General features: G+C 53.7%; 1 protein-coding gene and 1 pseudogene across 1 annotated transcript; both read left to right on the top strand.

Annotated features, from left to right (window-relative positions):
* Positions 1–19,813: 19,813 nt before the first annotated feature.
* CLCF1 (cardiotrophin like cytokine factor 1) lies at positions 19,814–29,186 on the top strand. Its single transcript, XM_065403377.1, has 3 exons — positions 19,814–19,891; positions 22,189–22,386; positions 28,683–29,186. Exons 1-3 carry the CDS (start codon positions 19,814–19,816, stop codon positions 29,184–29,186), a joined length of 780 nt encoding a protein of 259 aa, XP_065259449.1.
* Positions 29,187–29,208: 22 nt separating this feature from the next.
* LOC135877836 (glycine N-acyltransferase-like protein 3) lies at positions 29,209–39,139 on the top strand (annotated as a pseudogene).
* The last annotated feature ends 18,039 nt before the right edge of the window (positions 39,140–57,178 follow it).

Genomic DNA, 57,178 nt, shown 5'->3' on the forward strand with positions numbered 1-57,178 from the left:
ACTGGCCACTGTTGGAAGACAGGATACTGGGCTAGATGGACCTTTGGCCTGACTCAGTAGGGCCGTTCAGATGTTCTTACATGGCCATCTCTTTATTATTTGTGTTGCAGTACCACCAATCAGGACTCCAGTCAGCTTTCAGGGCCCCATTGTGCTAGGTGCTGTACAGAGAAGTAACACAAAGGGTATGTCCACATAGCTGCCCAAGTACAGCCCTATCCCAGGTCCTAGGTATTGTGACAGACCCAGACCAGTGGGGTACAGGAGTCTGGTAGAGGGCAAATACACTGGTCACTGGATGAGTAGTTTTCTGTTCCCTGAGTGACCAGAGAAGGGGCTGCACTAGAGTAATCAGGAACCTGCTAGAACCAGTTAAGGCAGGCAGGCTAATTAGGACACCTGGAGCCAATTAAGAAGAAGCTGCTAGAATCAATTAAGGCAGGCTAATCAGGGCACCTGGGTTTTAAAAGGAACTCACTTCAGTTTGTGGTGCGAGTGTGAGGAGCTGGGAGCAAGAGGTGTAAGGAGCTGAGAGTGAGAGGGTGTGCTGCTGGAAGACTGAGGTGCACAAGCGTTATCAGACACCAGGAGGAAGGTCCTGTGGTGAGAATAAGGAAGGTGTTTGGAGGAGGCCATGGGGAAGTAGCCCAGGGAGTTGTAGCTGTCATGCAGCTGTTACAGGAGGCACTATAGACAGCTGCAGTCCACAGGGCCCTGGGCTGGAACCCGGAGTAGAGGGCAGGCCCGGGTTCCCCCCAAACCTCCCAATTGACCTGGACTGTGGGTTCTTCCAGAGGGGAAGGTCTCTGGGCTGTTCCCCAACCCACATGGTGAATCTCTGAGGCAAGAAAATCCGCCAATAAGCGCAGGACTCACCAAGATAGAGGAGGAACTTTGTCACAGTATGTACTCGAGTTGGATGGATTTTCAGACCATCAAGACTGGTATCATTGGCAGAGCAAAGGCAGGAATAAGCCTTGTGATAAGAAATTCAATAGGAGAGGTGGAGTGAGGCTGAGTGATGGACAACAGTAAGGACAAGAACCTAGTGTTTGCAGAAAGGGGAGCCAGTGATGGACACAGAAGTGGGCAGGAAGGTCAGAACGACTGGCCAGGAAGATGAGCCTACTGGCAACATTCTGGATTAATGTGATGGTGAGCAAGGCAGGAGGCATTGAGTCCAAGAGGATATTACAGTAATCAAGGTATAGGAGGACAAAAGTCTGAACAAGAACTTTGGCAGCCTGTACAGAGAGAAAAGGCTGGACCTTTGAAATGTTGTAGGGGAAGAAGTGGCAAGATTAAGACATGGCCTGGACAAGTGGGTCTACGGTGAAACCTGAGTCCTGGAAGAATCTGGAGTTATGAATATGAATGACAGAGAGGATGGCTGTGTTGTTCACCATAATAGAAAAAGGAGGGGTGAGGAAAGGAGATCAGGAGCCCTGATTAGACCATGTTAAGTTTGAGTTGCTGGCTGGTCATCCACAAGGAGATGTCAGAAAGATAGGATGGATGGAGACAGGTCGGGGTTAGAGAGAGAGGTTGTGAGTCGTCATCATCATCAAGATGGTTGTAAAGCCTTGTTTGTAGCTAAGATCATCCAGAGATAGGGGGTAAGGGAGAAGAGGAGGGAATCAAGGACAAAACCAGGAGCCACTGCAAGAGGGAGAGAGGAGGGGGAGAAGCCACTGAATGAGACACTGACAGGGTGATCTGAATATTGGAGGAGAACCAGGAGAGGACCGAGTCAGAAAAGCCCAGGGATGCTAAGATAAGAAGACGAGAATAGCTGACAATATCAAAGGCAGCTGATAGATCTAGAAAGAGGAAGCTGGAGTGGAGGTCCTGAAATTTGGTGATAAAGAGGTTGTTAGAGATCTTGATGAGAGCTATTTCAGTAGGAGGGGGGTCTAAAATGGAGAAGGAGAGAGCTTAAAACTGTGGGTGTAATCTGCATGCCCAATGTATTTGGATATAAGGAGAGAAGGGAGAGGTGGGGTCAAGGCTGGGGCTTTTATAGTAGGGGAGACCAATGCAGTTTGTATTGTGAGGAGAAGGAGCTGGGGAGAGTGAGAGATTGAGGGCAGGCATGAGAGTAGTTTCGAGGGGGGTCAGGAGACTGGATGGAATGAGGTCTCTGGGGCTGAGAGTGGGAAAGAGGAAGGAGAATGTGATAGAGGAGGGATGGTTGGGAATTAGTTTTTCCTTTGATTTTTTTGTGTGTTCTTCTCAGAACGGCTTGTTCTATGGTGGCCTGTTTAGCCAGCCCTCTGGAGATCTGCCCCGGAAAGCTGTGTTTGCTACTCCTGGTGTTTTTCATTGTCAGTGACTGAGTGGGCATGCATTACTTCTGTCAGCCCTCAAGAGCTGACAGCATTCTGGATGTGTTAAAGGGAGGACATCAACAGCGAGCCAGTGTCTCCTTGGTTTTGTTTAAATGCCTCCTGTCAGATTGGCCCTTAGGGTGGTTATGACGTTGGTGTGGATGGTGCAACTGTTGCTTTGGTACGTTACTGGCTGCTTTCTGTTTGGAGTCTAATGTTCACTCCCACTTGCAATAGGGGTCACTGTTGGGAAGCCTGTCATAGTATTTTCTGTCTTTGGCTCACAAAGCTCCTTAGGTGCTGCCACTGAAGCATCCGTCCTTCTGCCTGTGAGTCTCTGACCTAGTTATTCTAATGAAACTTTGAGAGGTGTATTGGGGTATCCTAACAGTGCTAAGTACAGATCCCTTAGATCTGTCAGGAGATTTCTGAAATCACATCCTTTGCTATTGTATTGACTTTTCAGCTAACCCCTTTGACTAAGGTAAGGGCTTGAACTGAGAATCCAAGACAATTGCTGAAAGAAGTCACTCTTGAATTGTGGACCATCCTCTGTTGTTAACTCATCTAGAAACCTATGGTGTGCAGTTTACAATGATTGATGTGTTGTGCAACAGTTCAATTTAAAAAATAATTAAGTAGGAGTCAATTAATAAGAGGTAATCTTTCCCTGTTAAGTTCAACTAGAACTGCACCAACTTTAGACAAGGGAGTTCAGGAATCTCATATGGTTTCAGTTCTTTTGCATTCTGTTTCCTGTATTGATTACCGCCTTCAAGCTCAGATATGTTCTCTTTAATGGCAGCATTCATGCCTGGCTACAATAGGGCATCTTGGTCTCTATTCTTACATGGTTCGATAGCCAAATAAGTACTGTGGAAGATGCTCTGCATTTGTGATTTCATGCTTATGATATGATGTCATTTGGACAGAATGCCATCTGATGCAACAATTCCATCTCTGGCTGCAATAAGTTTTTATACTTGGAGGTGGTTGGGCTTTTTCCATTGACTATCCGTCTACAATTTTTCTCTTCTGTTCTCATGAGGTTGGGTCATTTGGTGTTTCTCATTGGAACTTGTCAACTTTTGTTTTGGAAATGAATGGGTCATATTACTTCAAACTTCTTTTCCTGTAGTTCCTTGTTTTCACTGTTGATAGGAGTTTAAAAGTGTGCCTAATATAAAAAGCTCCTTGCTGGGTCTATATTTCACCCTCAATGAATTCTTTTGCAATTTCACAATCACTGTCTGAAGCCTGGACATTGCTTTGCACAATGGTTTTGGTAAAGTCGCTTTTAATGGCTTATGGTCTTTCTCAACCTCAATAGGTTTCTGTCCATAAACATACTCATGAAACAGCTCACAATCATGCACAATTGCAGCATTTCCACTTCAATTGAGCATAATTTTGTTGGGTTTTAGCCCATGCTTTGGCTGCATCTGCTACTGGGTGATCATCTGGCAGAAGGGCAGCTCCTGTCCCAGGAGAGTTGGTGACAGCTGAGATCTTAGGCTCTTTATTAATTTCAAAATATTTCAGTACCGGTGCTTCTGTGACAACATTTTTTAATTCCCCAAAGGTTTTTCTCTTGCCAGTTACATCCCAGTGCCACTCTGAACTGCCCTCCACAAGCATTCTGAGTAGAGCCCCTAACTGCGACAAATGAAGGATCAATTTGCTTAGCTATGCTAATCCAACAATCAATCTATATAAGACCTCCTTGTCTCTTTCTATTTGTCCAGTCACTTCCATCTTTCCTGGGTCCAGTTGAATTCCTTTGTCACTGAGTATGTGTCCTAAATAACACAACTCATTCAGCCCAATCTGGCATTTCTCCTCTCCAATACTGTGGCCCACTGCAGAATGTGTCCCATCCTGACATTTTGTTGATCATTTTCAACCCAACTTAGCAGATCATTGATTAATACTTCCACTCTATCCAGTTCCCCCAAGATCCAGGACACAAGGCAAGGCTGAAAGGACATTGTTTGAACATATGTCTACCAAAATGGAAGTCGGACGTTCAGAGTTTTGCAGTTTCACTGCCGAGTTGGACCTGCCAAAATGCTTGGCTTGCTTCCAAAAGTGAATTATTATTACATTTTGAAGTCTAGACATGAGCTCCTCAACTGCCCTCCCGGGGAAGCATTCATGTTTGGTGGCCTTATCCAAAACTTTTGGATCTGTAGAAATCCTGAATGTGTTTAAATGTAGAATGTAACATGGCGACCACACTGTTAGCCCAATAGTGACTAACTTAACCATCTGGCCAAGTTCAGTTTTTATGTTATCTCTCAGTGCTAATGGGACTTGACTTGGTGCACGTATTTTTGGTGGTAGACTGGGATCTATATCAGCATGACGTATGATATCCTTAAACGCATCCCAGTCCATTAAACAGCTCATGAAACTCTTTAATATCTTTTGCATCCTGTTCTGTAGACAAGTTATACACCTGTTTGATCATCTGTATTTGCAGCCGTCTCCTTAACCTAAGCGCACACGAGGCTTCCTGTCCCATTATTTCTGAGTGGTATCTGTTCTTAACAATGCCAGTGGGCTTTGCCACATGGCTTCATTTTGCTCCTGCTTTATTAAGTTGTATTTTCTATATTAACATTGGGCAGTCACTAATCATTTTTCATATGTGATCTGTGATTATCTTGGCTCTGCTCCAGGGTCAATTTTGAAATTCACTTGTTCCTGTATTTCTAATGTTGCAGGGCAGTCTGCCGTAGAACCTTGCTTTGTAAATATATTAAGAGACTCAACAAAAACTCTTGCTACTATATCATCAAATAGTCAAACTGATAAATTAAACAGTAATAAGTCACCAGGACCAGATGGTATTCACCCAAGAGTTCTGAAGGAACTCAAATATGAAATTGCACAAGGACTAACTGTGGTATGTAAGCTATCACTTAGCTAATATAATGGCAATTTTAAAAAAGGGCTTCAGAGGCAATCCTGGCAATTACAGGCTGGTAAGCCTAACTTCTCTACCAGGCAAATTGGTTGAAACTATAGTAAAGAACAGAATTATCAGACACATAGATGAACACTATATGTTGGGGAGAGTCAATATGGGTTTTTGTAGAGGGAAATCATGCCTCACCAATCTATTAGAATGCTTTCAGGGTGTAAACAAACATGTGGACAAGGGTGATCCACTGGATATAGTGTACTTGAACTTTTGGAAAGCCTTTGACAAGGTCCCTCACCAAAGGCTCTTAAGCAAAGTAAGCAGTCATGCAATAAGTGGAAAGGTCCTCTCATAGTTCAGTAACTGGTTAAAAGATAAGAACCAAAGGGTAGGAATAAATTGTCAGTTTTCACAGTGGAGAGAGGTAAATAGCTGGGACTCCCATGGATCTACTGGGACCAGTGCTGTTCAACATATTCACAAATGATCTGGGGAAAAGGGTAAACAGTGAGGAGACAAAGTGTGCAGACAATACAACATTACTCAAGATAGTTAAGTCCAAAGCAGACTGTGAAGAGTTACAAAGGGATCTCACAAAACTGGCTGACTGGGCAACAAAATGGCTGAAGAAATTAAATGTTAATAAATGCAAAGTAACGCACATTGGAAAACATAATCCCAACTATATACATACAAAATGATGGGGTCTAAGTTAGCTGTTACCACTCAAGAAAGGTATCTTGAAGTCATCGTGGATAGTTCTGTGAAAACATCTGCTCAATGTACAGCAGCAGTCAAAAAAACCAATATAATAGTAGGAACCAGTAGGAAAGGGATAGATAATAAGGCAGAAAATATCATAATGCCACGATATAAATCCATGGTACCCCCAACCTTGAATACAGTGTGTAGGTCTAGTTGTCCCACCTAAAAAAAGATATGTTAGAAATGGAAAAGGTACAGACAAGGGCAAAAAAAATTATTAGGGGGCTGGAACAGCTTCCATACAAAGAGAGATTAAAAAGATTGGGATTGTTCAGTTTAGAAAAGAGATTACTAAGGAGGGATATGATAGAGATCTATAAAATCATGAATGGTGTGGAGAAAGTGAATAAGGAAGTGTTACCAACCTCTTCACATAAAACACAAGAAACAAGTGACCCAATGAAATTAATTGGCAGCAGGTTTAAAACAAACATAAGGAAACGTTTGTTCACACAACTCACAGTCAATGTGTGGAACTTGTTGCCATGGGATGTTGTGAAGGCCAAAAGTATAACAGGATTCAAAAAAGAATTAGATCAGCTAATCAGTAGCGTAGCTGGGGGGGAGTGAGGCAGCGGCTGCTCTCCCGCTGAGCACAAGCGGCGCCTTTTCAATTTCTTGGTGCCTTTTTAATTTTTACTCACCCGGCGGCGCTTTTACTGAAAGGGTGGCGCTCCGGGTCTTCGGCGGCAGTTCGGCGGCGGGTTCTTCACTCGCTCCAGGTGTGTTCGGCGGCACCAAAGGACCCGCCGCCGAAATGCCGCCGAAGACCCGCAGAGCGAGTGAAGGACCCGCCACCGAACTGCCGCCAAAGAGCTGGAGCGCCGCCCCGTCAGTAAAAGCGCCACAGCGGGTGGCGCCTTTTTTGTGATCGCTCCCCCGCTTCGTTACACCTGGCTACGCCACTGAAGCTAATGGAAGATCGGTATATCAATGACTATTAGCCAAGATGGTCAGGGATGCAGCCCCATGCTCTGGGTGTCCCCAAACCTCTGACTGCCTGAAGCTGGCACTGGACAACAGGGGATTGCTCACTTGATAATTGCCCTGCTTTGTTCTTTCCCTCTGAAGCACCTGGCACTGGCCATTGTCTGCAGACATTATACTGGGCTAGATGGGCCAATGGCCAGTATGGCCATTCTTATGTTCTTGTGATCATGGTTTTGTCCTCCAGCTGTATGTTGAGTCTCACTCTCCCTGATCTATGGAAAGTTACTCTGGTGTGACTTTCCTGTTTAGACAAGGCCTAGCTCTCATTCTTTCTCCCCTCTGTATGTCCATTCCTCTCTCTGTTCCCCATCCCTCTATGTCTGACCCTACATCTCTCTCCCATCTCTCTTTCTCTCGCCTTCCGCGACACAGCTTACCTCAGAACTGAAAAATCCCTGGAAAGCACAGCCATTGTCTGGTTAATTTCACAAGCCGTTTTCTGCACAGCCGGGAAGCCTTTATTATTTATACAAATGAGCCTCCCATTTCTAAGAGCAAGAGACTCCAGGGGCCCCCACACACACATGGTCACTTCCAGCCTTTCCTGCTCTCTCAGCCTGAAACATGCTCAGGGGTAACAAGCAGATGCAGAGACAACCATGATGTGTAAACCTAACCCAGGTAACCCCCTAACTCCAACCCCACCTGATCACGGACCTTCATCCTAAACCCAACTGACAGTCCAGCCCCTGCCTACAACCTAACTTAACTCCCCCCATCCTAACCCCAGCCACTGCCCTAATGTCCCTTGATGCTTATCAATACCTAAATCCGTAACACCCCAGCTCACACTTAACTCTCAGCCAACCCCAACCAACAGCCTAATGCTAACCTACTCCTGAGCCAAGCTCATGCCTTGATGTCGTTCAAACCCTCGCCTGAAGCCTAACCCTAAGCCTCACCCTGATTCAGTCCAGCCCACATCCTAACTGCAACCAGTGTCCTAACCCTCACCCCAAATGCGAACACAACCCTAATCTCACCCTAACTCCAACCTCAATCCCACGCCAACCAATACCCTAACCTGCAGCCAATCCCACACATCATCTAACCCTCACATTCCCTTAAGCCCACCTCCAACTCCCTCCCACCACCAACATATTAACTCTTGCCCCAGCCGACATCCTATCCCTTAACTAGACAAGAAATCCAACCAGCACTTTCACTGAAACCCAACCCTAATCACCCTGACCCTTCCCCAATGCTTCCCTATGCCCTAAACCCAAGCAACAGCTTCATCTGCACCCTAACACTCACCTATAATCCAACCCTAAGCACAATGTCACCTCCACCCTATTCCCAATGATTGTCCCATCCTATTGTTTTCCTCCTTGCTCTCACCTCAACCCTCCTCTGACCCCATCCCTAACCACATTCCCCCTCAATTCCATTTCTAACCCCAAACCTATTAATGCCAGCACCAGGCCCAGCCCCAAGCATAATGCCATCCTTCCCACTAGCCCTAGGCCTACCCCTTTCCCCTTCGGCTTAGACCTGCAGTGTGGCCCCGGGAGGTCTGGAGGGGTACATCTACATGGCAATTAAAACCTGTGCTTGTCCCGTGCCAGCTGACTCGGGCTTGCGGGGCTTAGGCTAAGGGGCTGTTTAAGGCTTGGGTTGGAGTCTGGCATCTAGAACCCTGCAAGATGGGAGGGTCCCAGAGCTCGTGCTGCAGCCTGAACCAGAACATCTACACTGCAATTAAACAGCCCCTTAGCACAATCCGAAGTCAGCACGGGCCAGCTGCAGGGGTTTAATTGCACTGTAGACGTACCCTAGAAGTGCTTTGGGTGAGAGCTGTGGCCCCCAGTGCAGGAGCTTCTCCCCAGCCCCTCTTTCTCACTCTTCTGTTTTACTGCGTTGGCTCTTTCTCTCCCGTTCCCACTCTCTCCATCCTCCTCACCAGCTCTGTCTCCTTCCATCTCACTGTGTTTGTATTTGGGTTGGAAGGCAGCAGGCGTAAATGTAGCTCTCACCGTGCAAGGCAAACTCTAGAAACCTGACCCTGCAGTGGGCACAGGGTCTTGTCCCAGCCCTGTCTGCGCAGCCCTCCCTCATGCAGCGAGCAGGAAAACGTCAAAATGGGCCATAAAGTTCTGTGCTAGGGCTCACGCCACCATGGACTGGGCCAAAGCAAACACAGGAGGCAGGGGGGAGTTATACATTAGCACTCCCCTCCCTGCAACCCCCACCCCACACCAGTGAACAGCTCCCCCGCACACACTTGCACAGGTAGGGGTACACACATACACAACCCACCTGTGCGCTCCCAGGCCCACACATACCCAGAGGAGCTCTTCCACTCACCTCGGGGAGCAGTCCTTGCATAAAGCACCTTAACCTGTCAGCACTAGAGAAGCCAACCCCAGCCAACCAATGTGGCTACATGGAAGTGCTCACTCCTGGCCCAATGTGCTTAGTGTAGAGGGAGCTTTACTTTCCTTGCAGCTTCCAGTTCAGGATCCTGCCTCCCACATTTGGGGGCAAAGTCCAATGGGGGGAGCAATGTGAGGGGCAGAGTGAGGGGTCTCTTTGGGGCGGGGTCCCACGGGGGGAGCAGTGTGAAGGGGTCCCATTACAGAGCAGGCACAGCCAGATGGACTGGTGCCAGCAGGGAGAGTTCCTTCCCAGATGCTCACGTCATTGGAGCTTGACTAGTAGTTTGTTTCTTAATCTCTTTGCATCTTTGACTGTGAAATCTGACGTGAAAGGGCATCACGTAGCTTCCATCTGTAATAACCATCCCGGTACTTCCGCCAGCAGGGCAGCCAAATACTCCCAGCTGCTGGGATACAGAAGAATCGCAGTAGCAGGGGGGCTGTGAGTCAGGATTATGGGGCATCTATTGAGCTATGTGGGGGGAGCCTAGAGCTGTTATGGCTGTGGGCCTGTGGGTCAGGATTATGGGGCATTGGCAGAGCTGTTGGGGGGTGGTAGTCTAGGTCTGGGATAGCTGACGGGCTGTGAAGCAGGATTTAGAGGTATTAGTGGAGCAGAGGGCGGGGGGGAGTCCGGGCCTGGAATAGTTGGGTGGCTGTGAGTCATAATTAAGGGGCATCAGCAGAGCTGTGGGGGAGGGGAGCAAAGGCAGGCTGTGAGTCAGGGTTGAGGGGCATCAGCATTGTCACCCCCACCACGGGAGATATGACGGGGAGATTCCTGGAGCTGTGATGGGAAGTGGAGTCTGGGGAAGGCAGCTCCCTCGGCTGCTGAGCGAGGTGCCAGTTGGACGGGAAAAGTCTTGGAAACGAGACGTGACCTTTATAAAATAACAGGCTAATTGGTTTGTCTTTCATAACCTGCCCCTGACGTCAGGGAAGATGACGGGATCCCAGGCTGTGGTTTCCTGCAGGCCTCTGCAAAGGTCATTGCGGACTACTCCCGGGCCCTCCCTATATTAGGGTCTCCCCCCTCGCCCAGAACAGCTCCCAGCTCCTTCCCAAGTTGGGGTCTTCCCCCATAACTCCTGGGGACAGCTCCCAACTCCTTTTCAAGTAGGGGTCCCCCTCACTTCTGGAGTGGCTCCCAGCCTCTTCCTGAGTCTGGGTGCCCCCCTTGACTTCAGGACATCTCCTAGTCCCTCCCCAAGTCGGGGTCCCCCCTCATCCCTGGGATAGCTCTCAGCCCATCCCTGAGTTGGGGTCTCCCCCCTGACACCCTGGTAAGCCTCCCAAGCCCTCCCCAAGTCAGGATTCCCCTTCATTCCCTGGCAGGGCTCTCTGGCCATCCCCTAATAAGGGATCCCCCCTAGCAGTCTGGTATAGCTCCCAGACCTGCCTCAAGTTGGAATCTCCCCCCTTACTTCTCACTATTCCTCCTGGGTTCTCTCCATGTTGGGGTTCCCTCTTACCTCCCACTACAACTCACAGCTCTTCCCCCAAGTCAGGGTCTCTCCTTGTGCCTCAGCATGACTCCTCCCTCCCAAGTTGGGCTCCCCCATCATTCCCAATATGGCTCAGACCCCTCTCTGAGCTGGGGCTCCCCATTTCACACCCCAGTATGACTTCTGGCTCCTCTCCAAGTCAGGCCCGGCCCCTGGCTATCCAGTACCACTTCTTACCCCTGCTAGCATTGATATCCTAGCTGACAGGTCCTCACATGGTGTCCACATTGCTTACCAGGGGACCTTTCCCTGCCTCCTACCCGTCTCAGACTCCTGTGAGCATTCCATGTGTCACCCCAGCCCATCATGCTTCACTGGGGCTCATTTCAGCCTGGCCTGGATGCCTCTCCTTGAAGGGAGTAGCAGGGGGCTGAGGCCAGGGCTGGGATGCATAGAATTCACCTGACCCTACTGACACCTGTCTGCCCTGCCAAGGCCCTCCACCATCCCCACAACCTGCCTCAGAGAGACCCCACCTCCTCACACACTGCTCCCCTCATGGGAACCCCCACCCTGCCCTAGAGCCCCCCATCTCCGCACACATTATTCCCCCTGTTGGACCCTGACCCAGAGAGATCCCCTTCCCCCACACTGTTCCCTCCCCCATGAAACCCCCCACTGTGCCCAGAGAGACCCCTCCCTGCACACTATAGGATCAGGTTCAAGGGCATTGCAGGAAATTCCCCCCCCGCGGTCCGTCACATTAGTGAGGTCTGTTTAGTCTGTGGCTCCCTAATCACCTCGAGCTGGGCTGCTCTTTCTGTGCCTCTGTAAACATCTGTCAGGATCAATCCATCCATGGGCCCAGCCAGGCCCTGGCCTCCCCCATCCATCACCCCCTCTACCATCCACATCCCGCACACCCAGCCCTACCCTGGGCTGACATGCAGAGGGCAGGCGCCAAAGGGGGCTCTGCCTCTGAACCTCCAGCCAGTATTCCCCAGAGCCTCTCCTTTCTGGAGCTGACCAGTGTCACCCTCATAGAATATCAGGGTTGGAAGGGACCTCAGGAGGTCATCTAGTCAAACCCCCTGCTCAAAGCAGGACCAATCCCCAGACAGATTTTAGCCCCAGATCCCTAAATGGCCCCCTCAAGGATTGAGCTCACAACCCTGGGTTTAGCAGGCCAATGCTCAAACCACTAGAGCTATCCCTCCTCCCCCTCCAGTGAAACCCTGTAGTGGGGGAATCCCCCAGCCCCAGTGTGCATCCCCCAGAGATTCCCCACTGTACAGCTCTCAAACACCCCCCCCCCCCCCCACACACACACACACACTTTAGAACAGGACTTCAGGCCACTACCTACACTGGCTGGTCACAGGGACGGGGCGTTGGTGCCTCCCTCTGCTCAGATCTTGTTTCCTTTGTCTGACTGTGGCCTAAGATGGCAGCTCCATAACCAAGGCTGTTTTCCCCCACCTTGCCCCCAAGAACATCCTGCAGAGGGGCCTTTGCCTTTTAATGAAAGTTAACATTGTTTATAGGAAAAGAGAGGGCTGCATCAGAGTTGAGGGGAGCCCAGGACTAGGACAGCAGGAGGCTGCATGTCAGGGTTGAGGGGCACTGGCAAAGCTGTGGGGAGGGGCGGAGCCCAGCGCTGGGGTAGCCGGGGGTGGTGTGCTGAGACTGACACATCTGCAGAGCCTTGGGTGCTAATGAAAGAACCTGGAGCCTTCCTCACCACAGATGAAGAATGCAGGGATGTTGAGATTAGGAAGGCAACAAAGTCTGCCGCAGCGTTAATAGTAGGTGACTCGGAGTACCCAAATATAACCCGCCCAGGCGTCCCGTCGGGAATGGCCTTGGAGAAATGCTTTCTCAAGACCATATAAAGGATTGTTTCTGTGTCTCTCGTTGTGGAGCAGCTGGGAGGAGAGGGTGCTCTGGACTGAGTTCTGAGTAACCCAGCTGGGTCAGGTCAGGGAGTCGCTGGTTCACAGTGACTGCGCTGCTGTGTAATTGAGTCTGATGTGCTGGCAGGAGTAGTGTTGCCCTTGGTGGCCTGGTAAAAGCATGTGGCCAGGAGGGGAGCAGAACAAACTGCCAATGTTTGCAAGAAGCAGCCCAAAGGGGAGCAGGAGGGAACGAATCCTTGGAAGCAGCGCGGAGGCTGCTGAGGGCTCCACTGCTAGAGTTGCTGCCCCGAAGGAGAAGCAGGAGCAACCACAGCAGCAGCCAGTGGGCAGGCACGAGAACACAGCAAGGCCCAACCCACGTCCTTAGGGATCAGGAGATCAAGGGGAGGGCAGCGGGGCCTGAGGAGTCGTTTCCAGAGGCCATTTCCTACCCTTGCATCTCTACAGAGTGATGACTCTATTAAACAATGCAGTTAGCCTATGGAACTGGATGGCAGCGAGGCCGAGAGCTCAGACCAAAGGATCAGATATCTCTGGGGTCGTAAGAGCTTCTGCTGCTGCCTTAGGCTGGCTGAATGTGTTTAAGGGGCCTAAGCCCACCCGCAAACCACTAAGGATTTGTCTCGATCAGGGGGAAAGGGTCATGGTTAGGTCAGGACTAGTGAGCTACTTCCAGCTAACCCTGCCCCACTTCCTTTATAAATCCAGACATAACCAAACCTAAACTTCTCCTTGGGCAGGTTCTTTGAGGGCCTCTGTGTTTCCCATTTGTGGGGCCTAGTGCCCTTGGTGTCCAGCTGTGCAACTGCCCAGAAAAGCCGTGCCTACAGGAGGGTGCATGCGATATCTCATGTGATGTCATTTACTCTGTGTAAAGGCATATACCCTTTTCTGTGGTGGCGGCGAAGGACTGAGGCAAATAGCTAAAGGAACTCAGGCTAGAGGCTCTCTAACCCTAGCTTGATCTTTCCTCCTAAACAGCTAGCTTTTAGGGTAGTATAGGTGATTCCATTGGTGATAGCCCTTCCCTTGTCCCTCACTGGGGCTACGTTGGGCCCCACAACAACTTCAAGAGACGTGCCTCTTGTCCAGCAATTATACCGGAGACAAACACCCACATCTGGTACCTCCTATGCCATGGTGAAACCCATTGGGTAACTTCATGTACAGTCTGTCATGTCTTCACACCCCATGACAGACAGCAGAGATACTGGAGGCTCCTCTGGCTTTTCAGTGCCTGCAGCCTGATACCCTTGATGGACCCCTTGGAGTATCGAGACCAGCCTCTGTGCTGCACTCTTCTGACATGGGAACCCAATACACACACTACCACTTCAGCTTCAGCACTGCCTTGAATCACAGGCTGAAGATGGGAATCTCCTCAGCCCGCTGCGTGGTGTGGATCCCTCACTCAGTGTCACTGGGGGCAGTTCACTCTAAAGTGACAAACTTGGCACTGCCTACTAAGGCCTCCGTAGCCTTGGCACTAATGTGGAAGGCTCCAGCCTCAACACCTACTCCACACCGGGCACCATTACTCTCGTTGCCGACCCCAGATATAGCATCTGACACAACAAACTAACAGCAAACTCACCCCAAGAGTCACATAGTTGCTCCTTTTTCACTTGGAGAGGACATGATATCTCAGACACCAAAGCAAGAACAATGGCCACAGGAATGGTTCTCAGGAGGTACTCCTTGTTGAAGTACAATGGCCTAACACCTGCATCCCCAGGGAAAATCAAAGACCTGCCTTTAAAGGCATGGACCTCTTGAGTGACAGAACTGACAAGACCCTGGCCTCTTCCAAAGACAGGCTCCCTCACAACACCACGGGACATGGTCCCACAGGTGATATCACCTGCCTCCAAAACCTGCTCTGGCCAACAACCTCAGCAGCACTGGAGCAGAATTTGTCACCACACATCCTCAGCCCCCAGCATCAGCCTCTAAACAGCAGCTCTGATGGTGCAGTCAAGAGCTGCATACATCACATCACCAGTCCTTAGTCCCTCATTCCCTCTCTTCTGATCTTGTCTCTCCTCCTTCCACAGTGCCTGGTGCATGATTACTTCCACTCTCTGGGTACTAGACATCATCTACAACAGATATTCCACCCAGTTCTGCACCAGGCCACCTCCCCCTCTTCCCTACCTCTTCAGGCACTCGTCTCACCAGAGAGTCCCGTTGGAAGAGCTGGATTCCCTTCTCAGGAAGGGAGGCATAGAGGTCCCGCAGATCACCAAGGGACATTCTGATCTCCAAGAAGAGCAACGATCTGAGACCCATCATAGGATATCAGGGTTGGAAGGGACCCCAGGAGACCATTACTCCTTGTTCTATCGTCTGGTACCACTGAGAACAGTCTAGATCCATCCTCTTTGGAACCCCCTTTCAGGTAGTTGAAAGCAGCTATCAAATCCCCCTTCTCTTCTGCAGACTAAATAATCCCAGTTCCCTATCCCTATCTGCAGACTAAATAATCCCAGGTCCCATCCTAGACCTCCGAAACCTCAAGAGGTACATAAGGACATTCAAGTTCAGGATTTTCACAGCAGGGGACATCATCCCACCCTTACCCCTCAGGGATTGGTATGCAGCTCTTCTTTCTGGCAAGGGGAACATGGAGGAGGACCTGCTCAGCAGGAGCTCTCAGGATCAACACAAGCAGTCCTTGAAACCAGCAATGGCCAGAGCATTATTTCACAGATGGGACCACCTGGTAATAGACCTCTTCACATCCCAGCAATACATCAAATGCCAAGCATACTGCTCAAGAGCACACAGGAACAACATCTCTCTCTCACATGGTGTTTCTGCTGGACTGGAGCCTCCGTCTTCTCCACATCTTGGCTCCTCCTCCTCTGATCCCCAGAGTCGTAAGGAAGAGCAGACTGGAAAGAGCCAATGTTATACTAAGAGCCTTTTTGTGGCCTCATCAACACTGTTGTCCAGATCTCATTGCAGCTGACAAAGGAGTAACCTTATCTACTTGCCTCTGTTCTCAGGCCTCCTGAGTCAACTGCAAGGGAGGAGTCTGCATCCCAACCCACAGACACTCCCCTAGCAGTGTGAAGGGTAGATGACCTGCTGACCAATGTGGACTGTTTCGACTCTTGGAGGGCCCAAGCCGTTCTCTTACAATCCGGGAAGGGCTCCATCCTCAGATGAAAACTATTGCCATCTGGCTGCAGGTAAAGGGCTCACTCCATCACGAGCCGGGGTCCTTGCAGTCCTAGAGCATCTTCTACCCCCTAATTCCCAGGACTTCACCTCCCTATGGCACAGTATCTACTCATCACTATTCTGTTAAAGACAAACCCATCTTCTCTCCCTGAACAGTCTCCATGTTTCCTTAAGGGCATGGTAAATGCATTTCCCCCCATGAGGAGCCCCCACCTTTATGGGAGCTCAGTCTTGTCCTAACAAAGCTGAGAGGCCGTCCTTACAGAGCTCAGGTTCTGAGGCCCACCCCTCTCCCTGTGCTTCAGAGCCCGAGCCACAGTGTCTACACTGCACTTTTTAGCACTGTAGTGCAAGCCCAAGTCTATAGACCTGGGCTCTGAGACTTGCTGCCCCGTGTTTTTAAATGCAGTGTAGATGGACCCTCTATGTTCAATGTGGGTCCCCAGTCTTCTAAAACAGGAAGGTAAAGAGACATAAAGGCAGAGTCAAGACCATGAGATCCCACTCGGGATAGAGGACAGTTGAAGGCAATCTACCTACCGTAGGATGTTACTACGTAGGCAGAAGGAGAGAAAGGGTAGGGCACCAAACTAGGCAGCAGGACTCCTGGATTCTCTCCAAGTTCTGCCACTGTGTGACCTAGGGCAAGTCCCTTCCCCTCTGTGTGCCTCAGTTTCCCTGTTTGTAAGGGGGGGCATAAATGATCCTGACTGGCTGACTCATGGGATTTGTGAAGCTACATTCCATTCTAAAGAGGCCTCTCTCAGCCTCCATCCCTGCCCATGGGGCTCTTGCAGTCTGGATGGTGCTGTTGAAAGGCAAAGTGTTGTTAAATGTGGAGTCCGGGGAGCAAGGGAGGGGCCCTGCTCCGGAGACAGCAGGCAGTAGAACAGCTGGAGTTGTTGAGGGCAATAAATCCCTGGGAGCTGATGACCTCACCAAGACTGACAAGGCTGAACCACTCACAAAACAGTGTCAGTGTGGGGGGTCTGCATCACCCCAGACTCCGGGATTGACAGAGCAGGGACCCTCTTAGTACTACCATGGGAAAGAGAAGAGACCCCTGCTTGGGAGTAGGAGAGGGACACAGCAGCCTGGCTCTTGCGGGTGGGCAGGATAATGGGGCCCTCTCTAGCCTCACTGAGTCCTTGGAAAGGCTTAACAATAAAGCTCCCTCTCTGTGTCTTGTGTGGAATCCTGGGGTGCCTCCGAGATGGGTAAAGACAGAGCAGTTATCAGAGCAGGGGCACATATAGCTTGGTATCCCATTTTTGACAGTGCCCCATACCACCTGCTTCTAAGGGAGCTGCAGGAAACCCTGGGGTGGAGAGTTACAGGATAACATGCCACCGGTGTAGTCTCTAGCTCCCATCAGCTGGGGGTTGGCTTCGCCCTCGGAAGGAGGGGTTTGGTCCCTCCCAAAGCTCTTGGCTATTTTGAATCATTGCTGTTCTAATTGGATGTTCTCATTCTCCCTAGAAATGCACGACCTTTTTATGAATCCTGCTGAGCTCTTAGTTCCGGTAACACCTCGCGGCAGTGAGTTCCACAGGCTAAGTGTGCGTGGTGTGAAAAGCTGTTCCCTCTGTTGCCCAGCACAATGGGGGCCTGATCTTGGTGCCTCTAGATGCTGCTATCATCATAGTATTACAGATAGAAGCAACATAGAAAGGAGGAGGAAGGTGCAGTAAATGCTGAGGTTTGGCCAGATCTTAACACAGTGTTTCCCAATGTATTGAGTGGGGGGGGGCTGAAAAACTAGTTTGGAATCAAGGGGCATCAGCTGAGCTGTGGAGAGGGGAGCCTAGGACTGGGATAACAGAGGGGCTGTGGGTCTGGATTGATGGGCACTGGCACAACTGGAGGGAGCCCAGGACTGCGATAACAGGGGGCCGCTGGTCCGGATTGAGGGGCATCAGCAGATTTGGGGAGGGGAGAAAGCCAAGGACTGGGATAATGGGGCTATGGGCAGATAGGCAGGCCTCCCAATTGTTCCCAATGGTGCCAGCTTTCATTTAAAAAGAGTAAGACTCCAGCTGTTCTGGCTGGGAAGAAAACCTTGTAAATATGAACCAAGTGTAACTGATGCAGCCTGAGTTTGCAGAGAGCCTGAGAGAAAGGTTCTGAGGTGTGAACTGCCCTGCTGGTTTCACTGGGCACTCACTCACATGCCCAAGATGCCATTTTAAGTGTCAACATTGTTAACTCTTTCACTGCTGGTCAGAGCATGTCAGAAAGAGTTGGGGGGGAGCATATTTTTCAGGCGTAAGATTATACGGGCAGGCCTTTAACCACAAGGCGGATGCTATTAGTTGTATTTGCCTGAAGGGGGCACCTGGTCTTCCGAGGTTTGGGGAACGTGTTAACACCAGCCAGTGATGTCAGTTTAATTAGGACATGGGGACAATCTGAGGCATATTCCCTCCAGCCCTTCCCTCGAATTCAGCTGCTGCAGGGCAGGCGCAGGGGAGATGCTCTGGCAGCCAGAACTCCATGCTGCAAAGAAGTTACCTGTAGGCACTGACAGGCCCTGAGTCAGCTTGGAAAAGAGCCAGGCATCATGGTCCCCCATCAGCAATGGGGTCTGTGGGGAGGCCCAAAAGTGTTTAGCTGCAATTGGGAGGGAGAGACAGACAGGGCCTGCTCCCCAGCATGGGGATGTGCCAGGAGAGAAGAGAGACTCAGGCTGGTGTGAGCGAGGGGCTGGGATGGAGCTCTCACCCATGATCAAGGAGCACTCAGTCAAGTGTTCCTAATTGAGCCTCCACCTGCAGGACTCACTGCTGCAGGTTGGTCCTGAGGCAGAGAGCTCACTGCACTCCTAGAAGAGAGGGTATAGGCTCATGGGAATAGGGAGAGATTGCAGGGAGGGGAGCTAGGTGGGCTCTGCACTCTCAGGCTTCTGGGCCTGAGCTGATCCCCAGCTGGGGAACAGGAAAGAATTAGGCACCATGGCACAGGACACTGCAATGAGGTGCATTGGGCGGTTTGCACCATCTGTAAGAAACAGATGGAGGCAGAATATCAGTCTAGGGCCCATTGGTCTGATCCAGCACAGCAGGATGGGAAATGGTACTGGGCTAGAGGGGCCCATTGGTCTGATCCAACTTGGTGGCTGTGGGGAGAGATACCAGCTTAGATGGGCCCTTTGGTCTGACAGGTAGTAGCTGGGCTGGAGGGAGAGAGGGAATATCATGCTGGGTGGGCTGGTTGGTCTGATCTGGGCTTGGTAGGAAAGGGGATACTGAGCTACAAGCCCGTTGTCTGATTTAGCGTAACAGGGAATGGGCATGGGGTACTGGGCTAGGGGGCTTATTGCTCTGATCCAGCATGGCAGGGAGAGGGATGGGGGCCAGATCAGCCCTGGTGTGATTAGGTGCAGCAGGGGGTTGAGGGACAGCAGAGTAGATGGGCACATTGGTCTCTCACAGTGTATCGGGGTGGGGCAACGTCAGGCTAGATGGGCCCTTTGATCTGGGGCAACGTAAGGCTAGCTGGGCCCTTTGGTCGGCTCTCCTGGCGGTTCCCTAGCTGGTCAGCACCAGGGTAGGAGCGCATATCCCCCAACCCCCAATACACACATGCACAACACTGGGGAAGCTGCTGGCTGCAGCCTTTGGGTCTGTGCCTCCCAGGCAGCTAAGCAGACTGGGCTCTTAAAGGGAAAGCGCAGCGACTGCACAGGCCAAGTGACCCAGGTGAAGGAACATGTGACACCTCGCTTTAATGGGCTGCCTGTTTCCTCCCCTGAACTGGGGCCAGCTCCACTCTGGGCCCATGTTCCAGCGCTCGCTCTGCCCTGCCAAACAGGCAGGGAGGGGCTGCCAGAAGGTTCACTGCAGGGGGTCGGGGGGGAGGGAAGGATGGGGGGAGGAGGGTGATGGGGGACAAGGGAGGGGGCAAGCGGGAGAGGAAACCAGGGAAGGAGGCAGGAGAGGAATGGTGCAGGGAGCAGAGGGTGAGGGGAGAGGTGGGCCAGAGAAGAAGGGGGGCTGTGGAAACAGAACCCCCTGGCAGGTGACTCCTTGACCTGGCTCTTGGCCTGGCCCTGCTGTCTAGCCCTTCCGCACACTGGGTTAGAAATCTGTGGGCTCTGCCAACCCCAGCTCTGGAAAATAGCTCTGCGAGTGTGACACACTTTTTCGATTAAGAGTTGGCAGGAGTGCATTCCGGCCCTCAAACTGCTGGCAGGGTGCAGAGGGGATGAAAGGGAGGTGAGGCAGCGGGGCAGGAGGGAAGGGGCCTGCTTGCTGCCTGCCACCCCCAGCCCTCCCTGCCCTCACCCTTCACTCCCTCCGATTAGTTAAATTCCATTCGCTGTTTTACAACATGTCCGGGATGTTTCTGTTGTTAACGTGTGGGGAGGCTGTGACATCAGAGAGGCCTCAGCCAGTCATCATGGAGCTTACCATAACGCATTAGCAAGCTGCCAGCCTATTGATTGCTTTGCAGGGGCACTGGGGCAAGGAGAGATCTCATGCTATGAAGTCAAAGCCTGATGTCATCTCCGATTCATTTGACTCTATTCCCGTCTCTCCCTGTTTAAAAGTACAGGGGCAAATTGCATGTCAGTGCTGTCATGAGCCGGGGGTGTATGAGAGAGACAGTTGCCATCTGCTGAGCTGAATTGGAACTGTTCAGCTGTGTGTTCTGTACTTCTGATAGCAAATGGGGATTCTCCATTAGCTCAGTGGCCCACACTTGGGCTTCATCAGTAGGAGGATCCAAGTGCTATACCCAGTGATGCTGTGATGTTGAGAGTAGCCATATTGTCCATGGAGTGCTGGCTAGTCCTGGCTTAGTTAAAATAGCTGAGATGCAGCTGCCTCTGGGGGCATGCAGTAGCTGTTTATATAAGGATCCCTTGTCTGGTGCCAAGATGTAGCCACCTCTGGGTTGGGGCCCAGCAGCTGTATAAACAGGGATTACTCATGCAGTGCTGAGATGCAACCTCCTCTAGAGTGGGGCATGGAGCTGTTTATCAACTGTGATGCTGTCTAGGAGAGGCCATCTCCAGAAGAAGTGCAAGAGGTGTAGGGAGGCAGAATGGAATTGCCCAGGTTGGGATTGGTCCAGGAGACGGCGGGAACACCTGACTGAGGCAAAGTGCTGCAGGATGCTCTTTAATGAAGCGTGCAAGTGGCCAGGGCCTGGGCTTTGTGTCTCATGGGTGATTCATCGCAGGTGAGAATCACCTTCCTGAGCAGGATTCACGCACCAGCACGAGTAATGGGCACGTCCCCTCCATGGCCAAGAGCCAGCAGCCTACGCAGGCGTGTCTCCCTTTACAGTTCCTTCCTGCCAAGCCCAGCGGAGCTGCAGTGAGACACTGGAACGCTGCATGGTTCTGGAGCCTGAAACCACCATGCTCTTCTAAGCCTACAAACCTTGACAGCTCCCTACACCCTAAAGCCCCAAGAGCTCCAACCACCCTGAATCCCTGACAGCTGCTGAGCTCCCGATGGGCCCTGCAGCACCCACCACTCCACGCCTCCAATGGGCCCTGACCCCACCTTTAGCTGAGCATCAAACCAAATCACGCATTCTGAAGTAGTAAGAGAGGCCTTTACCTCCAGCTCTGAACCCTCTGACCCCCCTTTCCCTTGGGGCTTGGGACCCAGAAGAGATACTTAGCCCTGGACTGGGCAGGTGGGGAGGAGTGGAGATGGCCAAGCACACCTTAAAAAGCCTTTTAGACCAGTTGGGCCTTGACTCCCCGACATCCACAGCATCTGCCTCTTGCTCCCAGCTTTTCCCTGAGTGCTTTACAGGCTTTATCGCTCATTCGAAACAGTTGTTTGAGACGCCCATAAAAATACCTGGCTGAGCAGCTGGGGCTGGAGGCCATTCAGGGCGGTGTGGAGGAGAATGTGAGACAAGGTGTGCGAGAGGTACATCCTGCCTCCCTGGGGCGCTGGGCTGAGGAACTGGCCTGGATGGCCCCGGAGAGTGCACCCCATCTGCCTCTCCTCAACCGCCAGCCAGAGCATTCAGACCCAGCCTGAACACAGCTCTGGGGCAGAACAATGGGGTGACAACTCCAGAGACAAATTCATGTCACAGCACCCCCTGCTGGGGAGGATGGAGCTGGGCAGAGGAAGTGCCACCCTCTCTCTGGTGTCACAGTGCCCCTGCTGGGGAGGGCAGGTCTGGGCAGTCACAGGCTCCTCCTCCTACCCAATGTCCCAGCACCCCTTGCTAGGGTGGGCAGGGAGGTAGGCTCTGCCCTCGCCTGTGTCAGAGTGCCCCCTGCAGCCCCCTGAGCTGGTCATTGTGTTCCCTGCAGGAGATTCTTGGGGGATCTTTGCCTTCCTGTGTGCCGCACTCTGGAACCTGCCCACGATCCCTGCCCTGAACAGCACAGACGAGGTGGGCGCCGTCCAGTCCATCCAGAAGACCTACGACCTCACCAGGTATCTGGAACACCAGCTGCGCACGCTCGCCGGCACCTATGTGAGTACAGGGAGGGCTCCCCTTTCCTCCCCCATCCCTGCCTGTCCTCAGCTCTCCCCCTCATCTCTCCTGCCCCTTTCTCTCTCCTCCCCTCCCCCAACTTAGATGTCTCCCCAGAGGGGTGGGGGGGTTGATTCCTTTCTGTCCTCCTTGGGGGGGGGGCGGTCTTGGTAAATGACAGGCTCCCAAAAGTGATTCTCCCACCCAGGAGACCGGGGTGTGTGTGTTGTAACTCAATCCCCCCCCCCCCCAGCACACGAGGCAGCAGGGATGACAAATGGCTGAGGCATGTTCTGTTATAAGATCTGGCTCTGCATCATGCTGATGTGGTCTGGGGGCTGAGTCGGGAGGCAGCTCTTGGAGTGGAGGGAGGAGCTGCAAATCCTCTGCCTCTCCCTGATTGGGGGTCTCTGTCTCTCATCCCCAGCCCCCTCTCTATTCTGGGCCCAGTTCTCCGCCCCCACCCCACCAACATCCCCTTCTGGGGAGCTGGAGCTCCCACTCTCCCTGTCTGCACCCACCTGCCCCTGCTCTGTCATGCATATCTCCCAGCTCACACCCTTCCCTCTGCATGGCTCTAGCCCTGGCAGGATGCCCTGCATCATGCCCCCTCCCTGTCCTCGGGCACCGGGGGAGTCTCCCACTGTTTACACTCTGTTGTGCTGTCTCTCCATGGGGTGAGGTGAGGCTCGTGTGTCAGAACTCGCCTGGGAGACGCCCCGGCTGGGCCATGCTCCACCACGCACAGAACAGGCACCCAACCATGGCAACGGGGGACACTGCCCGCATCAGACCCACGGGCCTATCCAGCCTGGTATCCCTCTCCCCCCCACTCTGCCAGACCAGACCCACAAGCCCATCCAATCTGTATCCCCCTCCTCCATGCTGGGCCAGATCACACCCTTGGGCCCATCTAGCCTCGTATCCCCACCACACTGGATCAAACTAATGGGTCCTTCTAGCCTCATCTGCCTGACAATGCCCAATGCCCAAACTTCCCATGGATATTGTCCAGCCTGGCCTGTAGATTCCACTTTCCTCTAGAGTTTTGTGCCAATGGGTTATAAGGAGCCCTGGGTAACTATAGGCCAGTTACCCTGACACCTATCCCGGGCAAAATCATGGAAAGGCTTAAATGGGATACAACAAAGAATTAAAGGATGGTACCATGACGAATGCCAGGGAGCTGTGTTTTGGAAAATAGGGCTTGTCAGACAAACCTGATATCCTGTTTTTTGGTGCAATCACAAATTTGATAGTAAAGATAACTGTGCTGATGTAACATACATTGATATCTGTGAGGCATTTGGCTTAGTCCCGCAGGATAATCTGATTAAACAGTACGGTGCAAAATCAGCCTAGCCCATATTAAATGGATTAGAAACTGGCTAACTGATAGAGCTGAAAAATTAATTATAATTGGGGAATTCTCATCCAATAGGGGTGTTTCTGTTGGGGCCCTGCAGGGATCCCCTCTTGGCCCAAAGCCGTTCGATATTTTTATCATTGATCTGGAAGAATATACAAAATGACTGGTGGTAAAGTTAGCACATAATACCAAAATTGGCAGTGGTAAATACTGATGGGGACAGGTTAGTTAGACAGACTGATCTGGATTGCTTGGTAAGCTGGGCCCATGTGAACAAGGTGCAAGAACATACATTCTTTGTTCCTAGGTGTAGGTCATGCACACTGGAGGAGGGACTGTATCTTGGAATGAAAAAGGACTAGGGGGTCATGGTAGATAACCAAACAAACATGAGCTCCCAGTGCAGTGCTATAGCTCATGTGATCCTTGGATGCACAAGCAGGGGAATGTCCAGTAGGGGGAGGGAAGTGATGTTACCTCTATATATGGCATTGGTGAGGCCATTACAGGAACAGCGTGTCTGGTTCTGGTGACCATATCAGAAAAACTGGTCAGGGTTCAGGAAAGAGCGACAAGAATGAGGCGAACTCTGGGAAAGTCTGTGTGATGGTATTTATCTACTGGGGTTGTTGAAGAGAAGGTTAAAGGGTGATTGACCCTGGTCAGTAAGTACCTAGATGGGAAGATGGTTCTGATGCGGGAGGGCTCTTTAAACTAGCAAAGGCAGAATGAGATCCGACGGATGAAGTCAGCAAAGCTCAAACTGGGAATGAGGCACAACCTTTTCAGAGGTTCTGTGAATACTATTGACAATTTCACAGTAACTGTCACTCAGCAGCACTTTCATTTTTGATTCCAAATTCTTCACACATTTTTCTCAAAAATGTTTGGGTTGGAAAATGTTCGATTCCCTCCTCCTCCTTTCATCGTGTTTCCATTTTGACACGGAAAACGCAGGTGAGAGGAAAACCTTTAAAAACCCAACCTCAGACGTTCATGGGGGGAGGAATGAAAAATGGAAAATTTTGAAAAAATGAACATTAGGGGGTGAAAATATCCATATCTGGGACGAAAGGCCATTTTTGGACACTGATACAATTGTCCAATAGGTCGCCAGACTCTAAGCAATGTGCCATCCTTTGGGGCAGCTTCCCACAGGGCATGGCAAGCAGGTTCCTCTCCCTGGATTCTTTCTTCTCGCAGTGGGGCTGTTTCTAAAGGATCTGCTCTAGTGCAGCAGTTCTGGGCTGGAAGCAGGAATCCCCAGGGATGGCTCTCTGGCCTGGGTTATGCAGGAAATCTGACTAGATCAGGGGCGGGCAAACTTTTTGGGCTGAGGGCCGCATCAGGTTTCCAAAATTGTATGGAGGGCCGGTTAGGGGAGGCTCTACCTCCCCAAACAGCCAGGCGTGGCCCAGCCCCTGACCCCTATCCGACCCCCCCTGCTTCTTGCCCCCTGACGGCCCCCCTGGGACTCCTTCCCCATCCAACCCCCCCGTTCCCTGACGGGCCCCCCCAGGACCCCTGTCCCATCCACCCCCCACCCACGTTCCCTGTCCCCTGACCGCCCCCGGAACCCCCGCCCCTGACTGCCCCCCACTGCCCCATCCAACCCCTTCTCTCATTCCTGACTGCCCCCCCCCCCCCGGGACCCTGCCCCATCCAACCACCCCTTCTCCCTGTCCCCTGACTGCCCCCGGAACCCCCGCCCCTGACTGCCCCCCACCGCCCCATCCAACCCCTCTTCTCATTCCTGACTGCCCCCCGGGACCCCTACCCCCATTCAACCTCCCTATTCCCCGCCCTCTGACCGCCCCGACCCCTATCCACACCCCCGCCCCTGACCACCACCCCCAAACTCCCCTGCCCTCTATCCACCCTGCCCCCTTACCGCGCTGCCTGGAGCACTGGTGGCTGGCGGCGCTACAGCCACGCCACCGCGCAGCACAGAGCACCGGATCAGGCCGGGCTCTGCAGCTGCGCTGCCCCAGGAGCTCATAGCCCCGCCACCAGAGCATTGCACTGGCGGCGCAGTGAGCTGAAGCTGCGGGGGAGGGGCTACACCAGGGGAGGGGCCGGGGGCTACCAGCCGGGCAGGAGGGTCCCCCGGGCTGGATATGGCTGTAGTTTGCCCATCTTTGGACTAGATGATCTCAGTGGCCCCTTCTGGCCTTAAAGTCTAGGGCTGTCTGAGTTCTCCAGTGGTTAATCCAGCTTGGCAGCCACAGTGTAGGACCTGACCCCATGACATCCCTTGTCAGCTGCCTGCAACCTGGAGATGTCCTTGGCCTTTGCTAGACCTCCCCTTTCTTCTAGGGTCATGGGGTAGGGTTGGAGGGCACTAAGCAGGGGGAAACCCGGCTTGTCTCTCTGTTTCACCTCTCTCCCTCTGGTCACATGTGTGAGGCATGCTCCCTGCTCCCATGTTCACATGTCAGTGCATGTTAGTGCTCTTCAGTCTCTCCGCTTTCACTCCAGCTCACTCTGTGTCTGCCTCCCACAACTCTATGTATGTCTCCCCCTCTTCCCCCTTTGCTCCTGTCTCCTCCCCTATCCTAGGGTGCTCACCTTGTCCCTGCGCCCCCACCAGCTTCCGCTTAGGCTTGCGCAACGGATGGGGAGAGACGTCTCCATTTGCCTCCAGGCAACACTGAGGAAATTAATTCATCTCCCAAGCTTGTCAGATTGTTCAGGTGCCCGCGCCGCCCCACCCGCGGCATTGACACACCTCCCTGATTCTCCCTGTCCGCCTGAACGCCTGCTAGGGCTCCCCTGCTGCGGGGGCTGCTCTCCATGCCGTCCTGGGGGACGGGGAATCCCTGGGTGTGGGGAGGCAGGGGGTAGCAGTTTGGAGGATGGGTATGGGAATTTGCATGTGTGGAGGCATGTTAGCAAGCATGTATTGAGGGTGAAAATGGGCATGTGTGTCCGTATGTGTGTGGGGTGTGTGCGCACGTCTGGGGCTGCACGTGTGTGTGTGTGTGTGTGGTGTGCATGTGGGTATGTGTTGGTGTGCGTGTGTCAGTCTGTGTGGGGTGTATGTGTGTCTGTGTGTGTGTGGGGGGGGTGTGTCTGTGTATAGGGGTGAGTGGGGGCATGCGTGTGTGTCTGTTCAGATGTGGGGGGTGATAATACGCAGGTATGCATGGGTGTGAAAATGGGTATGTGTGATATGTATGTGTGTGAGACAGTGGGCATGCATGTGGGAGTGTGTGTATGGAGTGTGGGAGTACCTGGGAGTGAGAATGTGCACACATGTGAAATGTACATGTGAGAACGTGTACGTGGAGGTCAGTGTGTGTCTGCGTGAGGTGGGGGGGTCAGCATGTGTGTGGGGCGAGGGGGGGGTCAGCATGTGTCTGCCTGGGGTGGGGGGGTTAGCATATGTCTGTGGGGCGAGGGGGGTCAGTGTGTGTCTGAGGGTTGAGGGGGGGTCAGCATGTGTCTGTTGGCTGGGGGGGTCAGCGTTTCTGTGAGGGGTCAGCGTGTGTCTGCATGGGGTGGGGGGGTCAGTGTGTGTCTGTGGGGTGGGGCGTCAGCGTTTCTGTGAGGGGTCAGCGTATGTCTGTGTGGGGCAAGAGGGGTCAGCATGTGTCTGCATGTGATGAGGGAGGGTGCTGGGGCTGACTAGTTTCCCCAGCCCGGCATCGTTCTCCATCCTGTGCATAGGCCTAGGCGGAGAACACAGCCCTTGCCCCCCCACTTTCACTGTCTGTGGGGGGCACACCTGGACCCCCAACTCCAGCAAAACTGCACTCCGATGGCCTTGGTTCACCTCCACTTCCCCACTCAGCAGCCCGTAAATTACCTCATCCCTGGGGCCGACAGCTGGTTCCTCCTGCCGCTTCCCAGCCCCATCATTAGGGCCTCACCTGCAAGACAGGGCTCCCCTCCCTCCATCATCCCTGGAGGAATTCCTGAGAGCCGCCCGCCGTGCTCTGAAGTGTCCTCGCCCGCGCCAGGGGGCACAGGAAATTCCACAGCTCATGACAGGGCAGAGGCAGCCCTTCCCAGGGGGCACAGTCCCCGAGACTTACTACCCCCAAGGCCCAGCAGTGCTTCCCCCGCCTCATGGCATTTTGGTGCCAGTGTTCCCATCCCCAGCCCCCATTATCTCCTCCCCTGCCCCCCACAGGGGTTCCCCGGCTCCATGCCCCTGCCTTGGTTGGCAATACCCTCTGGCTGTGGGGCTGAGGGGCTCTAATCCCACAGGCATTTATCCCCCCCACATCCTCTTTGATGCATGGACTGGCACTGGGCCCTTTGGTGCATGGGCCAAAGCCTGTGATCCTCATGGCATTCACTCCAGAGCCATAGCCCACTGAGACCCTGGCCTCCCGTCCCCTGCCCCTGGCCAGGGACAGGCCCCCTGTTCCCATCCTCACCAGGGTCCCACCCACTTGGCAGCCAGTTACACTGGGAGAAGGAGTCATGCCCTCCTGGGCTAGAAGCCACCAGCTGAGGGGTTTAGGGAGCCTGTGGCCCTGGGAGAGAAACTGATTCAGACCTACTCACCATGTGCTCCCCCAGGCAGCACTCTGTCCCGAAGCTGCAGGGCCAGGGCTAAGGGCCACACATGCCCCCGGTCACTCCCAGCCTCACCCAGCTGCACTGTGCCCCATGACTGGGGGGTCTCCTTCCAGCCCTGGACAGGGCTGAGCCGTAGGGCTCTTGAGTATCACTGGCCCTTTCCAGTGCCTCCCCTTTACCCCCAGGCTCTCCCAGGAGGGACTTGTTCCCGTGCCTCCTCTGCTGGACATCTCCTTGGGGCCACTTAGGAGGGCTGAGTGGCAGCTGGGGTGTCCCCATGCTGATCTCCTCAGAGTCTCCAGCCATCCTTGGGTCAGGCCTGACCCTGGCAGGAGTGTCTGAGGGTCACATTGGGTTCTGTCTGGGTGAATGTAATGCCTTCTCTCGCCCACTGCAGCTGAATTACCTTGGCCCCCCCTTCAATGAGCCAGACTTCAACCCTCCCCGGATGACAAGGGCCGAGATGGTGCCCAGTGCCACTGTGGACTTTGAGTTGTGGCGCAACCTGAATGACAATGCCCGGCTGGCAGCCAATTACCGGGCCTACACGCACCTGCTATGCTACCTGCACAGCATGGATGGGCAGGTGGCCAAGGCTGAGCTGCGCAAGAACCTGGGCCACTTCTGCACCAGCCTGCAGGGCCTTGTGGTGAGCATTGCCAGCGTCATGTCCTCGCTGGGCTACCCGCTGCCCAGCCCGCTGGGCAGCGCCAACCCCACCTGGGCCCAGGGGCCGGGCGCCACTAGCACCCACAATGACTTCCTCAAGAAGATGGACGACTTCTGGCTGCTCAAGGAGCTGCAGACCTGGCTGTGGCGCTCCGCCAAGGACTTCAACCGCCTGAAGAAGAAGGTGCCGCCTGCTGCCCTCATGCTGCGCCTCGAGGCGCGGGGTTTCTGACCCCCCCCCACATCCCATCACCATGCTGTGCCTCAAGGTGCGGGGCATCTGCCCACTCCCACCCTACTCGTCATGCTGTGTCTCGAGATAAGGGGCTTCTGACTTCCACCTCCCCCCAGATCTTCCGCACCTCCAAACCCAGGCTCCACTGTACCTCCCACCCCTTACCCCCTCCCTCCCTTCCATGGTTTCCAGCCTCCTCCCCGTCCGTGATGCCATGCAGCACGTCCCCATCCTTCTCCCTCCCTCTCTGCGCCCTCCCTGACCCCGCTTTTTCTTTATTCTCCAGCAAGGGACCTATTTGCTTTCCAAAACAGGGAAATGACCCTCATTCTCCCAATACAGCCCAGAGCAGCACTAAGCCCCACCTCCAAATCTTGACAGCAATAAGCCCCTCCCATTTCACCCAGAGCAACAATAAGCCCCACCCCCATATGCTCTGGGCAGCAGTCAGCACTGTCTATTTACCATGGGCAGCCCTAAGCCTTGTCTGGCTTTGTCTCTTGCTGCGTCATACTCTGTACCTCTGGTTTGATCCAATTCTTCCTCTGTGTCCCCCTCCCCTGCTGCAATCCCCCACCCCTCCTCTCATGCACAGAGACCTGGACTCATCCAGCCTTTCCTCAGGTTCAGAGCCCCTGACACTGTCTTGCAGCCTGGCCTCCATGTCTCCTTGGGTGCTTCCAGTTCTGCCCTCCATGCATCACTTCCCTCATGGCTGAGGTGAGCAATGCCACCAGCGCCAGCCCTCCGGTCCCACCTATGAATGGGGCAGTCTCACCCCATGACACTGCAGCATCGTAGGGCAAGAGGGACTAGAAATAGGAAGGATCAGGGTGTGAAACAGGAAAGTCTGGAGATCCAAAACAGAAAGGGGGAGGGGGAATGAAACAGAAAAAATTGGGGTCCAAAACAGGAAGGGGTAGGATTTGGAATGGAAAAGGTTGGGGTCCAAACCAGGAAGGGGCGGGGTTTGGAAGAGGAAAGGTTGGGGTCCAAACCAGGAAGGGGCAGGGTTTGGAGGAGGAAAGGTTGGGGTCCAAACCAGGAAGGGGCGGGATTTGGAAGAGGAAAGGTTGGGGTCCAAAATAGGGGCAGGGTTTGAAAGCGGACCTCCAGCATTTCTCCAATTACAATGCTGCTGCATCTTTTGGCCCCACCTCCTGACAAAACACCCATGAGGGCCAGGAAAGCAGGGGAGCTAAACCAGGAAGGGGTGGGGCAATATCCCTCCGCCCTTTCGTGCCATGACACATGGAGCATTTCCTTAAAGTTTACATTGTTGCCGACGTAGCATTTGGGCAGTTGTGGGGGCTCTTTACCTGGCATAGGCCCTGCTGCCCAGCCCCCTGCCCATGCTTCAGGTGTGGGATCAGGGTTAAGGGCCTGTGACCCCCCCTTCTTCCCCCCCCTCACATTCCCCCTATCGGGTTGTGTTTTTCTTGGTTTGTCTATATTAATATTTATTTATTTGGAAATGTTATTTATTAGATGGTATTTATTGCAGAATTTCTATTCTTGTATTAACAAATAAAAGGCTTCTTCCATGAGCTTGGCTCACTGGCATCTTGGGTTGGGACTGGCTGAGAGCTCACTGGGCTGCTAGAGTTCACCGCACCCCAATCAGCTGCCCCAGATTCTACCACAAACTGAGCAGCCACCCCAGATCCCTAACCCATTTAATACAACCCCAATCCACCCCCACCCCATCTGTCCCCCAGGTCCCTGCCCCTGATCCAGAGCCTGATCTGCCCCCCACACCGGCACCATGTGCTATGTCACACACGTTCTCCTGGAAGGTTGGCCATCCTGAGGCGTTGGGGTTAAGACGGGGGTTTCCTGGCAGGAAGGGAAAGAAATAGGGACCTGAGGGGTTTTATCTGTAGGGTCAAGGAGAATTGGGCAGGAAGGAGAACATGCGGGGGGGGGGGGGGGGAAGGGGGAAGAGCAACAACATAGCTGGAGCACTAGGGGTTGGGAAAGAGAATGTGACGGGGGGGGGGGGGGAGACGGCTCGTCAGTATGGAACAGTAATGTGGGGAGTGGCCCTGAGATGGATGCAGGGGTGGGGCTGGATGAGGAGGCGAGTCCCAGGTCCCTTTGCCCATCCGGGCAGCTCCTACCTGTACAACATGACATGTCTGACAGGGAACGAGCCCTCCCCACTTGTGTCTGACAGCAGGCTCCTTATGTCCAAGGGGGAAACTGAGGAACAGGGAGGGCATAGGGCTCTGTCACAGCCAGTTAAAAGCAAAGCCGAGAATGGAACCCAGGCATGCTAGCTCCCACCCCACCCTGCCTTTGCGGCTATACCCACTAGACCCCACTCCTCTGCTTCATAATTAAAATGTCATGGTTGGGGGAGCCAACACTGCTGCACCTGCTCTGAGAATAAATGGGAGGTTCAGGCCCATCGGGCATCTCCTACCAGTGTAGAGCTCACCAAAGAGTTCAATATGGCAGGCATTATGGGGACAAAACACCTGCGAGCCCCCTAACCCCCTGCTTCTGGACCTAATCTACCCAGCCCCTACACATCCATCCATCTAGCCATCTACCCACCCATATACACATCCCGCCGCCTGTCCCCATACACATCCCTCCAGCCAGCCATCGCCCAATACACCCCTCTATCCATCCCCATACACACCTCCATCCATCCATCCACCAATACAGCCCTCCATCCATCCCCCAATACATCCCTCCATCTGTCCCCATACACATCCCTCCATTGCCCAATACACCCCTCCATCCATCCCCAAACACACCCCTCCACCCATCCATCCCCCAATACACCTCTCCATCCATCCCCATACACACCCCTCCATCCATCCATCCCCCAATATACCCCTCCATCCATCCATCCCCCAATACACCCCTACATCCATCCCCATACACACTCCTCCATCCATCCATCCCCCAATACATCCCTCCCTCCCTCCATCCATCCCCCAATACACCCCTCCATTCATCCCCATACACACTCCTCCATCCATCCATCCCCCAATACACCCCTCCATCCATCCCCATACACACCCCTCCACCCATCCATCCCCCAATACACCTCTCCATCCATCCCCCAATACATCCCTCCATCCATTCATCCCCCAATACACCCCTCCATCCATCCCCATACACACCCCTCCACCCATCCATCCCCCAATACACCTCTCCATCCATCCCCATACACACTCCTCCATCCATCCATCCCCCAATACACCTCTCCATCCATCCCCATACACACCCCTCCATCCATCCATCCCCCAATACATCCCTCCATCCATCCCCCAATACACTCTGCCACCCATCCCCATACACACCCCCTCCATCCATCCACTAATACACCTCTCCATCCACCCATCCCCCAATACACCCATCTATCCACACACACCCCCGGCACGTCCCAAGAGGTTGACGTACAGAATTGTGGCTCTTGCTCATTTTCACTTGAGTTCGTGTCTGGGGCAGGTCCCCAGCCTCTCCCCTTCTCGCTGGCTGGGTTCGCTCTGCATGTGGAACCCCAGAACTGCCTTCATGCCTCGTAAATGCATCCAGCAACTGCAGCTAATCAATGGGGGGGGAGCCCCTAAATATAGCTGGGGAGGGGGGAATGCAGCACATACACACACTGCAGCCTGGCGTAATCCACACCTGGTGCAGGGAGCCCAGGGCTGGGCTAGCAGGGCCTGTGGGTCAGGGTTGAGGGGCCGGCACAGCTGGGTGTGTGTATGTTTGCTGTTTATGCCTACTGCCCCCTTGTCTGTGGCTGACATACTTCTCTTGGTCAGCAATGGGCTCAGAGTGGGGCCTCCAACCTGGCACCCTGGGCATGCCCCTGGAAGGGGAGAAGGGGGAGGGGCACTGGGATCTCAGACCCCTGTGAAGGCTGGGGAGAGTGGGGAGTCCTGGCTGAGCTGGGTGACCTGCACATGGCTCCCCCTGGGAGTTTCTGTCTCTCTGTCCCAGCCCCTCCCCGCCCCATGTCAGATGCGGGGCAGGGGGCTGCAGGTTGGGATTGAGGGGCACCAGCAGAGCTGATGGGGGGGCGAGGAGGCCCTGGGGGCTAGTGGTGACTCAGTGCCATGTTGGATGCCTCACCCCCAACAGAGGCAGGCTGGGGCTGAGGTCAGTGCCCCCTGCTGCCTCCCTTTGTCTCCCTGGAGCCAGGGCTCCCGGAATCCGACTGACTCAGCCCTGATTCCCTCCCCGTTCCTGGCAGGGGACAAAGCTGAGGCTGCCCTGGGTCAGGGATGGGGGGGGGGGGGAAGATCCCAAGTGAGTCACTCTTTACCCCCCAGACCATGAGCTCTGCACAGCCCTGAAGCTAAGCAGGCTCAGGATAGGTTAACTCTAGGAAGGGAGACCACCCAGCTTCTGTGGCATCAGACCCGGGCCCCATTCCCCTACCCCTTCTGGTTCAGCCATTCTGCCTCCTTCAGTCGCCCTGCTTTCCTCAATTGGCTGCGCTTATTCACCATCGCTTCTGGTCCTAAAATAATCTGCAGGTGTAGAACAGATGCTGGGCCCCTCCTCAGAGGTAGCGGCATCTCAGCACTGGGTGAGGGATACCTATATAAACAGCCTTTGTGCCCCAACCCACAGAGGACTGTATCATAGTGGTTGGCAAAAGATCCCTGTATAAACAGTTCTTGTACCTCTTCCCCAGAGGGGGCTGCATCTCAGCACTGGGTGGGAGCAGCAGAGAGATTAGAACTGGGATAGTTCCACACAGTGAAATCTGGTTTTTCAGGGCAGGGCCTCTGTGTGTGTGTTTGTGCAGTGCTGGGCCCTGCTCCTGACTGGGGACTCTGGGGGCTGCCCTAATATGCCATCCTCTTTATATTGAAATCCCTAAACTGCCCATGTAAAAGAGCTTTGTAATGAGCACATGACTTTGCAGAAATTGGGGTGGGGGAAGTTGGGGCTCTCAGCGCCCAAGATGGGGGGCAGTTTGGTGATGGAGGGGAGGATGTGGAGCACATCAGCTAGATTTGTAAGTGATCAGCCATGAAAGTGTTAACAATACAGGCATTTAATCTGGAATCACTAGGCTTCAGAGTTAACAATGCAGCAAAGTCTAGAGCTGTGAAAGAATGGGGCATGGAGCCAGAATAACTCTGACGATATGGGCATAAGCTTTTGTGGGTAAAAAACCCACTTCTTCAGATGCAGATACCGACTAACACGGCTACCCCCTGGTACTTGACTAATGATATGGAGGAGGGGGGAAGACTACATGGGCCAAGGGAGGAACCCATGACTGGTGACCAGGTTTGGGACGGCCCCCATGTGATCCTGGGGCATCACTGCCAGCCCCGTGCCTCAGTTTCCCCTGTTCTGTGGGGGTGAGGGGCTCTTGTGTGGACATGTATTTGCAGCAGGCCTTGGAATGACGTGCGGACAAGGAGTCGCAGAAGCAGCGCCCCAGAACCCAGTCCAGCTAATCAGCCACTAGCGCCCCGCCCACCTCACCCCGGCGGGCCCAGTATGGAGGCGGCAGCAAGGCCCTCGGCGGGGAGGGGGTTAACTATGAGCCCTCCGCTTCCTCCCAGCCAAGGAGCTACGAAACCTGGAAGTAACAGTGACACCCAGTGGCCAGATGGGATAACGCGCCTCGCCAGTGCAGATATCCCCAGGAAACCCCCAGCTCTGTGCCCCCGACCTGCAGACTCCCGCTAGCCCAGCCCTGGGCTACCCCCAAACTCTACCGATGCTCCTCAGTCCCGCCCTGCTGCAACCCCTCCCTCCGTCCCCCGCTAGCCCAGCAGTGGGCTCCGCCCACAGCTCTGCCCGTGCCCCTCAATCCGGCCCTGCAGCCCCTCCCTCCATCCCTCACTAACCCAGCCCTGGGCTCCCCCCAAGGTCTACCGATGCCCCTCCCTCCCGCCCTGCTGCAGCCCCTCCCTCCGTCCTCCGCTAGCCCAGCCCTGGGCTCCCCCCCCACACACACAGCTCTGCCCGTGCCCCATTCTCTGGGGACGGTATTTCCCAGCACACTCCCAGGCTGTCCCCAGGCCCTGCCGTGTGCCCCCCATCCAGTAGCACCTGCTCTGACCCTTCCCCGCACTCACCTGCCCAGGGGCAGTGGGACCCGTGCTGCTCCTTCATTTTAGCACTGACTTTACAGTCTCGGGTGCGTAGCTGAGCCCCTGCCCCACTGCAGGGGTGGGATGCGAGGGGCGCCCTCTGGGGCAGAAGGAGAAGCAGCACCAGGTCAGTAGGCGGCACTGTAAAGAGCTGATGCTAAACTGTCCACCTCACACACACTTCACTCTGCAGGGGGTGGGTTGGAAAGGCTCAGTGGGGGGTGCTGTGCTGTGGGGGGCAGGGGGCTCAGTGGGGGGGCACTGTGCTTCGGGGAGCGGGGCAGGGGCCAGTAGGGGGTGCTGTGCTGCGGGGACCGGAGCAGGGGCTCAGTAGGGGGCGCTGTGCTGCGGGGAGCGGGGCAGGGGCTCAGTAGGGGGCGCTGTGCTGCGGGGAGCGGGGCAGGGGCTCAGTAGGGGGCGCTGTGCTGCGGGGAGCGGGGCAGGGGCTCAGTGGGGGGCGCTGTGCTGCAGGGAGCGGGGCAGGGGGCTCAGTAGGGGGTGTTGTGCTGTGGGGAGTGGGGCAGGGGCTCAGGGGGGGCGCTGTGCTGCGGGGAGCGGGGCAGGGGCTCAGTAGGGGGCGCTGTGCTGCGGGGAGCGGGGCAGGGGCTCAGTAGGGGGTGTTGTGCTGTGGGGAGCGGGGCAGGGGGCTCAGTGTGGGGTGTTGTGCTGCGGGGAGCGGGGCAGGGGGCTCAGTAGGGGGCACTGTGCTGCGGGGAGTGGGGCAGGGGCTCAGTGGGGGGCACTGTGCTGCGGGGAGCGGGGCAGGGGCTCAGTGGGGGGCGCTGTGCTGCGGGGAGCGGGGCAGGGGCTCAGTAGGGGGTGTTGTGCTGTGGGGAGCGAGGCATTGGACAACTCTGATTTCTATACCACCACATACGCATCGTTCTACTGGGATCTGGGCGCCTACCGGGCCCTGCAGAGCACTGCTGTCAACTGGGGCCAAGCCTTCTGCATTTACGGTAACATGGGCCCCACAGCACTGGGGAGACCCCCACAGTGACTGAGCATATATGTCCTGTCTGGGCCCAACCCTAGGATTCCACCCTACAGTGCCAGCCCCGAAGCCCTCATCTCCCCTCAGGCTGCCAGCTCTATGGGGGGCAGGAACATATGGGGTAGACCCTTACCAGGGCTGGGCTGGGGTCAGCTCACCTGACCACATCCTCTTCCCTTAGGGTGACCAGGTGTCCAGTTTTTGAACACCTGGTCGAAAAGGGACCCTGGCGGCTCCGGTCAGCACCGCTGACCAGGCCATTAAAAGTCCAGTCGGCGGTGCTGTGGAGTGAAGGCAGGCTAGTCCCTACCTGTCCTGGCACCGCTCTGCACCCCAGAAGTGGCCAGCATGTCTGGGTCCTAGGTGGGGGGCCACGGGGCTCCACGCGCTGCCCCTGCCCCGAGCACTAGCTCCACACTCCCATTGGCTGGGAACCGCCCACTGGGAGCAGGGGGTCAGTGCCTGTGGGAGCAGCGCGCGGAGCCTCCTGGCCTCCCCGCCTAGGACCCGGACCTGCTGGTCGCTTCCGGGGCACAGCATGGAGCCAGGACAGGCAGGGAGCCTGCCTTAGCCTTGCTACGCTGCTGACCGGGAGCTGCCAGAGGTAAGCCAGTGCCCCAACCCTGAGCCCCCCCAAACCTGGAGCCACCTCCTGCACCCCAAACCCCTCATCTCCGGCCCCACCCCAGAGCTTGCACCCCCAGCCCAGAGACCTCACACCCCTGCACCAAAACTCCCTGCCCCAGGCCAGAGCCTCCTCCCACCTCCTGAACCCCTCATCCCCGGTCCCACCCCAGAGCCCTCACCCTATCCTGCACCCCAACCCCCTGCCTCACCCACAGCCCCCTCCCGCACTCCAAATCTCTCAGCCCAAGCCTGGAGCCCCCTCCTGCACCCCAAACCCCTCATACTGGAGCCCACACCCCCAGTTAGAGCCCTCACCCCCTCCCGCACTCCAACCTGCTCCCCCAGCCCAGTGAAAGTGAGCCACCGAGGGAGGGGGAATGTAGTGAGTGGGGGCAGAGCCTTTGGGAAGGGGCAGAGCATAGGCAGAGCCTCTGGGAAGGGGCGGGGCTAGAGTGTTTTGGTTTTGTGCGATTAGAAAGTTGACAATCCTCTCTTCCCTGAGGGCTGGGGATGCGGGGGTTGGAAGCTCAGACTCTTGCCCCTCCCATCCCCTGTGCCAGGCTGGACTCCTACATATATATGCCCTTTTCTCACCACCGTTCAGTCCCTTTCCTCACTGCTCACGGCCCGTCGCTGCCCCCTTCAGGGCTCCAGAATGGGGTGTATGAGGCCTCCAGGAACATCATGGAGGCTAAGGAGGTCCAGCTGGAAGCGTCCCGCTACTTCACCTACCTCCATCCCCGAGATCTGGTCAGTGTGTGCCTGTGCCAAGTGGCCCCATGGGGGGTGTGGCAGGGAAAGGGGCAGCCTGAGAGGTGGGGGCATTGGCCAGCATGGCATTGGGATGCCCAAGGTCTGGCCGGCTATTCCCCAACCAGGGCCTGGGGCAGTGGGGTCCTGTTGCCACCAGCAGAATCTCAGTGGGATTGGCGCTAAGCCCAACCTCCCTCAGGGATCCTGCAGGGACTGGGGAGTATAGCCATTGGGTGGGGCCAGCCATTGGGAGGGAGATCCCTCTTCAGCTCCTGCACAGGGCCCCCAGCCTCTGCCAGGAAACCCTGATGCAAATGGCTTCTGTGCCACCAATGGGGCCCCACCTGCGCCCCCACAGGACCAGGCACTCCTTCAATCAGCCATCAGCCCTGGCAGGGCTTGGGCAGCGAGAGGCCCTGCTCCCCCCATCTCTGCACCATGTCACACCTGACCCAGGATGGAGAGGAACCTTCCCTGTCCACAGTCTGTTCAGACCTCAGCTCCTCACGGAGGACCCAGGGAGGGGCAGACACCCTGGGGCATTTTGGGGATGGGGGGTCTCTATCAGGAAGGGAAATGAGACACTCAGTTGTAATGAGAAGGGACATTAGGCAGCGCTGCCACCGTGTGGGTTAGTGGGGAAAGGCCCCATATCCCATTCCCTCCCTTCCCCGCCTCCAAGCTAGCCCGTCCCCTGCCCTGAGGCTGGATCTGAGCCGGCACACCCTAGAGGGAAAAGCCCTGTGTCCCTCCAGTGGGAACCAAAAAAACAGTCCTACGTTTGGACGTGTTGGCCACAATGCTTGTCACACACACAGGGCAGGGGGAGTTCAACACTCCCGCGACAGACCAGAGTGTCAGTGTCATCTGTTTTGTAAAGAATATCAGGATTCTGGGGTCTGACTCCAGATCACAGACCTTGGGACCTGGTTCCTGCTGCTCTCTGCTCCTCGAGGCTGGACTCTGCCATGCGGCTCTCATCCCTGGACATCTCCCACTCTGCCCTGTTGAACGAGATGTGGCCCTATGGGGGGATTGAGTAGAGCTGGTGGTACCTGGCCAACCTGATCCAACACTTCCCCAGTTTCTGCCTCCTGGATGCCATCGGCCACCCCATCAGCTGGAGCCTCATGGACCCCTTTGGTACCATGGTGCATGGCTACACCCTGCCCCAGCACTGTGGGCACGGCTACATGCAGGTGCTGATGAATGTCATGGTCAAGCAGATGCATGCACGGAGCTATCCCAGCTACTGCCATGTGGCCCTGGACTACCACCCCACAAAGAGGCTGCAGGAGAGGCAGGGCTTCCAGCGCCAGCCCAGCCTGTGCCACTTCATCCTCCATAACCCAGCGCCGGGCATGGCCCCTGCTGGAGCCCCCAGCCCAAGGGAGAGTGTTGGGCTTCTCCAGGGATCAGTGTTGGGCCCAGTTGGACCAATAACATACCCCAGCTCCCGTCCCACAGGGTCTGCCCTTCTCCCAGACCCATAGCCAGCCTGATTGGGTCTGTCCTACTCTCCTGAAACCCATAACCTGCCTTCCTGAGTGGACCCTACCCCTTGGTTTTGTAGCACATTCCCCATCCCAGCTCCCCTTCGCTGCCCCTGGCTTCCAGACACCCCAGCAACAGTTCAATGATCTTCCACCCAGTAAAGCTACACACACCTGCCTCTTGCATTTGTTCTGCTCCTCCTCTGCCCCTTTCCTCTGGAATAGCCAACTCAGTGTGTTGTGTCCAAGTCCTTCATAATTGCCATGTTCTCGGCTCCCCCGATAGAGAAGCACCCCCATACACTCCCTGAGAAAGCGGATTCCCCATTCTGGCACTTCGAGTGCAGAAGGTGGAGGCCTGCAAGGATTCTAAACATTAAAACTGGCCACTCCAGGCTTATATTAAACTCCCAAGGTTACAGCTTTTCTCTGACCTTGGATGGGTAGATGCTGCCACCACCCAAGTGCAAAAACCCCTTTGAGAACCCAGGAAGGTGCACTTGGGAATTCCTTCCTGTGGGATACCCTCAAGCCCTTTTACCCCCCTCCAGGGAAAAGCTGAGAAAGAAAACAAAGGAAATCAGCGGTTGCCACCAGCTAATTAAACAACATGTGTGCAAACCTCTTAAGACACAAAATCCAATCTTGTTCTTAAAAAGGTAAATTTTATTAAAAATAAAAAGAAAGAAATACATTTGAAAACTTGGGCTATTGCTAGATTTAAAAAACCCACTTACAAAAATTCAGCATCAAGAATAGCCTTCTTGAGGTCCAGCTTAAAAGTTACAAGCAAAACAAAAGCATTTGGGGTTAGCACAGAAGAGTCCACAAGCCATAAAGAAATAAAAAGAAATAAACCTAACCGTATCTTTCTAGACGTTTCCTGATCTACTTACATACCTGGGGGTTTCAAGTGAGTAGTTTCTAGGTATGATTCAGGTGATTTTTCATACCTGGCCCCAAGCTTCTTACAGCATAGTTCCAGCCCTGTATTTGCTTCACCTCAAGAACAACACAGACAGACAAAAGGGAAGTTTTTTCCCAATTTTAAAAAGTTCTAGACTTCCCATTGGCTCTTTTGGTCAGGTGCCCACTTCCTTCCTTTTACCTACGCAGGGACACAATTTAACCCTTTACAGGTGAAGCACGTAGAGAACAACTACTAAGGGGGATTTTATAGCTAACTGGCTGGGTCCATAAAAGGGAGCTACCCCCCTTTTCATTTATCACACTCCCTGTCACCCCACTGCTGCCCTGGGACTTACACTTCTCTCCTCACTGCATCCTGCCTTCATTAGGTCTTTTCACTCAGTTTTCTTTGCTGTGGGAGCCACAGGGAATCCCACGCTGAGGTTAGAATCAAAAGCAACCCAGACGTGTTGCTAAAGCACCCAAATCCCCTTAACTGTGCCTGCCATCATCAGCAGATTGCTGGAAGCATTTTGGGGTTTGTGATCCCATCTGTGATTAAACTGATCATTGAAGACACCTTCGAGTTTTCTTCCTTTGTGGCATAGCTCCCTGGCATGGCTGGGACCACATGGGTGAGGGGGATGGCAGCTGTCCAATCAGGGCTGCTCAGAAGTGCTCTGGTTTTGGCAAGAAAATTGGGGTTACATATGAAATTTTGCCGCACAAAGGGTCTGCGTCGATATTTGATCAGAATACGGGAGCCCTGAAAAACCAGAGTTTATAACCCCAGCTGCTGGGTGTTAGCTGAAGCAATTAGTGGAAATTCAAATATCTAGAGCAGGGATCGGCAACCTTTGGCACGCAGCTCGCCAGGGTAAGTAAGCACCCTGGCAGGCTGGGCCAGTTTGATTACCTGCCGCTTCTGCAAGTTCGGCCGATCGCGGCTCCCACTGGCCGCGGTTCGCCGCTCCAGGCCAATGCGGGCTGCGGGAAGGGCAGCCAGCACATCCCTCAGCCCATGCCGCTTCCTGCAACCCCCATTGGCCAGTGGGAGCCGCGATCGGCTGAACCTGCGGACGCGGTAGGTAAACAAACCGGCCCAGCTAGTCAGGGGGCTTACCCTGGTGAGCCGCGTGCCAAAGGTTGCTGATCCCTGATCTAGAGACTCCTTCTGAAAAGTAACATATACTCCCAGCTCGAGCCCCCCACCCAGAATTTCTGGGATCACTAAACATCTCTCTTAGGCATCCTTAATAGGCAAATACTCCACCCCCCCCCCTTCCCCCATGAGCACTGAGTCTGTGTATGAAACAAGGAGAGCTTTGTAGAGAGACGGGGATTCCAGTATCAGAATGGGAAGGCATGGGAATACCAACTCGACTATATATAGCCATACACATGCTAAGTAAACACCCACTACCCCATCTCATGCTATAGGCAGCTCTGACTCAGTTTACCACCCACTGGTGTGAACAACCTATAATAAATATCCCTGGCCATGGTGCTTCATGGGAAATGTAGTCTAGCCAGAGAGCCCATAGAAGAGAATGGGAGCATAAGGCAACCCAACTACAACTTCCATGATGCATTGTGGCACCATTTTGACTAAATCTATTACAGTGTTTGGCCAATCAACCTGTTAGGCCTGTGGCCTGATGCTCTAGAGGGGGAGCTCACCAACGCCACCTGTTGGTGAGAATGGGGAAGAGCAGCCCAGAGCTGCTTGAGAACACCAGAGGGACAGATGCTCCATGGGGCTCTCTGCTGCCGTCTTTTGGTGTCTGGGGGAAGAGATAGAGTGAGCCTAAACTTATTTGCATTTTATTACCCATTGTACCAGCATGAACATTTAGGTCATTTTGCTTAAAATTCTTTTAAGTTTTAGGTTTCGGCTCAATAAACCGTTATTTTCCTTATTGTGCGACAGCTGGTTAACAGAGCTGTGCTGAGTATACCCTGGGGGAGGGGGTCACCCTAACGAAAAACACAATCATGCATCACTGGTTTTGGCGTTGTGGGGGGCAGGAGTATTTAATCTAAGAAGAGAAAGAAAGGTGCTTTTTTGTTATGGCCACATGCTTTGTGGTAAGGACTTTGCTCAAGTGCATGGTGTACTGTGGATCTTTTTTTTCTGGGAGATTTTGCAAAGAGGTGGGCTATTTCCTTGTTGTGAGGCAATGACAAGGTGGTGATTGTTTGCTGTAGTTGCAGGAAGTAACACCAGGGCAGAGTGAAGTCTAATGATGCCCTAATACCAGTGCTAACGAGCTAGAATCACCCTAGGTCAGTGGTTCCCAAACTGGGGTTCGTGAACCCCTGGGGGTTCGCGAAAGGTTACAGGGGGTTCCTGGGGAAAAATTCCCTAATGGCGGACAGAGCTGTCCCTAGGGATCCCGGGCAGCACAGGGCCAGCAGCCTGGAGCCCCTGGACTTCCAAGAGCTAAGCAGATCAAAGCAAAACATATCTATCACACTGAGGAGATTTAAACTTCAAGACTCCTTATAAGAAATGGAAAGGGTGGTGGATATCTTTTGCTGTTTTTAAAATTAAATAGGCAGCTAGTATTGTTTTTAAAAATATTATGAAGAACAAGTTTAAGCTTTGTTGTAACATGCATTGTTTGCCTGGACTGTTCAAGACCTGAATGCTTGTGTAGGAGGAACACTTTGAGTTGGCTTCTTAAATACCTTCATGCAGTTTCACATCTGATACTCCTTGATGAAACATAGAAGCCTTGTCTTATAACAGGCTTATTCAAAGTGACACAAGCTACGAAAGTGAGATCTTGGAAGACTTTTGCCATTTTCATAATGTAATAAAAATAGTGTAATGATAAATAATAATTAATAATAAATAGTGTGTAATAAGCATGTCATAAAAACAAATTTAATATTTCCAAGATAACTGCTTTTATAATTTATATTCAGGTAAAGGAGAAAATCCCTGGAAATATTCATTTTCAGGAGGGGGTTCGCAAGACTTGACATTTTAGTGAAAGGGGTTCACAGGTTGTTAAAGTTTGGGAACCACCGCCCTAGGTGGTTTTGGAGGTGGAACCTATAGAGTGTGCTCAAAGACTCTGGGATAATACTACCAGCTACCCCAAACTGGGAGTGGGCATAGCAGAGGAGGGAGGGGGGAAGGAACTTTTGAGGGGACGCTTGTATTTGGTCATTCACACCAGTGGGGGAGGAATGAGTTGGAGGACACGGCTGAAGATACCATGCGGTGGGAGCGGGTGTTTACTTATTATTCACAGCATGGATACATACTGTTGCTGTGCTTTCCCAAGATGATGCTGGGTTCCCTTTCCCACCATGGAAGCCCTCCTTGTTTCATACATAGATTCAGGGCTTGGGAGTGGAGAAATATTTGCCTCTTAAGGGCTCCCAGGGAAGATAATTAGTGACCCCAAAAATTCTGGGGGGGGGCTCGAGCCTGTGGTATTCACTAATTTTCTAAAGGAAGGGCTAGATAGTTGAACCTGCCCTTATTGCCACAGACAACACCTTCAGAAGGAATGACACACCCAGAACTCTTTGGGAGAGTAGGACAGACCCTGTAAGGCCGGTTATGGGGCTAGGGGAAGGGCAGGCCCCATGGTGATGAAGCTGGAAGATATTATGCATCCCACTGGGCCCAACACTGACCTCAGGACTATGTGAACTCTCTCCCTTGGCCCCTGTCCTAGGACAGGAATAGGTCCATGAGGTTCTAGCTGATGGGCTGGCACCATCCAGGAGGAAGGAGCAGGGAAAGTGGTGGATCAGGACAGAGAGGAACCACTAACTCTGCTCATTATGCCTATAGGCCCACATCTCATTCAGCAGGTCGGCATGGGAGATGTCCAGGGACAAGAACCTCACGGCTGGGTACAGCCTCAGGAAGCGGGGCCCTGCCCCCATGGTCAGCAGTTGGCTGTCAGGCCTCAAAATCTTGAGATTCTTTACAAAGCAGATGACACTGTGTGCTCCAGTCTGTCTGAGGAGTGTCAAACCCCCAGCTGCCCAGCCCCCACAAGTGTGGGTGAGACTTCTAGGGCTCCCAACACTCCAAAATGTATTACGGTGATTTGGGCTCCCACTGTTAGAGCTCCTACCCCCACATCTGCCCAGTCTCCACGTGCCAACCTGTTCTCCATGGGCTCTAGACAGGGAAGGTTCCTCTCCATCCTGGGCCAGGTGAGACGTGGTGCAGGGATGGGGAGAATATGGCCACTCCCTGCCTAAGCCCTCCCATGGCTGTTGGCAGGAGTGCCCGGTCCACCAGGGGCTGTGGGTGGGGCCCCTTCGGTGGCACTGAATCCATTTGAATCAGCTTTTTCCTGGCTGAGGATGGGGGGCTCCTGTGCAGGTGCTGAAGCAGGGATCTTGCACCCCATGATTCTGCCCCATGGTTATGCTCCCTGAAGGAGGCAGGGCTAAGTGCTAATCCTGCTGGGATTCTGTTGATGCCATAAAGACCCCTGTGCGTAGGCCCTGGCATGGGGTGAAAGACAGAGACAGCTGGCCAGATCTTGAGTGACCCTCAGGCTGCCCTGGGCTCCTTCCCCCACCCTACAGGAGCTGTGTGGTGTGGGCAGACGCTGACCTGATCTCTGGCATGATGCTGGGCTCTGGATGGAGGCAGGGGAAGCTGTGGGACCCCTCACCATCAACGTTGGGTTGTTGTAGTTAAAGTTCATGTCCGTTTTGGCTGTTGGAGCAGTGAAATGTTGTTAGCTGCCTTGTGTGGCAGTGGAGCACGCCAACTGTACTGACTGTGCCCTGGACGAGGGGTCACCCTAAGCAAAGCTGCAGCCAGTAGGTAGTGGAGCATGGAAGAGAGAAGGGGGAATTTGTCTTTTCCAGCAGGGGCGTGCTCTGGGTCTGTCTGCCACAGCGCAGAGAGACTCTGCTAAAGATTTTGCAAAGTCAGAAAACTCTTCATTGGGAGGCTGCACCAAAGTGGCCTTTTGCCAAAGCGGAGACACTAAGGGGCAGGACTGGGTGTTTACTTATTATTAATAACTACAGAGAGGTGAGTTGCTATTGCTGTACTCTCCCCAGTTGGGTGCTGGTTTCCCCATCCCCACTAAGGCCTGGTCTACACTACGAGTTTAGGTCGACTTTAGCTGCGTTAAGTCGACTTAAGCCTGGACACGTTTACACGACGAAGCCCTTTCTTTCGACTTAAAGGGCCCTTTAAACCGGTTTCTTTACACCACCTCGACGAGGGGATTAGCGATAAAATCGGCCTTATGGGGGTCGGAATTGGGTAGTGAGGACGGAATTCGACATTAGTGGCCTCCGGGAGCTATCCCACAGTGCTTCATTGTGACCGCTCTGGACAGCACTCTCATCTCAGATGCACTGGCCAGGTAGACAGGAAAAGCCCCGCGAACGTTTGAATTTCATTTCCTGTTTGCTCAGCGTGGAGAGCACAGGTGACCATGCAGAGCTCATCAGCACAGGTAACCGTGATGGAGTCCCAGTCCCAGTCTCAGGATCGCAAAAGAGCTCCAGCCTGGACCGAACGGGAGGTACGGGATCTGATCGCCATCTGGGGAGATGAAGCAGTGCTGGCCGAACTCCGAAACAGTAAAAGAAATGGCAAAACATTAGAAAAGATCTCCAAGGCCATGAAGGACAGAGGCCATAACAGGGACGCACAGCAGTGCCGCGTGAAAATTAAGGAGCTAAGGCAAGCCTACCACAAAGCCAGAGACGCAAACGGAAGGTCCGGGGCTGAGCCGCAAACATGCCGCTACTACGAGGAGCTGCATGCCATTCTAGGGGGTGCAGCCACCAGTAGCCCAAGCGTGTGCTATCAGTCCCTCTCTGGAGACAGGGAAGTGGGTTCGGCGGACGAGGAAGATGAGGATGGAGAGAACATCATAGATAGCTCACAGCAGCAAGGAAGCGGAGAAACCAGTTTCCCCAACAGCCAGGATATGTTTGTCACCCTGGACCTGGAACCAGTAACCCCCGAACTCACCCAAGACCCTGTGGGCACACAGGGGACCTCTGGTGAGTGTACCTTTGTAAATATTACACATGGTTTAAAAACAAGCGTGTTTAATGATTAATGATTAATTTTCCCTGGCAATCGCGGCCAGTACAGCTACTGGAAAAGTCTGTTAACGTGTATGGGGATGGAGCGGAAATCCTCCAGGGACATCTCCAGAAAGCTCTCCTTCATGTACTCCCAAAGCCTTTGCAAAAGGTTTCTGGGGAGGGCTGCCTTATCCCGTCCGCCATGGTAGGACACTTTACCACGCCAGGCCAGTAGCACGTAGTCTGGAATCATTGCATAACAAAGCATGGCAGCGTATGGTCCCGGTGTTTGCTGGCATGCAGACAACATCCATTCCTTATCGCTCTTTGTTATCCTCAGGAGAGTGATATCATTCACGGTCACCTGGTTGAAATGGGGCGATTTTATTAAGGGGACATTCAGAGGTGCCCCTTCCTGCTCTGCTGAACAGAAATATTCCCCGCTGTTAACCACGCGGTGGGGGGGAGGGGTGAAGTGACCAACCCAGAGAATTGGGTGTGTGGGGGAGGGGAGTTAGTTGGGTTTGTGCTGCATGTTAAACCTGAAACCTCAGCCCCTCCTTTTACATTGCAAACCCATTTTAAATGGCCAACCCAACGGGTGCTTGGTATCTTTAATGAGAGCAGTACTGTTTTAAACCATCCCCACTTGTTAACAAGGTTAAAAAAGCCCAAAGACTGTGTCTTACCATGGCTGCCTGCAAGCTGAAATCTGTGGCCTGGCACTGCGTGAGTGATCTCTCACACCAAACCGGCAGTCCCTCAATATAAGAGGAAAAATGCGACCTTGTAACAAAAGCACATGTGCTGTGTGATGTGAACAGCAAAATCTAACGTGAAAGAGTGTACCCATTGTTCTCAAAAATGTATCTTTTTTAAACAACTCTCCCTTCTCCTCCACCAGCTGCAAATGTTTCACCTTCACAGAGGCTAGTGAATATTCGAAGAAGGAAGCGAAGGACACGTGACGAAATGTTCACTGAACTACAGACTGCCTCCCACGCTGACAGAGCACAGCAGAATGCGTGGAGGCAGTCAATGACTGATTTTAAAAAAGCCCAATATGAGCGAGAGGAGAGGTGGCGGGCTGAAGAGCAGAGTTTGCGTGCTGAAACGCGGGCTGAAGAGAAGTGGCGTCAGCTTGTACTCAGAAAGCAAGAGTCGATGCTCCGGCTGCTGGAGCATCAAAGTGATATGCTCCTGCGTATGGTTGAGCTGCAGGAAAGGCAGCAGGAGCAGAGACCGCCGCTACAGCCCCTCTGTAACCAACAGCAGGAGCAGAGACCGCCGCTACAGCCCCTCTGTAACCAACAGCAGGAGCAGAGACCGCCGCTACAGCCCCTCTGTAACCAACAGCAGGAGCAGAGACCGCCGCTACAGCCCCTCTGTAACCACCAGCCCTCCTCCCCAAGTCCCATTGCCTCCTCACCCAGACGCCCAAGAACACGGTGGGGGGGCCTCCGGCCACCCAATCACTCCACCCTAGATGATTTCCACAGCAATAAGTTTTAAAGTTTTAAAGTGCAGTGTGTCCTTTTCCTTCCCTCCTCCCCCACCCATCCCGGGCTACCTTTGCAATTATCCCCCTAGTTGTGTGCTCAATTAATAAAGAATGCATGAATGTGAAGTAACAATGACTTTATTGCCTCTGCAAGTGGTGCTTGAAGAGGGGAGGGTAGGGGAGGTTGGGGTGCTTGGTTTACAGGGTAGTAGAGTTAACCGGGTGCGTGGGGGGGGGCTGCGATTTCATCAAGGAGAAACAAACAGAAGTTTCACACCAAATCCTGCCCAGTCACAAAACTAGTTTTCAAAGCCTCTCTGATGCGCACCGCGCCCTGCTGTGCTGCTCTAACCGACCTGGTGTCTGGCTGCGCGTAATCAGCGGCCAGGCGATTTGCCTCTACCTCCCACCCCGCCATAAATGTCTCCCCCTTACTCTCACAGATATTGTGGAGCGCACAGCAAGTAGCAATAACAATGGGGATATTCTTTTCGCTGAGGTCACAGCGAGTCAGTAAGCTGCGCCAGCGCGCTTTTAAACGCCCAAATGCACATTCCACCACCATTCGGCACTTGCTCAGCCTGTAGTTGAACAGGTCCTGACTCCTGTCCAGGCTGCCTGTGTATGGCTTCATGAGCCATGGCATTAAGGGGTAGGCTGGGTCCCCAAGGATCACGATAGGCATTTCAACATCCCCAATGGTTATTTTCTGGTCCGGGAAGAAAGTCCCTTCCTCCAGCTTTCGAAACAGAAGAGAGTGCCTGAAGACGCGAGCATCATGTACCCTTCCCGGCCAGCCAACGTTGATGTCGGTGAAACGTCCCTTGTGATCCACCAGGGCTTGCAGCAGCATTGAAAAGTACCCCTTGCGGTTTATGTACTCGGTGGCTTGGTGCGCCGGTGCCAAGATAGGGATATGGGTTCCGTCTATCGCCCCACCACAGTTTGGGAATCCCATTGCAGCAAAGCCATCCACTATGTCCTGCACGTTTCCCAGAGTCACTACCCTTGATATCACCAGGCCTCTCATTGCCCTGGCAACTTGGATCACAGCAGCCCCCACAGTAGATTTGCCCACTCCAAATTGATTCCCGACTGACCGGTAGCTGTCTGGCGTTGCAAGCTTCCACAGGGCTATTGCCACTCGCTTCTCAACTGTGAGGGCTGCTCTCATCTTGGTATTCTGGCGCTTCAGGGCAGGGGAAAGCAAGTCACAAAGTTCCATGAAAGTGCCCTTACGCATGCGAAAGTTTCGCAGCCACTGGGAATCGTCCCAGACCTGCAACACGATGCGGTCCCACCAGTCTGTGCTTGTTTCCCGGGCCCAGAATCGGCGTTCCATGGCATGAACCTGCCCCAGTAACACCATGATTTCCACATTGCTGGGGCCTGTGCCTTGTGAGAGGTCCATGTCAATTTCCTCATCACTATCGTCGCCGCGCTGCAATCGCCTCCTCCTCCTCAGCTGGTCCTCCTGGTTTTGCTTTGGCATGTCCAGGCTCTGCATATACTCCAGGACAATGCGCGTGGTGTTCATAGTGCTCATAATTGCCGCGGTGATCTGAGCGGGCTCCATGATCCCAGTGCTAGCTATGGCGTCTGGTCTGAAAAAAGGCGCGAAACTAGTATCTAAAGACCAGGGGAAGAAGGGAGGGAGGGAGGGAGGGGCGGGCGACTGACGACATGGCGTACAGGTACAGGGAATTAAAATCAAGAAAGGTGGCTGTGCATCAGGGAGAAATACAAACAACTGTCACACAGAATGCCCCCCCCCCCCGCCAGAGATTGAACTCCTAAGCCTGGGTTTAGCGGGCCGTTGATTTGACGGAGGGAGGGGGGAAGGAAATGAATAAAACACAAATCTATTTTTTACATCTTAAGACGACAGTGCAGCATGACTGATAGCCCTCGGCATTTTCTGGGTGCTTGGCAGCCAATACTTGGCAGCAAATAGTATACTACGACTGGTAACCATCATTGTCCAACGAGGACGGTTAAAGGCAAGGGGTTGCTGCTGTGTAGCAATGTAGCCCCACGTGTGCCAGCCACATGTCTGCCAGCACCCAGATCGCCCTCGGCCTTTTCTGGGTGCTTAGCAGACAATACTTGGCAGCAAATAGTATACTACGACTGGTAACCATCATTGTCCAACGAGGACGGTTAAAGGCAAGGGGTTGCTGCTGTACAGTAGCCAGAAGGATCGGTAAAGGCGCTCAGGCTACAATAATCTATGAGCATTTCAGGCAACCTCTAAATTTACTTGCTTTCAGACCTGAGGAAAGCTCTTCTTTCAGATCTGCTGAGCACCCAGATTGCCCTCGGCCTCTTCTGGATGCTCAGCAGACAATACTGACAGGACGGTTACCAGTCGTAATAAACCATCTACTGCCAAAAGGCAAGGGGCTGGTGCAATGCAGCCCTACGGCTGCCAGCCCCACAGCTACCAGCATCCCGAGCGCCGATGAAGGCTACTACTCATGCTGCACCGTCTACCGCCAAAAGGCAGTAATCTGCTGCTGCTGTTTAGCAATGCAGTCCCACGTTTGCCGGCACCCGGAAGACATATGGTGACGGTGAACTGAGCTGAGCGGGCTCCATGCTTGGCGTGGTATGTTGTCTGCACAGGTAACCCAGGTAAAAAGGCGCGAATCTATTGTCTGCCGTTGCTGTGACGGCGGGGGAGGTGCGTGACGCAATGTACCCAGAACCCCCCGCGGCACTGCTTTGCATCATTCGGGCATTGCGATCTCAACCCATAATTCCAATGGGCGCCGGAGACTCCGGGAACTGTGGGATAGGTACCCATAGGCACCCATAGTGCTATGCGCCGGAAGTCGACGCTAGCCTCGGTACTGTGGACGCGGTCCGCCGACTTCATGCACTTAGAGCATTTTATGTGGGGACACACACAGTCGGCTGCATAAAACCGGTTTCTATAAAACCGGCTTCTATAAATCCAACCTAATTTTGTAGTGTAGACAAGCCCTAACAAATCTCTTCTTGTTTCACACACATTCAGCGCTTGTGAGCGAGGAAGTGTTTGCTCTTAAAGTCCCCCCAGGGAAGATATTTAGTGGTCTCAGAAAGTTGTGGGGTGGCTCCAACCGATGGTATTGGTTACTTTTCAAAAGGAAGCCCTTGATATTTGACCCTGACCGTAATTGTTACAGACACCACCCCGCAGACTGGGTTATGCACCCAGAACGCTGGTTTTCAGACCCTCGGTATTTTGACACAAAGCCAACATTTTCTGGGAACAAGCAGAAGCTTTTTTAGGAAAATTTCATTTGAAAATCTGGTTGAAAAATGGGAAACTATTGTGTGGCCCTAGCTGTAATTCTGCCATTCCCCTCACCCGCATGGTCCCAGCCGTGCCAGGGAGTGCCACCGCAAAGGGGAAATACTCAAAGGTGTCTTCAACAATCAGTTTAATCGCAGCTGGGATCACAAAGCCCAAAACGCTTCCTGCTATTGGTCAATGTTGGTGGGCAGAGTTAAGGGGATTTGGGTGTCGTGGCTGTGTAGTGCTGAATTTAACACATCTGGATTGCTTTTGAGTGTGACCTCAGGCTGGGAATCTTTGGGGATAGTGAAGTTTGGTTTGAGGATAATCAACATCCCCGGGAGGTATTTAACCCTTGAGTTACTGAGACAGACTGGCCCTTGAGGGAGTCCTTGGCATGGGAACACCTTTGGGCTGGTTAGTATCAATGTGGAACAGCCAGATGCATTGTGTGTTAGAAACATCATGCCCAGCACTTTGTGCTCAAGGAGATGTTGCTGAATGGGGACCTATTGCACAGCCCCTCCCGCCCCATTTACAGCTGCTGTGGTTTGTATTGTCCAGGAGAGAGGAAAAGAGCTGATGAGCGCAGACTGCAATGGTGAGAAATGTGACAAGCCCCAGGGAAGTGGGGGAGAGGGAGATCCAGGGGAGATGTCTCTGGCAGGGTGTGGGGAGGGTGACACCAGAGGTGAAAGTACGCCGGTACTGTACGGTATGGCGTACTGGCAAGAGCCGGTACGCCGTGCCGGACTGGACCGGCTTCTCCAGCGGTGATTTAAAGGGCCCAGGGCTCCAGCCGCTGCGGGGAGCCCCGGGCCCTTTAAAGCGCCGCCCGAGCCCCTGTGCCAGAACTCCGGCGGCGCTTTAAAGGGCCCGGGCTCCCCGCAGTGGCCAGAGCCTCTGGCCTTTTAAATCACTGCCGGAGCCCCGGGTCTCCTGCAACTCAGCCCAGCTACCGGATTTAAAGGGCCTGGTGCTCCTGCCACTGTGGGGAGCCCCGGGCCCTTTAAATCGCCTCTGGAGCCCTGCCGCCGCTACCCCGCAGTGGCAGGAGCACCGGGCCCTTTAAATCCCCACCGGACCCCTGCTGCCCCAGAGTAGCGGCAGCAGGGCTCCCGCGGTGATTTAAAGGGCCCAGAGCTCCATGGCGGCTGGAACCCCATGCCTTTTAATTTGCCCCTGAGCCCTGGGCCTTCCAGCCACCTCTGCAGCTGGTAGCTCCGGGGTGATTTAAAGGCCCTGGGGCTCCCAGCCACAACTGGAGCCCCAGGGCCTTTAAATCTTGAAAGCCACACCTCTTCTGGTTGAGGCCACGCCCCCGCTGAGGACTCCGGCGTACCGGTAAGTCCTTTAAGTTAGTTTCACCCCTGGGTGACACACTGACTGTGGAGAAGTTAGAGATGCAATACGCTGAGCAGGATCTCCCAGGGAAAACAGGGGAGACAGAGCAGAATAGATGCAGGAGACCAGTGAGCATGTAACTTGATTGGGTGGAAGATCATTGAGCCATTGATGGAGTGTCTGGAAGAGGAACTGGGATGCGGTAGTGTAGGGGAAGTGGGACGGGGGTGCTGTGTGTATGGGTCTGGGGGCGTAGAGTCCACCAAGGAGGGCAGGTTATGGTGCTCAGGAGAGTAGGACAGACCCTCTAAAGATGGGTATGGGGCTGGGCGTGAGGCTGGTGCTGGGAGATGTTACTGGTTCCACTGGGTGTAACACTAATCCCCAGACTCCTGCACCCCCCTCCCTTGGCTTCCCTTAGTCCCAGCCTGACAGGTCCCCCCAGGTGACTGGGCTGGGGTCTCATGTGGGGGTTGTGCTCGGTGCTGCGCTGGGGGTGGGGGTTCTATGCAGTGCTGCGTTGTGGAGGATGAAGTGGCACAGGCTGGGCTGGCGCTGGAAGCCCTGCCTCTCCTGCAGCCTCTGCATGGGGTAGTTCTCCACGGCCACATAGCTGTAGCTGGGATAGCCCCGTGCATGCATCTGCTTGGCCATGACATTCATCAGCACCTATATGTAGCACCGGTGCTGGGGCAGGGTGTAGCCATGCCTCATAAGGCCAAACGGGTCTGAAATGGTCCAGCTGACGGGGCGTCCAGCAGCGTCCAGGAGGCAGATATTGGGGAAGCGGCGGATCAGGTTGGCCAGGTACCTCCTGCTCTTCTCGTTCCCCCCCAAAGGTCCACGTCTCATTCAGCAGGACGGCGTGGGAGACATCCAGGGATGACAGCCTCATAGCCGGGTCCAGTCTGGCGGGGCAGAAAGCAGCAGGGCCAAGCTCCGAGGGTCAGTGATCAGGAGTCAGACCCCAGAATCATGAGGTTGGCCCTAAGATCATGAGGCTTTTTTAAAGATTACGCTGTGATTGCTGGTGTCCCTTGATAGTTGAACTCCTCCCACCCCGGGGTGTTGCCAACACTCCTAGATTTATTATGGTGATATGGGCCCCACTGCAGAAGCTCCTAGCTCCACATCTCTCCATCTCCCTTCATTCTGCCCCATCAGTTCTGTCCCCCAGTCACCCATCAACTCTGTCCCCAGCCCCCGCAGCCCCCCCCCTGCACCTCGTGGTGTTGTTCCACCCCTCCCAGACCTGTGGGGGCTGCAGCGAGCTCCCCTTTCCCAGGCCAGGTGTCCCAGGGAAGGAGGAAGCCCAGGCACTGTCCTGTCCCCATTGCTCACAGCAAGGGATGGGGAGTGGAAGCGATGTCACCCTGAGATGCTGAGCAATTCCTGCTGCCTCTCCCTTCCCCACCCCCGCCCCAAGACATGGGTGTCACATTACTGCAGGGAGGGGCAGGGGCAGGGAACTCTTACTGCAGCAGCTCTGAGAGGCAGCCAATCAGAGGGGGCTTCCCCCACCGGCAGAGGGAAATTCCCATGAAGGTCATTGTGAGACCCAGCCAAACTCATGGGACTCAGGAAAGGGGGATGCTGTAGCCAAGTGGAGGGGGGAGTTGGCTGGCTCAGGGGGTGGGGAATGGGACACTAACCCACACGGTGGCAGCTCTGCCTAATGTCTCATTTCCCTTCCCGGTAGAGACGCCCCTTCTACGAAGCGCCCCCGGGTTATCTGCCCCTCCCAGGGTTCTGGGTGAGGAGCTGAGGTGTGAACAGGCTGTGGATGGGGAAGGTTCATCTCCATCCTGGGCCAGGAGAGATGTGGTGAAGGGACAGGGTGAGCAGAGTCGCTCACTGCCAAAGCCCTGCCAGGGCTGATAGCAATTTGCAGGAGTGCCCTTCCCCAGGCGCTGCGGGTGGGGCCCCATTGGTGGCACAGAAGCCATTTGCATCAGGGTTTTCTGGCAGAGGCTGGGGTCCTGTGCAGAAGCTGAATGGCTACGCTCCCCAGTGCTGGCAGGGTCCCTGAGGGAGGTTGGGCTCAGCGCCAATTTCACTGGGTTTCTGCTGGTGGAAACAGGACCCCAGTGCCCCAGGCCCTGCATGGGGAATAGCCAGCCAGAATGTGGGTATCCCAGTGCAATGCTGGCCAATACCACAGCCTCTCAGGCTGTCCCCTTCCCTACCACACCCCCTGTTGGGCCCTGTGACGCAGGCAGACACTGACCGGACCTCGGGCATGGTGCTGGGATCTGGGTGGAGGTAAGTGAAGTAGCGGGACGCTTCTGTTAGGTAAAAAGCAAGTCCTTACTCACCTCTCCAGCACCCGAGTTCGTGCGGAGTTGGTATGGGGCTCACAATCTGTCAGAGACCAGACACCAATTCGTTGATCAACGGGCTCACACTATCCTTAGCTTAAAAGGCTTCGGAGTAAGTGTGGCAAGTTTATTAGGGGTGAGCATCAATATTTATACACAGAAGTAAACAAAGTGATTAACAGATCATAATGGTCATGCATAATCAATCAAGATTCTACAGGATAAAACAGGTTAAAATGTAGATTCAAAAAGACAAAAGGGGAGATGGCTACTTAAGGGGAAGGGGGTGTCATGAGTAGTTCGCAGGTCAGAGCTTTGATTAAAAGTTCAGACAGAGACATCAAGTCTGGGTTAAGTTTAAGCTCATCAAAAGTTCAGACTCAACATTCCTCCATTTGTAGCTTTGGGATAACTATTTACCAAAAGCTACACCCCATTTTAAGGAGCCAAGGGCCGCTTGGCAATTTCAGCCTGGGCCAACTCGAAGAGAGTAAGGCCCTTGGCTGAAGTAGGAAAAGAATAAACTGACCCACATGAGTCTATGAGGGAGGGGACACACTGAATACAGCAACACAGTATTATAAGGATTACTATGGCCCCAACAATACCCACCAAGAGTTTTTTAACCCACCCAAATCCAGGCAGCCAATTCCATAAGGCTCCCCACCAATCATAAGGTGGCTGGCCAGAGGAGTAGTTCTTAGCCATTTCCCTTAGATGTTTGGTACATTGAAAAGTGTCAGGGTAGGTGTCATTTACAAAAACACAGCATTCTTCATTTATGAGGGCGCAAGTTCCTCCCTGGGCTGCTAACATTATGTCTAAAGCCATTCGGTTTTGCAAAGCTAACTGGCGCAGCTGGGACATTTCCCCGGCCTGATTCTCAAATAGGGTCGCAGTTTCATTGGTTAAAGACTCTAGTAGTCCCTGTAGACGGATGACACCACCCCTCAAGCTAATGAGACCAGCCCACCGCTGCCACGACAAACCATCACGGATATTAATATCTCTGAAGGTTCCACGGATGTTACGAACGTGGGGAAAATGAGGGGGAGTGAGGGAGATGCGAGAAGGCGGTGTTAGCCACGCTAAATAACATGACCCTGCCCAATCAGGGGAGAGAAAGTAATAAGCTTTGGGCCCGCACACCCAGTATGTTCTATACAATGCGTTTTGGGTATTCCATTGCTCAAAGTAGGAGGTAACCCACCACCCGTTGGACCACTGTTCCCCTGGTAATGCAGAGGGGTCGTTGTGCGAACTGCAGAGGCACAATTTGGTAGTGGTGTTTTCAAAGTGCAGTGTAGTACTGCTTGAGCAGTTGTAGAAGGCAATCGTATATCCCTTAACAATTAGTTGGACACCCTCGTGATCTGAGCAGGGCTTCTTAAAAGCTGACTCTGAAGGCTTGCCCACCCATGAAAAAGTTGGATCGGGGTGAGGGATCCACATATGGGATAAGTGGGATGCGCAAGGCTTGAAGCCAAGATTTTTACTAAAGGCGGTGCCATTAAAATACATGTTGCATTTACTTGTTCCCACAAAAGTTGACCCCTTTTCTTTAACAAAACACAGTGATCCTGTCTGATTGGTTACCCTGAGATATCTGTTAATTGGCACTCCTGTTTTGTCCCATGTAAGATTGTGTTGGACTGGATTTTTTTCTCTAGCCGGTGGCATCCAAGTCATATTAGCAGTGGTCAGGGGAATGGGTGTGAAGGGGAGTCCCTGTTCTGCATTTACTGGAAATTGAGTACATACCCAGCAATTACTTCTATTTCCTAAAATACGAGTTTTAACCTCGTGGGAATATCTAATAAAAGCATTATCTTCATAAGCAGAAAATAAACTAAAAAGGCATAATAAAAAACATACAGTTGTCAGAATAAAAGGTCCTCTCATTTTTGCCGAGTCAATTTAAGTCTGATGTCTGAAAGAGGTAAGCTGGTCCACTGGTCGGAGGCAGTGTCCTCAGTGGTGGCAAGAGCTGCTGGTCCGTCACTGTGGTCCACTACGGCTGGCTTGACGTGGGAGTGGTGGATCCAGGATTTGCGTCCTTCCAGGAACACTGCAGTCTGGGTTGTTAAAAGAACCTGGTGGGGTCCAGTAAACCTCGGCTGGAGGGTGTCACCACGAACGAACTTTTTGGCCCAGGCGAAGTCCCCTGGTTGGAACGGGTGGATCTGTTCTTCCAGCGGCACGGTCTGGGAAAACTGCGAGGCTTTCCAAAGGGTACGGAGGCGAGCCTGTAGGGAGAGAAACTGGCACGCGGTCATATGATCCCCTCCCAATAGTGAAACATCAGCACGTGGTAGCGCCCTGCCTTTGAAAGGGGGGTGTCCATAGAGCAGTTCAAAGGGGGATAATCCCAATACACGGGTTGGGCGAGTACGAAGGTGAAACAGGACCAAGGGAAGTACCTGAGGCCACTTTAACCCTGTTTCCTGACAGTATTTAGCCAATGTAAGCTTAAGCTCCCTATTCATACGCTCAACTTGCCCGCTAGACTGGGGGTGGTAAGGTGTATGAAAGGAGTGTGAAATGCCCAGTCCTTGTTCTAAACGGCCAAGGACATGACCAGTAAAGTGGGGTCCGTGATCTGAGTCAAGCACGAGAGGGATGCCAAAACGGGGTACAATGTCTCT

This window comes from Emys orbicularis, chromosome 4 (genome assembly GCF_028017835.1).
Source record: "Emys orbicularis isolate rEmyOrb1 chromosome 4, rEmyOrb1.hap1, whole genome shotgun sequence".
Taxonomy (NCBI): domain Eukaryota; kingdom Metazoa; phylum Chordata; order Testudines; family Emydidae; genus Emys; species Emys orbicularis.

Excerpts from the sequence above, each read along its gene's own strand:
- CLCF1 (XM_065403377.1), top strand. The coding sequence starts at position 19,814 with ATGGGGGACAAGGGAGGGGGCAAGCGGGAGAGGAAACCAGGGAAGGAG. Across the intron at positions 19,892-22,188 it reads AATGGTGCAGGGAGCAGAGG|CCCCCTGAGCTGGTCATTGT; the intron begins GTGAGGGGAGAG and ends TGCCCCCTGCAG. Across the intron at positions 22,387-28,682 it reads GCACGCTCGCCGGCACCTAT|CTGAATTACCTTGGCCCCCC; the intron begins GTGAGTACAGGG and ends CGCCCACTGCAG.